At 45.1% G+C, this 64530-nt stretch overlaps 1 protein-coding gene across 4 annotated transcripts; it reads left to right on the plus strand.

The window, feature by feature from the left end:
* Positions 1–5384: 5384 nt before the first annotated feature.
* Positions 5385–53605, plus strand: SSH1 (slingshot protein phosphatase 1). 4 transcript variants are annotated; one of them, XM_075059910.1, is made up of 14 exons: positions 5385–5421; positions 30497–30599; positions 34260–34328; positions 35012–35133; positions 37654–37722; positions 38287–38352; positions 39713–39907; positions 40172–40265; positions 41253–41381; positions 46073–46119; positions 47446–47592; positions 49522–49722; positions 50755–51376; positions 51915–53605. In XM_075059910.1, exons 2-14 carry the CDS (start codon positions 30516–30518, stop codon positions 53190–53192), a joined length of 3123 nt encoding a protein of 1040 aa, XP_074916011.1. In that variant the 5' UTR covers positions 5385–5421; positions 30497–30515; the 3' UTR covers positions 53193–53605. The 4 variants fall into 4 exon arrangements, with proteins under 4 accessions (XP_074916011.1, XP_032661292.1, XP_074916010.1 ...); XM_032805401.2 differs by lacking the exon at positions 5385–5421 and adding an exon at positions 27181–27299 and having other exon boundaries at positions 30497–30600; positions 34264–34328; XM_075059909.1 differs by lacking the exon at positions 5385–5421 and adding an exon at positions 27181–27299.
* Positions 53606–64530: the final 10925 nt, after the last annotated feature.

Below are 64530 nucleotides of genomic sequence, written 5' to 3' on the forward strand. Positions count from 1 at the left end.
GCTACCCACACCCCACCATTTCCCCCTGTACACCCCTGCCCCCCACACCCCGCCCAGACCGCATGTCAACCCCCCGCCCCCGTCCAATACATCCCCATGCTTATCCCCCGCCTGCACACCCGCTACCTATACCCCCTGAACCACCCCCCCCACACCTCGCCATGCCCCCCATGTCCCCCCACACCGCGCATAGACCCCCCGCTCGGGTACACCCCGCTAACCCCCAGTCTCCCCCTGCCCCCTACACCCTACCATAACCCCCATGTCCCCCCGGGCCACCCACAACCCCCCATACCCCTGTACACCCCTGCCCCCCACACCCTGCAATACCCCCCATATCGCCCTTCCCCAACCCCACAATACCCCCCCGCTTGTACACCCGCTATACCTCCAATCTGCCCCCTGTTCTCCCACACCCTACCATACCCTTGTACACCCCTGCCCCCACACTTCAATCCCCCCGCTGTACACCCCGCTATACCCCAATCTGCCCCCTCCCCCTGCCCCCGCACACTAGCCACACCCCCATGTCCCCCCGCCACCCACACTCTTGCCATACCCCCTGTAACCCCCTGTCCCCACCACCCACAATACCCCCATGTCGCCCTCCCCCCACACCCGCAATTGCCCTCTGCTGTACACCCCGCTATATCTCCAATCTGCCCCCCTGCCCCCCACACCCTGCCATACCCCTGCCCCCACACCCTGCCATAGCCTCCATGTTCCCATGCCCCCCAACCCCGCAATACCCCCCGCTGTACACCCCGCTATGCCCCCAAATCTGCCCTCCCTGCCCCCCACACCCGCTATTGTCTCCCACCACCCTACCCCGCCATATCATCTGTACACCCCTGTCCCCCACCCTTGCCTACCCCCATGTCCCTCCGTCCCCCCACCCGCAATCACCCCCATGTGCCCGCCCCCACACCCCGCCATCCCCCCGCTGTACACCCCACATACCCCCTATGTTCCCCCACACCCGCCATACCCCATTCTGCCCTTGCCCCACACCCTGCCATACCCCCTGTACACCTGCCCCCCAACCCCATCATACCCCTGCTGTAACACCCTTGCCCCCCCCACCATACCCTCTATGTCTCCCCACACCCCGCCATACCCCCAGTTCTGCCTCCCTGCCCCTACCCTGCCATACCCTGTACACACCCCGCCCCACACCCCGCCATACCCCTGCTGTACACCCTGCCCCCACCTGCAATCTGCCCCCTGTCCCCCACACCTGCCATGCCCCCATGTCCCACTGCCCCCCCACCTGCCTACCCCTTGTACACCCGCACCCACACCCGCCATACGCCCTTCCTCCGCCCCCCCACCCCCACTGCCCGACCCCCTACCCCGCCACCCCCATGTCCACCACACCTCGCCATACCTCAATCTGCCCCCTACCCCACACGCGCCATACCCCCATGTCCTCCACACCCGCTCAACCCCAATCTGCCCCCTACCCCCACAACCCCGCCACCCCATGTCCCTCTGCCCCTCAGACCCCACAACATCCCCTGCTGTACACCTGCTATACCCCAATCTGCCCCCACACCCGCCATACACCTGTACACCTCGCCCCCTGGCTCCCGCAATACGCCTCAGTCCCCCTGCACCCACACCCCGCATACCCCCCGTGGTGTACCCACTATACCCCAATCTGCGCCCTGCCCCAACCTCACAATACCCTGCCATTCCCTGCCCCCACCCCCTGCTTACCGCCACGTGCCCCCTGCCCCCACAACACCCCGCTATAACCCCACTGTGCCCCCGGCCCTCACCCCCCACTATACCCCCTGCTCCCCACCTCATACATCTTGCTATATAGCCTTGCTTCTGCAGAGCCCATACTCTGCTATATCCCTCTGGCCCATACACCTGCTGTACAGCTCTGCCCCACTCTGTCCCCTGCCTCTATACAGCCCACACCTGCTGTACCCTCTCTGCCCCATTCACTGCACTATACCTCCTTCCTCTGCACCACCTTACTATACTCCTCTGCCTTATTCCCACCCCCATATGCCCCCACTTCTCTTATCTCCTCTGCCCTGTTCCTCTTCTCCTGCCCTATACACTCCTGTATCCTTCCCCTGCCTTATAAACCCCAAAGACAGGCCCTGTGTTTGCCTACCCTCACTCCTCGCTCTCCTGTGTCCTTCCCTACACCCCCACGCCCTCCCTTTACGCAGCATCCCACTCACCTGGGCCTCACTCCCATATACTTCCCCCTGTGTCCCTTCTCCTATCAGGTTAACAGTCCTATGTCTCACCTGTCAAATCCCTGTCACTAACCCGTATGGAAGGTGGGGGGGAGTGGCTGGTAAAAATCTCACTGACTGTCCCCAGCTCAGGGATGCTCTTTGTTTACTTTGTGCATCCCAAACTGTAGACCTTGTACTCAGCCTTTAATTCCCTGGTGGCGCTGCCCTAGCTCCAGGTTGTGGGTTTGGGTTTACCAAGCCACAGAGGCACGGTTTGTTTTCTAGCTGTGTTCACTGAAAAATGCTGAATGCAGTGTTGTGGCTGTGTGGGTCCAAGGATGTCAGAGAGCCGAGGTGGGTGGGGTAATGCCTTTTATTGGACCAACTTCTGCTGGTGAGAGAAACAACCTTTCAAGCCGCACGGAGCTCTTCTTCCTGTCAGAAGAAGACCTGAAGAAGAGCTCTGTGTAAGCTAAAAAACGTCTTTCTCACCAACAGAAGATGGTGCAATAAAAGATATTACCTCGCCCGTCTCGTTTCACTGAAAATGTTATAAAATCATGAAGATTCATAAACGTTTGTAAAATCTTTACTTTTTTTTTAAAAAAAGTATAAAACCTAAATTTTGTACCTAACCATTGATTGCCCTGTGAACCCCTGAAATAGAGAGCCTGATTCTCATCTCATTTACACAGTTGTAAATCTGGAGTAATCCCACTGAAGTCAGTGGGGTTACACAGGTTTTAATCTAGTGTATGTGAGAGACAAATCAGGCTTTTGGTGGGTCTATCTTGTCTTTGACATCTTTCTGTATTAAGTCTATTCAGTATCATATCATGTAGGGGTATAAAGCTTTTTTTCAAGGAAGCAGAGGTCTCCTTCCATGGCACACAGTATTGGCTCTCCTCTGCCATTTGATGCAATAGAGTGTATTCCAAAGGGAGGGCAATTCCTTTTCAAAAGCATCTCGATGAGCCAGGAACAAAGATGGTTTAAGTGGCACTCAAAGAAAGGCTGAGGTAGGATATCTCCCTCTGCTCTCCATCCTAATGGTCCTTTCTCATCTAAAAGTCCATGAAGCTATGAATCACCCCTGGAAATTTAAACAGTGGTTTATGTACTGTGTAAGAGCTCTTACAGCCTGCTTCTTCATAACAAATAAACCAGTTTGGATTTATAAAATGGATGCTAATGTTGTCTTCAGGGGAGTTGTCATAGTGTCAATATGGCATGTCAGAAACCCTTATGAATTTTTTTCTGAGAAGAAAATGAATTTGCACAGTCGCTAATTTTTTACAAATTCAAATAGCTCCCTTGAACTATCAGATCTCCAGCAACTTTGCTGCTGTAAGCAAAGCCCCAATCCTGCATTGCAAGCTGTACAGGCTCAGCTGTCTGCTTGGGCAGGTCACAGTGCAGAATCAGGGCCTGAAGATCAATCTGTCCTTCTGCGATGCAGACTTCAGGATGCTCTCACCTGAAGAGCCATGGCTTGACAGCACTCAGAGTGCCTGGGACATACTGGGGGTTGAGTGGATGGTTGAAATGGCATTGCCAGTGATGGGTCCAATGCAAGACAATTATATTTTTATATAACCCAGCAAATACACAGTCGAGTTGCCAGCCTTGTCAGTTCGGATAAATGTTCTGTCCAAAGAGCTAAAGCCAATTAAGAAGGTTTCTGTCCTCTGTAATGGCAAGCCCTTAATTCTTCTATTGCACCTATTTTTGTTTGTTTTTAAAAAACGTCAACTTGAAACCTAGTTCGTTCGAAAAAATGAATGTCAAGTAGCTTCAAGTGTGGTTCTCCCTGGTGATATTTGTGGTTTCACACACATTTTTACAATCACAATTTAAAAAAAATGTTTGTATGTTCCCCCATTGCTGTGTAACAGACACAGACAAGTGGGGGGGCTCACCAAGTCCCCAACTCTGCAACTGAATCCAGGCGGGTGGACCCTGTGTCCAGTGATTTCAGTGGATTTTTTGAAATCACTGGGACTCCACGTGGCTCCAGGGGTTTTTCTGCAGGAGTCTGACTTCAGGATAAGGACCCAGCGCTAAGTGGTGGTAAATGCACAAAATAAACAAACTATAAAAATAGAGGAAATATATTTTTCTTCAAAGCTCTATCAGTCACAGTAATCTTGCATTGCTTTTTAATATCTCCTTTCCACTGAATAGCTATAGGTCTGATATACGGATTATGCAGAGCTGTAATAGAGCTAGTGTATCATCATTTCGATGTCCAATAACAAATTAAGGCCCATAACTACTAGCTATAAGCAGCACATTCTTTGGCATCATTAACTCTGACCTTCTGAAGTCTGAACATTTAAAAAACCCTCTAACCTTCAAAATGGTGTTAAAACCCTTTTTTTAAAGTTGAGGTCCATAAAAATCATTTAAGAGCATTGTACATTGTACAGCAGAAGGGCGCTCCAAACTGGTTGTGGCCTTTGGCACTACTGCGATAGAAATGTTAATAAAAACCCGTAGGACTCTTATGCTTTTTTAAGTTTAAAGGCCAAATTAACTTCTGCTGATTTGTGTAAAAGCCACATTTGTGCTGAGGCTCACCAGCTGTGTTAGGTTTTACTCTTGCTTCTAATGGCCAGGCTACCTTATCTTGGTTGGTGAAAATACTTGCAAAAAATTTAGAAAAACAAATCCATGGCCGTTTTGGAACACGATATTTATCAGTAGGCTGCATGCTTTGAACTGGGGATAGGGTCAGCTCTTCCTGGCCTAAATGCATAGGCACCTGCCAGAGATCAGCAGCATAAGGTTTATGAAACAAAGTTGGACAGTTTTGATTACATCCACCGTATTGACACTCTGCCCCATTCACTGGAGGCTTTACTTACGCCCCACTCTTTGCTAACATTCTGACTTCAATGGGAGGACTGTGTGCATATCCCTTGTGATATCTATGCACTCCATCCACAAGCTGATCTGCCCTCCAGCTGGCAGGAGTGGTACTTAATGGTTTTAAACTCCCTGTGACATCCTGAACCGGGTGAAATGGTGGGTGGGGATATTTTATGTGGCTGGATAGCACGATGTTTCTGTGGACATTGAAAAAAAATCATAGTTTTAAAAAGTGTGAGGAATTTTTGATGATAAGGTGGAAACAGCCAGTGCATAACACGTTCTCTATCCCTCTTTTCCCTCCTTAGCTGGAGGTTGGCAGTGATGAGGATCGCAAATTAAACCTGAGGTGAGCAGAACCATTTAATTCATGCTGTTCTAAACATTGTTTCCAGCACTGTTGAACTTCTGCCATGTGATTTCCTAGGTCCTGATCCCACAATGAGCTTTGGGCAGGCAGATTCTTGCTCCTGTGTAGACCTGAGGGCCTGTAGTGAGCTGAGGCCTGATCACTGAGCTCTCTCATTTATTTTATTTTTGATCTTGGCATTTAACATTTAAAAACTAAAATGAGGTTTAATTTTCTTGTCAGGCAAAAAGTGGAAAATTGTTTATAAAATTCATCCACACTGCTTATTATCTTAATGTGTCTTGTCTCTAATGGTTTGGGCGTCTTCTATGCCCTTTTTGGAGGGGGGTGGAGAAATGGTGGAAATGGAGCCATCCTCTGTTCGCTTTTGACTGTTTAACAGTCAAGGATTGAATTCATTTCATGTTGGAAATAAGAAGTTGTTGTTATCAAGTGAGGAGGGGAAAAGGAAAGGAACAAAAGATAGAAGCGAAGAGAGGGCTGAGGTAAGTAACCCAGAGGAGATGGGAGAGGGCTTTCATGTGCAGAATCAGTTGATGCCCCACAATCTCCAAACGTAGCTGTCTGAAGGGAAAGGCTTAGAAACTCTGCAGTATCTTAGCATGCTTGTTCTTTTAATTTTCTTTTCTCCTTGGCCCAGTTTTAATGTCCATTTAGGCAGTTGGTTGGTTTTCTTTTCTGTTTGCCATTTGTCATTGCTTTTTTTATAACTTCAGGCACACTGAGTTTATGGGATATTGCATGGTGTGTCTCTGTTGCACACTGTTGGAAGTTTGATTTCTCTTTACAACCCGATACGCCAGCGGATTCCAGCAGCTGCATAGCTATGTTTTGGGGCTGGGATAGAACCTGTTCTAATTTGGAACCTGTATAATTTTCTGATTTTGGCAATGGTTGGGGTTTTGAGGAATGAACTCTTTTCATTCTGCACAAAGTGAAGTTAGAAAGCCAAGTCTTCTCTATAAACAGGTGAGGTAAGCAGCAAGCAGCTGTTTTACAGCCTTTGTTGTTTGGCTCAGAAATGATTTGACTTGAGTTACAAGACTGACTATACATCAGAGGCACTGTGCATTTGATTTTGCTAAGCAGGACTCTCTGGTCTGTAAGTTCTGATTACAATTTTTAATTTTTATTTCTCAATCCTTATTCTGTAGTGGCAGTGGTGTCTAGAAGTTCAAGGAGAGTTCAGGACTCCTGGTTCTACTCCCAGCTCTGCCACTTATTCACTACGTCAGTGGTTCGCAATCAGGGTTCTGGGAGCAGGTTTCAGGGTTCTGCAAAACAGACCAGAGAGCAGGGCTGGAATTAGGCTCGCTGGGGCCCGGGGCAGAAAGCCCAAGCCCTGCGGCTCGGGTCTGAAAGCCGAAGCCTGAGCAACTTAGCTTTGTGGGGTCCCCGGTGGCATGGGGCCCTGGGCAATTGCCCTGTTTCCTACCCACTAATGCCGGCCCTGGCTTTTAATCTACTGCATCTGCTGAAAACCAGTTGTTGTGGCGCAGGTGGGCATGGAGTTTTTATAGCATGTTTTGGGGGCCTCAGAAAGAAAGAGGTTGAGAGCCCCTGCACCGTGTGACTTGGGGCCATATTTAGCACCCGCTGAAGTCAATGGAAAGATTGTCATTGATTTACCACGGCCCTGGGCCCGTGCCTTGATCTTGCTGTGCTTTTGTTTACCCTGTTGTAAAACAAAGAATAGGTAACCTACCAGGAGGGTCATGGGAACTAATTCATGTCTATAAAATGTCCCTTTGCTGAAAGCTGCAATCATAGGTGCATAAGTAACTGGTCCGCGTAGACACAGGGCAGCAGAGTTCTAACGAAGGTGTGTCAGACGACTGGTTTCAGCCTGCTTGATATATTATCTGGTCATCATGACAGATGGCGATTCTGCAGAATGCAAAATTTCATTTGCAAAAAAGTATCAAGTATCTAACCAATATGGTCACAAAGAACCTTCTGAATGTAGCCTGATGTAATGCTGCCTCAGGGTATGTCTGTGCTGGATCTGGAAGTTTTAATTATGAGTTCAACGGATCACCTGCATTACTTAAAAATATAGCCATAAAGCCTCTTTATTAAGTTTCACAGCTAACGTCACACTGAACTGAATGAGATGGTGCACGCTTCTCAAAGCTGTTTCAGGTTTAGGATTGGTGGAGTTAGAAGGCGTAAATTCCAGCTCAAGGAGTCACACCCATGCTAGCTCTGATCGAGCGATTGCACCAAAATAGAAATGTAGCTGTGGTGGGCAAACGGCCGGAGAGGCTAACCGTTCTGAGTACGTACCTAGGGTACTGGACAGGATCGTACTGGGGTCGGCTAGCTCTTCCTACCACTCGCACCACCATGGCTACACTTCTGTTTTTAGTATGTAAGCCTGATTAGAGCTAGTGTGGGTATGTCTCTTGAGCTGGAATTCACACCTTCCAGCTCCAGTGTAACCAAACCCTAAGGCAGCCTGAAGCAGCTCTGAGAAGTGTGCATGGTCTCATTCAACTCAGGGCCTCTGGATATATAGGCACAAGTCAGGCATTTGGACTCGCCAGCGGCCAAATAAACAAAAGGGGAGATTAATACCAGTCTTGAAAGGGGGTTGTGTAATTTTTTTTCACTGAGTGATGCTGCGAACAGCAGTAACTTTACGAACTAAGGTCTGATTCCTCAACCTCTCAGAGCATAATGGGGCTACTTGTATGTATATTTGCAGGACTGAGGCATAATAATTAGTTGCTACCCTTGATCTTTGTCCAGCCCTCTTGCTGTGATGAGTGGGAGCTGTGATGAGGATTGAGGGGAGTTTATGTGGCACCATGGCCTATGAAATCAAATTTAAAAATGGATTGTAACCCTCTGCACAGAAGTTTGTCTTCATAAAGTGCCTTCTGTAGAGGGATTTACTGAGACTCTACCTTGTGCCCATAGGGTGGCAGAGTTGTTCAGCTTCATTGTTGTTTTGCTGCAAAAGCAGTCAAAAGCCTGGGTTGTGTTTGCTGCAGGAAATGCAGGCATTGATTGGTGTGGCAGTGAGATACTTTTGTCTTAACTTTGAGATCCTGGACTGAGAGAGACTGACATGACAGCAGTGCTCTGTCACTTGTGGTGGGCATAGGGTTTGGTAGTGCTTGACTTAAAAGACCTCATAGGATCCTAGAAGTCAGAAAAAGGAAGAGCTGTTGGAACATAAAGTCCATTTGTCTGCCAGTGTGGGTGAATTTCCCTGACACAGGATTTATCAGATATTACACATTTATGGCTTTTTCAGAAACTTTTCATAAACTTGCTGCAGAAAGTCCCAGAATTTTCATTTGTGGTAGGACAGTTGACTCAGTGTGATCATACCATCAGGCTCCTTCTAGAATTGCTGAAGGTTCTGACGGCCCCTGTCACAAAGGGCCAGCTGCTGCACCTCTGACTCCTCTTTGGAATTACATGACAGCCCCACGTATGCAGTGTTGTTGTAGCTGTCTTAGGCCCAGGATATTAGAGAGACAAGGTGGGTGAGGTCATATATTTTATTGAACCAACTTCTGTCACAGCTAAATACAAGATGGAACAGATTGTTTAGCATAGATAGTTAGCACATATTGTAAGGGACCATTCAAGGTGGAGTGGCGGACAAAAAATGGGGAGGTTAGTGGGTTACAGTTTGCTGTAATAAATCATAAATCCAGTGTCTCTGTTCAGTCCATGACTTTTAGTGCCTAACAGAGTAATGAATTTAAGTTCCCAGCTCATCTTTTGAAAGTGTTATGCAGGTTTCCTTTGAGGATGAGGACTGAGAGATCAGCTGTAGAGTGATCGCTTTGTGAAAAGTGTGCGCTCACTCACAGGTGATAGGTTGTTTTTGTCTTTTATCACTTTCCTGTGTGCATTCATTTCAGAGTGTACTGATTGTCTGGTTTCAGCCACTTAGTTGTTATTGGGGCAGTGAGTGCACTGGATGAGGTATACCACATGTTGTAATAAGCATGTGTAGGACCCATGGATCTTGGAAGGTGTCTGAGGTTGAGGATTTGATCACTGTAGCAACGGAGATATGCTAGGATACTCATGTTTTCCTGGGTAAATTCCTGTAAGCTATTTTTTGCCATCAGATATGTAAAGACAAGCCCCAGTGCAGGCAGAGGGAGTTGCCAACCCTTGTATGAATTTGATTCAATGCCTATGATACCTTGGTAAGGTCTCAAATTGCTGTGTGTAATTCTGTCTTTAGGGTTGCCATGGTTGCTGAATCTTGTTTCTTGTATCTGTCCTGGTCACAGGGCATTTGTGATTTGATTTTTTTCAGAGATGCTATACACCCACAGGGTCCTGAAAAGACTTGTGTGCTCACCTTTAACCACAAGTGAGTTCATTAAGTTAATGGGACTACTGAGATGCTTAGAGTTTTTGCATAAGATTTTTCAGGAACAGGTCAGTTGACTTCAGCGGCCAAGTAATGGGTGCTCAAGATCTCTGAAAGTCAGGTGGCTTTAGAGCCAGATTCTGCTCTGTTACACTGAAGCACCCTCAGTAAAGGCAAGGAGGACATGGTTAGTTTTTTCTTGGTACAACTCATTTAACTTCAAAACTAGAATTTACCCTGTTGTGACATGACAACTGGGAGAGTGTGTCACTTGGAGAGTCATAAAGCGAATCCTGTAATGTAGATAATTAATCTGATTACACTTCACCTATTCCTTTTTATCATCCATGATGATAGGTTGTCTTGTCCTAAGTCAAGGAGAATGTTTCACACCTAGCCAGTCCCATTATGAATGTTGGCTATTGCTCAAATACACTCGGCCAATACATCCAGATAATCACTGTCTTAATTACAAATATACAGTAAGTTTGTTTATCCAGTCATTCCATAATGCTCACAATTACAGGGTTTTCAATCACATTCTGAATGTGGTTGAAGAGAGACAATGCGTGGGTGCCTTCAGACGCTGATTGCCTGCACATAGAATGACGTTAGAGCCATGATGCATTGAGGTCTAGGGGATACCTATCCAGACCTCTGATCTGGTCTGAAGGTCTCTCTTGAAAGAATTGGTTTTGTCTGACAACATTAAAGACAACTCTAGGAGGTAGCTCCACTCTGCATTGAGCAAGCTAGGGTCATTGTGGGGCACCTCAGCCTTGGAGGGGCCAGAAGGACACCCCACTACCCGCTAGCACAGTAACATGGTCATGCTCATGTGGGTTAGACTGCCACAGTTTAACTCACCCCATGCTCAGTGTGCAGCAAAACAAAGGCTGAGAGGGGACCTTGTTGTGCTCTATTAATACACCAGGTGGTAAACACCAGGGAAGGGGACGATCAATTTAAGCTGAAGGACTGTGGTGTTACAAGAGCAAATGGGTATAAACTGGCCGTGAATGAATTTAGGCTGGAAATGAGCAGAAGGTTCAGAGGAGGGAGGTTTTGGATCAGCCTCCCAGTAGGAGGAGTTGGGTGCAAACAACCTAAGTAGTTTTCAAAGGGTGCTTGATAAGGTCTTGGATGGCATTGTGTCCCTGCTGTAGTAGACACTGGACTTTATGACCCAGGAGGTCCCTTCCAGTCCTAAGTCCCTGCGTTTCTGCAGGTCTATCTCAAAGCAGTCTCTGCATTGTGTCTTGGCTTCTTCACAGACTGAGGGGTAGGAGCTGTGTCTGAAATGGTTATGCGATGCTTCTGCAGCCCCACAACTCCTTTTAAGAGCCACGTGGCTGTTTGAGATTCCACCGAGCCTGATGGCTACATACAGGAATTGTGTTGGGATGGCACTGGGCATGGAAGTAAAGGTAGACCAAAGACAGGTCTCCCAGTGGGCAACTCTGAAACAGACCTGTAAATGGGCTTGGATCCTCTGCCCTCCTCCTGTTCCAGTTATCTCGAGCACACATGGGCACCTCCCATGTCTGTATCAAACAGTAAACCGGATGCGGTGCTTTTATGGAGTGCCCTTGGGAGAAGGGGTAGAGCTGCATGGGTCTCTGTTCTCTTTGTCGGCTGTGCTGGTGATGGAGCTCTGAGGCTAGCTGCTCTACTTTGGTAGAGGCAGAAGATTAGAAAGCTAAAGCAATAAAAATGCAAATTAAATTTGTCCACAGCATGGCAGAGGATTCTGCCTGGAAGAATGTGCCTTTGGGGGAAGATAGCTCCGAAGTTGTAAACACTGAGGAACTGGTGCTTCTGGGAGCGAGGAGAAGGGGCAGGCAGGGAAATACGCTGCCACTTTTTTTAAAAGAACATTATATGAAACATTTATGACCCAATCCTGCATTTCCGAGCCTGCAGGACTGGGTTCTTAGAGCTTTTTAAAATAACAGTTACGGGGCAGATTCTGCAAATGCGGTTTGATGTGTAAATAAAGGTTTGCAGGATTGGGCCCTTATCTACCCATGGAGCCTTTGAAGAACTCCTGTAGCCTGTATTGTGTCTACAGTACAAACCGCTGTTCAGGATGACTTTAGTTGAGTGTGCAATAGAGTATCTTTACCAGTGAAATGCTGCACATTGCTGACAGTGTGGTTCAGTTGACAGAGAACAGGACAGGGACTAGAAAGACCTGAGTTCTTCCCTCCCCTCTCCCAGCTCTGCTACTGACTCACTCTGTGACCCCTATCTGAGTCTCATTTACCCATCTGTAAAATGAGAGAGAATACTTTCTCATCTTTGTAAAACACTCTGAGATGCAAAGTGACGTATATGTGTTAAGAATTATTGCTTTAATTCATTACCTGTCAGCTGTCTCATTTATAGGACTTTTTATCACCTCTGAAGCTAGCATTAGTTGATCTGTCTTTCAAAATGTAGTGAGGAAGTAGCATTGCTTCCCCTGTCTTTGCCTTTCAGTGATTTAAATAGCTGAGCACTCACTATCCCAGTGGGTTACCCTGGTCAGAAATGAACATGCTCTGCTTTAAGAGACCATATTGGTTAATAACTAGCTGAACACTTGCTTTTGTTGTTGTTTAATAAAAGAAAGTTATTTTTGGTTGTGGTTTGGAAACCACTGAAGGCAATGGAGTTACACTGGGGTGAATTTGACTCCTTCTGTACTTTGGCTTTGTGTGTCTGATGGAATCTTTTGATTTACAGAAGTCATCAAACTACTCTGTAATCAACAGCAGAAAAAATTACTGCAAGTAAGTTTCTTACAAGCATATTCTCCCAGCTTGCATGGGTATAAAATCTCATGCATAAACAGGGAAGTGATTAAATTAAAATCATGTTTACAAAATTCTTCCCCATGATACCAATAATACCTTAAGTAATTGAAACTCAAAGAACTTTAAAAATCCAATTTACTGGTCTCCATTCTGCTATTTGTTTACATTTTGCACTTCACTTAACTCTGGTAGTGAAAAAAACCTGCTTAGTTTCAGCTTGTTCTCCCCTGCTAGTCTTGTGCTGTGTTTAGATCCTAGCACAACACAGGGGTGTTTATATACAAACTTGACTTCTGTGCATACAAGTGTATCTTTCAATATTTTTATAACCCCCCCACCCACCCGCTCACCTTTTTAAATGTAATTGTTTTATTCAAACTGCCTGACAGACATCCCTTTAAGTGTATAAGGAATTGTGTGCATGCAGTGAGGGAGGGGAGAATACACTAGTTGTATTTTAACAACAGACCTGACTGACTCTGGGTCTTTGGGCTGGGGAGGATGTTGGGGCTCGGGAAGTCAGGGTGCCTGTCTTGCGCATTTATTTGGGAAGACAGTAGCCTCACTGTGTTCTTGTCCACTATTTATTGCCTTAAAGCGAGTCGGTGGGAGCTCCAGAGGCAGAAGTTGAAGAGTGTATTAAATGTTCAAAACAGGATGCTGAATCATATCCTGACAAGGCTGCAGCCGCCTGTCTTAGCGTGCATCGTACAATGGGGAAATGAGTTCTCAGGCCCTGACCATTTGTAACTGTCTGCCCTGTGGGTGTGGCCTTGGAAACTGGCAAAGTTATAATTAGAGCTTTACATTCCACACTGTCTGGTGCAGGAACATTTGAAAAATGTGGAGCAGGAAAAAGCCCCGGCTTAAACAACAGCAGGGAAGGTGACGTCTTCGTCGGTGCCTGCTCGCCGCTGAGCAACGCTGTGTGGTTCTATAGATGCGGGCAGAGTCTCAGCAGGAGGCTGCAGGCTGCCACTCCATTGCCAGCCCAGAGACCTGGTATTCAGACACCAGGTGTGGCGTGTGTAGGGAAGGTGGTGCGTGGCTTCAGACTCCTCCTACAAGCTCACTGCTTTCATGAAGCCTGTCCCTGCAACAAAAAGTATGGTCACCATTTTTAAAAAAAAGCTCTGAGCTAGAACCTGTTTCTAGGCTTGGTCGGCACGTTTGTCTTAAGAAATAGTGTTTTAAAAAACAGGTGTAGAAAACCTAATCCAGACAAGGAGTCTTCATGGATTTTGTTTAATTTAAATGAAAAGGGCATTGCTGGTTTTTTTTCTTTAGACAAGATTTCAAAATCCCTCTGCTGCCTCTGAAACAGCAAAACAACAGCACCATGCTAGTGCATGGGATCAGAAAGTGAAACAGACCAGTCAGGCCCTACCTTTAACAGGAATGAAATGCTAAAAGGAAGCAAACTGCATCCATTTAGTTATTCACACTTAAATACAAAAAAAGACACCTCTCTGCTATGCTCGCCCCCCCGCCCCCAGTTCATTAGAATCACAGTCCGCACAGAAATCCATTACTGTGCTCCCCTTCAACAAAAGTAAATCTGTGTAAACTACCTATAATTTGGAGCATAAAGTATGCCCTGACCCACAAACCCTATGGCTTCCCCCAGAGACTTAGCAAATAGTGTTTGCAGCAAGCCTAGGAGGTGAACAGATTTGGGCAGTACGTATTGGCCGGCTGGTTCCAAAGGCAAAGAGACTTCGCAGACAATGCCCTGTCTGTAGCTGATTCTCTCCTCTAGGGCTTGATCCTGAAGATGCTGTATGTACTGTTCAATAGGGTGCATGGTGTTCGAGCCCCTTGTGGGATTAAGACCACGGTCAGGGAGTATGCTGGTAAGTGCTGTGGTACACAGGAAGCGACTGAGTGGGGATGGATAAAGTTAGAGTGTTTTAATGATAGATAGTGCAGAACTCAGGTGGTGGTGGTATCTATTGGGTTTCCGGGAAGTGGGCGGGCTTAGGATCCCCCCCAGCCTAAGGGGAGGACCCACAGGACCACAGAAGCCCACTGATTACGGGGGACAACTAATAAAAGAACAGGGACGGGCAGGTGGTGGTGGTAGGAAAGAACTTTCCTTTTGAGTCGTTGATACCGTAAGCCTGGTTGTACCCCTTCAGGAGAGCTGTTGGGCAGCTTGAGACGCTCCAGCAGTGTTGGTTTGTAGGGTTGTGAGCATCCACATACAGTCAAAAGAAGAACACCCTGTTACGGTTGCTGTTTACTGTCCGTTTTACCGTTGACAGAACTGCTACAATCATAGCAGCTCATTTTTGCTTTTTTCCTGTAGAAATCCACATTGTAAAAATCGCTAGCAAAGACACCTGCTGTGGGATTAGTGTCTGTGCGAGTGACAGAAAATAGCCACTGGGGTAGGCGTTCTCAAACCGGGGGTCGTGACTCCTCAGGGGGTCATGAGGTTGTTACGTGGGGGGTCACAAGCTGTCAGCCTCCACCCCAACCCCCACTTTGCCTCTTGCATTCATAATGGTGTTAAATATATTAAAAAGTGTTTTTAATTTATAAGGGGGTCGCACTCAGAGGCTTTCTAAGTGAAAGGGGTCACCAGTGCAAAAGTTTGAGAACCACTGCACTAGGGAGTGTGCTGGCCTGGGATGATCTAGATGAGAGGCTTTTTGGCTTTTGCTCAGTTACTCTGCATGGTTTTGATGGGTTTATTTTGTACACATCACTGATGTGTCAAATACGCCCTGGTCTCTGCTGCCTTTTTTGGAATCGTTCTAAAACCCATCAGCTCTGCATTTTCTGGGCAGATGCACTGCTGGCGTTGCTGGGGTTTTCAATCACTCTCTGCACTGTTGTCAGTCTGTGTGGTAGCTGACCACTGCTCATTCCATTTGTGATCTTGTTTCTTAATCCTGGAAATTACTGTTCACCTTCCTGTGCTCGGCCACCCAGCCTCCCCTTCCCAGTGGTTATGGGGTGTGATGTTGGGAGCCCCTGGCAAAGGGCAGGTGAGCTGGGGTGACAAATAAAATAGTTTAAAGGTTTAAAATAATGAGTTTGGGAACGGAATGGAGGCAGATTGGTCAGTATGCTGGCAGCTTGGCTGAGAGAGGAGCAGACTTCGCTCTTGCCTGAGGAGCAGCATTCCTGAGATTCACTCTGAGGTACTAACACACAGCACTATCTGCTAGGCCAAGCCTTCCAAACTGTTCTCTAGCAGGGAGCAGTGTAACAGAGTTTTGCTCATGAACACCTCCCCTGCCATTCCCAGTTGTGTGGTCTTCCTCCCCTCACATAACCCCGCAGCATCTCTATAGCAATTGCCTACATGGCATAACACTAGGAAAGCATTGAATGTTTTTTCAGTTCTTTTAATGCCTTCTGGAGCTGGAAATGAGGAGGAAAGCCAGCACCATGTGACTAGCTGGCTCGCTACAGACCACCAGTGCATCTTTGCTTTGTTTTGTTTAACCTCTTCCAATAGATGTGCTGCCACTTTGTATCCAGGATCTCTTCAGATCAGTCTGGACTGTGATACCATGCAAGGGACAGCACTGGGGGGGGTGGGGGGGCGGTGGTTTTTGCACCTACGTACCTATAGGACCGGCGCTATATTTTTAGCACCACAGGCGCACGGCCAATTTCGCCGCACGCACCGTGGGTCCGGTGGAGCTGCCGTCAAGCATTCCTGGGGCGTCCACTGGTCCAAGCTTGGTGGAGCTGACACAGCTGTGCTGCGGAGCTCGTGGAGCCGCTGGGGACCAGGGGACCGCTCCGCAGGCTAAGATGCGAGCAGGTCCACTGGAGCCACCTGCGGGCCCCCCCCCCCCCCCGGCAAAATGCCACCCCCCAATAATCCTGGTGCCCTAGGCAATTGCCTGGGCCGCCTAAATGGAAGCGCCGGCCTGCGTACCTAGCAATATAAGCAAGTGGGTAGCAGTTAAGACAGCTGCAAGAGGCAAAACCATACAGGTCTATTCTGAATTGTTGGATGGTTAGGAAAGGATGATCTTGTGGCTGAAACATTGGACATGGGACTCTGAAGTCCCCTTTCCCCATTCTGTGTTCACACCCATGCTAGAATGCTGGCGTTTTGCAGACGGCCAGACAAATGAACGCTTTGGTGCTTGTGGTCATAGGATGAAATGTCATCTTAAGGGTTAATGTATCAAAAAGTATAAGTGTTTATTATTGTTTAGTGGCACTAATACAAGCAGAGACTCTTTTAAAATATCTGACACTGGACTCTGAGACAGCTGGTGTCACAAATGACGTCATTTTTCAGCGGGAAGCTCAGAAATGGTAATTGCAATTTAAAACATTTGTTCCAAGTCTGTTGCATACTTGCCTGATGCTGTGATGGGCCTCTTGCCTTTTTGAACTGTGTTATTAATGGGATGGGCACCATGCACAGTTTTTCTTTTCTTGTAAAACAGTCTATAATTTTGTTTGGCTTTTCATCCTCCAAATTACTGGGGATTCTTAGCATTTGCTCTTCTCTAGCCTTTTGTAGTCGCTCTGCTAGCTTATTTTTGTGTCTGTCTTGGGATCCCAAATATTTTTCCGCCTTCCCTTCCTTGTATTCAGATACAATTCTAGCTTGAGGGGCCTACCAAAGCTGCTCCTTCATTGCCTGGGGGAGCAACCCAAGCTGCCCCTTCCTGCTAGGAGCTGATTGTGCCAGCTTTGCTGCGCTTGCCGCTCCTCTGGGAGTAAAAGGGACAGAGCTGGAGCACAGAGCCCTGGGTCACTGATGGGGCTGGGAGCTGGATTTTTGGAGTCACTTCTCTAATCCCTCTGAGGTTGCTGGCATTGCACCTGGCCAGCAATGCTTCTCCCTGTGAATGATTCAGGGTGAGGTTCTCCTGTAAAGCAGGAGGAGAGTGATGTCTGCATTGAGGCTGACAGGGAGGCTAGTCAGGTCTGCCTGAAGGATGGTTATTGTTTTTTCCTTACATAGCGCTATCGTTGTACATTCTATACAGTGCAGATGGGGGCAGAGACCCTGCCCCAGAGAGCTTACAGCCAGTGAGTTAAGACAAGAACAGTGGGAAGGGATGACAACCCCAGGGAGAGGTCTGGAGGAAGGCTGAGAGTGAGGCCAGTAAGACTATGCCACTACCTGTTGGCCTCCTGGAAGAAAAGTTGTCATGGTATAAACCTCCACCCTGAACCTTAGCGTCCAAAAGATGGGGTACCAGCATGAATTCCTCTAAGCTTGATTACTAGCTTAGAACCTGTAGCGCTGCCACCAACCAGGAATTCCAGTGCCTGGTACACTCTGGTCCCCCCAAAACCTTGCCCGGGGAACCCCAAGACCCAGACCCTCTCATTTACCACAGGAAGTAAACCCTTTCCCCCACCGTTATGCCTCTCCCAGGCTTTCCGCCCTGGGTACTCTGGAAAATCACTTGTTGATTCAAAACTCTAGAAAGTCTTTAAACAGAGAGGAAAATTCACTCCTCCCTCCTTCTCTTTCCCTTCCCAAGACTCTTCCTTGAGAGAGAGTATCTGACACAGAGAGATTACCTCTTCTCTCCCTTCCCTCCTTTCTCCCCACCAGTTCCCTGGTGACATCCAGACCGCGTCCACTGGGGTCTCACAACGAATAAAAAACAATGGTTATAAGACAGAAAAGTTTATTAAGAGGAGAAAACAGTAAATTACTTTGTAATTTAGATGGAAGTGGACGGGTCCTCAGCGTACTGACACTGGCGATAACCTTCGCCTAGTATCAGTCCAAGTAAATCCTTTCAGCAAATAACAATTGAATCTTCCAGCCAAATGACATTTGCAAATAAGAAAAAAGCCATGAGCCTAACCGTCGCCTTATCTATCCTAGTAGGACAATTTTGACTGATTAAGCCCTGTATTGAGAGATTGGAGAGAACCTGTGTGCCGTTTCGGTCACTTCAGACCGAGGTGAAACAATACCAAAACTAACAGCACGACGAACTTCCTCCCTCAAGATTTGAAAGTATCTGTCCATGATTGCGTCCTCTGGTCAGTGAAGCCAAGGCTCAAGAACTTTGTTAAACCTTTACGTCAAGAGATATATACTTGTACTGATGTGTTCTTATACTCTACATATCTGGTTTTATTTGCACATGTGTTTGAGAGGTGGAAGCTGGCGAAGGCTGCATTAAAGGCAAGTATGGGGAGGAGGACAAAGTGGGGTGAGGTTGTTGAGGTGTGGGCATGTGGAGGAAGTTGCGGTAGGGGAGTTGAGGAGGAAGGTGATCAGGATCAGTCACATGGATTCACAGGGCAAGTCCATGTGCCAATCTGATTGCTCTCACGAGGGGTGAGGTACTGGCTCTGGGATATGAGGGAAAAAGTTGGTGGATGTAATATATCTTGACTTTAGCAAAAGCTTTTGATGCTAAAGCTTTTGCCAAGTTAAATATATGGATTGCTGAATGGACTATAAGGTGTGATAGAAGCTGCTGTTTGTCACGGTATGCATCCGCGGCTCGTGTCTAATTGGCAAGCTTAGTGATTCAAGCCGGGATGGCCGCCCCCCCAAGGGTCGTTTGGGCGGTTTTGTTCACATTTTTATTATGATTTGGATGATGGATTATTGCACTTCAGCAAAGTTCGGCAGGATGACACTAAGCGGGGGAGAGGTAGATTGATGAACGGTAGGGATGTGACTAACAAATTTGAAGATTCAGGCCAAAGATTGATAGTAGTTAACAAGGAAAGTGCGAGTTCTTTGTATTAGGAGGAGAATTCCCATGCATGCTGAGGCTGGGACTGACTGGCTAAGCAGGATTCTGCATAAAGGACCTGGGGTAAGTGGATGAGCACAGGAAGCGTATGATGAGTCACGTGTGCCCTTTGTTGTCGAGAAGGCCAAGATGCTTCTGGGCTGTAGTTAGATGGAGATTGCCAGCAGATGGGGTGTTATGATTTTCCCCTCTATTCGGCACTGGTGAGCCACATCTGGAGTACTGCGTCCAGTTTTGGTTCACCCCACTACAGATAGGATTGTGGACAAATTAGAGAGAGTCCAGTGGAGGGCCAACGAAAATGATTAGGGGGTGTGGGCACCTGACTTATGAGGAGAGGCTGAGGGAACTGGAGTTATTTAGTCTACAGAAGAGAAGAGTGAGAGGGGATTTGATAGCAGCCTTCAGTTACCTGAAGGGGGGTTCCAAAGAGGATGGAGGTAGGCCATTTTCAGTGGTGGCAGATGACAGACCAAGGAGCACTGGTCTTAAGTTGCAGTGGGGGAGATCTAGATTGGATATTGGCAAATACTATTTCATAGGAGGGTGGTGAAGCACTGGAATGGGTTTCCTAGGGAGGTGGTGGAATTTCCATCCTTAGAGATTTTTAAAGCCCGGCTTGACAAAGCCCTGGCTGGGATGATTTAGTTGGTGTTGGTCCTGCTTTGAGTGAGGGATTGGACTAGATACCGCCTGAGGTCTCTTCTAACCCTAATATTCTATGATTCTAAGTTGTGGAGGGTCTTGGAGGCAAGAGTGATGAGCCTGAATATGGCACAGAAGGCAATGGGAGGCCAGCAAGGGGATATCCCGCAGGGCCGAATGTGCTTGGCGGAGCAGTGCCGGATGTATGGCCTTAGACAAGCCAAGGTGTTGCATACTAATATAGGGAACTGGTCTCTCCTTGGTTCAGTTCCCTTCTCTGTAATTGACTCACTGAATGATCCTGCCCAGTTTACTAAATTGCCAGTGTGCCTTGCTTGACTCCTCTGTGGAATGACTGTGACCCCATCTCCAGGGAGGATTATGGGGCCTAATTAACATGGGTGAATCCTATTGCCATCTGCAGGTGAAGGGTGCCATATAGCTGCAAGGTATTGTGAGCATCTTAATGCACTGAGTCACGATGAGCTGTGCCACGACTCACTTGTTTACTAAGGAGCGGAGGGAGGCTGCCTCAAAGAAGAAGGTGATGAAGAACTTCCAGAGAGCTCCGGGTCAGCACACATGAAAGAGCATCCTCCAGCTATAGAGTCCAGAGGAGAGTTGGGAGGGTAACACTGGAGACAGGCAGGACAAAAGGAGCAGCTAGGGGAGTGTGTTGCCAGGGAGGTCTAGGGAAGCCAATCTAGGCAGAATTTGGTGGTGGTGGTTTGTGGGTGTGGGGAGGAACCAGGAGGAAGTTCTTGAAATAATACAGTGCTTAGCTAGTTCATAAGCTTCTTGCTGGCCATTTTAAAAACACAGTAAAATTTTCAATAGTGCCTAAGTCCAATTTTCAGAAGAGATTGAGGGGCCATAGGGTGTGTTTACAGTGGAGCTAGACACCCTGACTCGGCCATAGGGTATGTCTACACTGCAGTTAGACACCTTGACTTGGGCTCACGGGGCTGTTTAATTGTGGTGTAAACTGTCAAGCTCTGGGACCCTCCAACCTCGCAGGGTCCTAGAGCCTGTGCTCTTGCCCGAGTCTGAACGTCTACAGTACAGTTAAATAGCCCCTTAGCCCCAGCCCGTGAGCTCGAGTCAGCTAGCATGGGCCAGCCGCGGGTGTCTAAATGAAGTGCAGACGTACCCTAAGTCTCAGTGTAAGTCCGGCTCTTAAGTGCCCAAGTCATTTTGAAAAATGAGATGTATATGCTTTTGAAAATGTAACCTCTATTCCTTTGTGTCCATAATGGACGGACAGATTGACTGCATGAGACACACTAATTTGCTCCAAATGGGGGCGCTTTAGCACTGTGGTAAATGTGTTTCCTTGCTCTTCCCCCTCCAGTGGCTCTGGTGTCTGCGGTTGAATTTGGGGTGAAGCATGATGTAGCAATCTCGAGGTACACTGGACTGACTTGAGACACATCACTGTAGGTCCATTTATGCTGGGGAATAAGCTTTGGAGGGTTTAATGATTGGTTTCATTTTTCTTTTTCCTCTTTGTGCTGAAAGAGAGTTTGTATCAGGCGTTGTGAATGGCCTACAGTGTCTGAAATGCTTCTTAGCATTCTTGTGCTGTGAATGCAGCCTACGCCTTTCAGCCAAACAATACAGGCTCAGAAACTCCTTTTGTTGCTGGAGTGTTAAAAACATTTAGAGTGAAGATTGCCAGATTTCTTGCTCACTAGTCCCCTTTTTGACTTGAAATGCACCAAAGGGCTGGAAGTTTCTTGCATTATCTGATGTGCATTGCTGATGGGGGTGCTGGGGAGCCTTGCTGTTCCCTGCACACACTGGATCTTGGGGTACAGGATTGTCCATGCTTGGAAAGAGAACCTTGGCTATTGTGGCCAGGTTGGCGCATGTAGGAGTGTATTTCCAGGGGGTTCTGTCTGGGGCATGGCTTCTTTTGGTTTGGAGCACCCCTCATACCTTAGACCCCTTCATTGTAGCAACCTGTCTTCAGCTTAGGCGGTGTGGATAGGACTTGCTTTAGCAATCTCTAGTTCAGCCAAAGAGATGGGAAGAGCTTTACCATCTCAGGAGCAGGTAATGAAATGCACTAAGACAACATATTTTCAAAATATCCCTGAATTTCAAGTGCCTGGGTTTCTGGGTGCCCAATTTGAGACATGTAGGTTTTGGGGGGGTTTAGAGGTGCTGACCACCAGCAGCTCCCACTGCCTGCAGAGGGAGTGTGGGTGCTCAGTGACTCTGAAAATCAGGCCTTAGATGTGTGTCAAGTTTGGTATCCAAGTTATGGTCCACTCTTCAAAGTGTAGGTCTGAGTATTCTGCATGTCCTCTAGAGGGAGCTCTAGCAAGAGTGTGCAGGAAATAGCCCTTTGTAGTGCACTGTTCACAGCAGGAGGTCAGGTGTGCCTGTATTTGGAGAGTGAAAACAAACCATGGTGGATGTTTAGCACATCTTGCAGTGCCCGTATTTCTATAGTAGAATCTCACTTGTGAAGGAGAAAACACAGATTGAAATCAGTCTCTTGAGCATTCCCTTTTCTTCTGGTCCAGGAAATTTAACCAGGTCTTTTGCATAGCAATACAGATCATCAGTACTGAGTCAGTCCATAACACATTGTGTTTAAGCAGGAAGTGGGAACTACAGTGCTATCAACTAGCTTTATAAAGGAGACTCCATTTTATTTTATTTGCAAGGGCATGCCAGGCTTTCTGTATGACTGAGTTGATGGTATGTGTTATGCAGAGCGAATAAACATTTTAAATGTATGATGCACTTTGTTAAAGTAGGAAAAGTGGAGAGTGAAGCTGCTGTTGCTTTAAAGGATTCTAATGTCTATTTCAACAGATTTTACAGGAACATAAACGAGTAGCTATAAAGTTAATTTTCCACCAGTTCTATTGTGTCACATAAAACCCCTTCCAAAGGCCCCTGTCTTGGTCAGGAAGTGTTAGCTGATGTATCTCATATCAGGCTAAAGCAAGCAGTCAGTGCACTTCAATTGTCCTCTTGGCTGAAGAAGCAGGAACTGTATTGCTACATGTTTATCTTCCTGATGCTTGCTTCCCTGAATCACCCCTTATATTTTGTTCGTATTTCAATATTTCAAGAAGGCTGCAAGTTTGCTCCTTAACTGGCTTCGCTAATGGGCCACTTCAGTAAGAGACTAACTTGTGATATGGTTCAGCCATTTGGAAACAGTCCCGTGAATGTGCTGTGAAGGGGGCAAAGGTGGTATCTCACATTTCTGGGAGTGCAACTGGGGAAACTAAGCAAAGGGCTACATTACATTTTGCTGCAGAATTGCCTTGAGATATTTTGACTTTTCTGAGCCAATGACTGGACTGAACAGAAAAGGAAAGATAGCTGGAGCCTCCTTTGCCAAAGGCAAAGTTACAAAGCAAGTGTTTTTAACTGCAGAGCCTGGAAATCGATTTCCCTTGAACTAATCAGCTTGGGAATGGTGACTAGAAGAGCATGTGAAGATAGGGATTTGATATTCTGTGGGGTGTTCTCAAGTGTAACAGGGTGGGAGGTGGGATTGGAAGAAATGTGTATTTGTTTCATCTAAAGATGATGGCATGAATTCTGCCCTGGCGCACAGGGGCACAATTCCCATGCCGGGAACAGGAGCTGCACTGCTGAATGCTAAGGTTGGGTTTGGCCAGATATTGTCAAATACACCATGTAAAGTCCTCCTATTGTTGGAAACCTTTGAAAGAGGAGGCAGACGTCCTCTGTGGTGTTCGGCAGCTCTAGCTTAAGATGGTCATTGCTAGATGAGATAGGGTGCGAGCTCGCTGATACACAGGTAACTGGGAGCGGGGAAGGAATGGGGGGCAGAGCTGTTGGAGAACATGGAGAAAGTGCTCATTATTCTCCCTGCTGGTTAGGAGCAGCCTAGTGATTGCAGCATCAGTGGTTGCTGAAAATGGTTTTGACTGTGTGGAGGACACATACCTGTTCAAATGGATAGGGAATTGTCTGTTCAATGGATCAGGGCTGTGTGCCTCCCTGCTGGGCTGTGGGCTAGCACTAAAGAATTGATGTCCTTCACCCCTATCCCACACGTGCACACATACACATCTTAAAATTGATGAGGAGGCAGTTAAGAATCTTGATTTTTGACAAAGAGATAGTACATTGGAAATAAGGCGTGGCTTTGTGCCTGTGGAAGGCCTGGTTACAGAGTTTGAGTGGAGCAAAAGGTTATCCAAGCTATGCAAGTACATGCCAGAGGCTATAGAGGAGCCATTGCCCATGATTAAAAGTTTTACTGAAATGGAAATAGACCATCCAGGGAATTTCTCTGGGCTCAGATTTGGGAGGAGGCCCCGAAACTGTTAGGGACATCCAGAATACAGGCTCCTTCACGGAAGCTGACCCCCTAAATAAGATAGCCAATTATCCGTCATTTACAGACCTTAACTTGAGGGAGGTTCAGTGAGCGCAGTTCCTTCAGTGGTGCTGCAGCCAGGACACAGAACAATGGGAGAGAATTGCTGACCGGGTGAGCGAAGAGCTGGGAAGTTAGTTGTGTGTGATTTCTCCCCTGAAGTTTCCTATCCAGTGGAACAAAGATCCTCTCTCGCCATTTCCTGTGGCCAGAGCATGCAGTCCCTGCGAGGAGGATAATGGTTATGCTTAGCCAGAAGATGTGGAAGTCTGCCGCAGTAGTTCAGAAATTGGGAAAATAAAGTTTGAGACTCAGAATTTCTAGTATTCTTCTAGAGACTAGTTGGACCACAATTCTGAGTAACTGAATCTGAACTCCAGCTGCCCTCAATGTACTTATTAGATGTGATCAGCCGCAAATGCAGTGATAATCAGTTCATCATGCCCCAGCAGGCTCTGTGATGCTAATATGCTTTATTGCAGTGAGACTGCAAAACAAAGTCCCTGACCATTATGTTCATTAAAGATCTCATGGCGCTTTTAGCAAGAGTCAGAGTATCCTGGGCAAACGTAAACTCTGATGATTACGTTCTGCCATCTTAAATTCCTCCTGCAGTTTCATGTAGATACGTTTTTCTATTTCCTGTCCTAAACTGTTAAGGAGCTGCTGCTTTCTACCCTGGAGGTGCCTATCCTTCCTGAATGAAATGATCTCTCTACTGAGTATGGACATTTACTCCGAGATGAAGGCAGTTGAAGATACGATGTTGTGCTATATCCTGTAATGCACAGCCATTACCAGTATACGAGCTTTTCCATTAAAAAACAGAACTAAAATACCCTAAGCATGCAGGTTTTGTGCCCGCTGTGCACCACTGCCTGAGGCATGATGTCAAAATAAGCATGTCAGGGAACGTTATGCAATTGGGCTATGCTTCCAGCTGTGAGCACCCATTCAGTAACATGCGTTTTGTCATGAGGTCAAAGACCAAGTATTTTAAAAAGACTTAAACTGCTTTTTTTATATTTGGGGCCATAGGAGACAGGTTTTGAAATGATCAGAAAGCACCACACATTGTCTCTTTAAACAACTGAAATGTAATTGCAGCGTGTCTGCAGCCATGTCCTTGTGAGTAACTTTTCAAACAGGAAATATTTTTCTTTAAAATGTGACTGATAGTGTGGGTCAGTGGTTAGAGCCGAGGACTGTAAGTCGGGAGAAACTGGGGCAAAAGCACTGTGTTGCTTTGTTTCTGTAGTTTAAGCAACTGGTCCTCTGTGTCTCAGTTTCCCCACCCGCAACATAGGGATGATCCTACTTTACCCAGTTTGTAAAATACTTTGAGATATATGGATAAAGGCCCTATACAAGGAGGGCAAAATAGCATCGATGTCAGAGGAACTACAGAACTTAGATGTGCAAGTCCTCACACTTGTAAACAATGGGACACATATGGCTCCCCTTCTGGTGTAGATCTGGAATAGGTCTACTGACTTGAACTCACTGGAATTACTCTGGATTTGCCATGTTGTGACTTTAGAGCAGGATACTGGCCACCATGTCACAAGATTCTTTGCCATGAGGGCTAGAGAACCCCTGCTTTCCTGACGGAGAAGGTTACCAATTGTAATACATGACATGGCAGCATCTTCACTGTGGGGCTCTCAATGCATTTTACAGACACTAGTGAATGTCGCCTCGCACCTCTGTGAGCAGAGTCATATTCTTATAGCCCAATAACAGACCGGGAAGCTGGGGCACAGAGAGATGAGTGAATTTCCTGAGGTCAAATGCTGGAGGTCAGTGACAGAGGTGGGTATAGAACCCAAATTTCCTGACACCCTCAAAATCCTCCCTACCCCTCAAATGTCACTTGGACTCTAAGCATTGCATTTAGTCCAGATAGGGTGACCAGACAGCAAATATGAAAAATTGGGACAAGGGGTGGGGGGTAATAGGAGCCTATGTAAGAAAAAGACCCAAACACTGGGACTGTCCCTATAAAATTGGGACATCTGGTCACGCTAAGTCCAGAGTCTGAAGTGACTCCTCTTGGAAAGGGACAGAACTGGTGAGAATTTGGGGGGGGGGGGGCAGAGGGTTGTTTTCTGTCTGGTGTGTTTCCTAGTTGAGTGGGGCAGGCAGGGTAAAAAATGTACAGAAGCATTTTCTTCCTTTGGTTAACTCAGTGGTACTTGCTAGATGTAGCATGTGATTATGGTTCATGCCTATAGAAAAACCCTGGACAATTAGTCAAGGATTTGTAAGATGCCTTCTTCAGTGACTTTGGTTGTGACCAGCTGCGAACAAACAACAATACTAAACTGTCTGAAAGGCTTCATTTTACTAGTATCTCAGTTACTCATGCTTCACCCTGTGAAAGAATGAAGCAAACTTTGGTAGCCATACTGTAAGCAAGGAAAGACTTCAATTGATGCTTTTCTTATAGCTACATTGCTATATTGGTATGCAGTGTATGGTTATTAAAAACCAATAGTCATCAGTCAATGTGACACTTTTTATCTAGTGATGTCCAAATGAATTTGGCGTTTATTTGGAGCCCAGCTGTTTTGCTTTGCATTTTCTGATATGTGCTGTGTTGCTTCCAGAGTGTGCAAGGGAAAAAAAAAGTCTGTAGGAGGGAAGTGATTAAACAAGCTTCAGCTGTTTTTTCCCCTTTGAATGGCCCTCTTTCATCAGGATATGTTAGGACAAGTGCTTTTTCAAGCCAGGATATCAGTGGAAGACACAGTGTTCTCTAAAAGTCATCCAGTTCCTGGGTAGCATCAACGGACAAGAGATTTCTCTGCTCCTCACAGAATATGCGGTCTAGCTTTCTTCCTTTTTTTTCAAGGGTTTAGAAGCAAAAGGATGTGAGTTTAACAGTTGGTTATGAATCTTTTTGGTTTTACTGACTTCTGCCTGTCTCTTGGGCCAGCACGGTGCTTCTGCTGTTCAAAGAAATCCAGTCCAAATTAGTATGTACATGCCATTTGTTTTTATTCTACCAAATGTCGCTCACTAGAGCATTGCCAGGGCTGCTCAGGCTCAGCAGGTTAGGGTTTGTTGTGTGGTGGTGGTGGTGGTGGTGGGGTATTGTTTTTTGTTTTGTGGGTTTTTTTAAGATATATTTTACTGAAACGCCTAAAAAATCCTGTGTCTTGCAGAGATAATGGTAACTGAGGTCTGGAAATGAGTTTTGTTGCTTTTATCAAAATAACATAATTTAAAAATGTGCTCCTCTTTAAGAACCAATATAGAATGAGTTGGAATATTCTTTTTCTTTCTTTCTTTTGTTTTCGTTTGTTATTCCGGAACAGTTGCATGAAATGTTAGAAAGTACAGAAAAATCTCTTTTGCAAGAAGCCCACGTTCTTAGAGTGTGTCTTTGGGAGAGCGTTGGGCAGCATTCCCATGTTAATAAAACTCCGAAAATAAGAGCTTTCACAAAGGGGTGCTTTGACATGCTGATGTACTGGGTCACTGGATATTTGAAATCCACAGTAGAAAAGGATGATGTGGGGACATGAGAGCAGTTAGTGGTAGGGAAATATGCACTGTCTGCTTTTCAGAGAGCTGGTTTTTGTGAGGTTGGGACCACTGTCCGAGAAATGTGCATGATTTTTTTTTTTTTCATTTCTTGTGTTCAATGAGTTGTTTGACTTCTCCACCTTCATGTTCATGTAGATGAGTACATGGCCACAAAAAGCATCTCAAGCGGATTGCCCTTTTGCTGTGACTTCATACTGGTCCTGTTATGCGGGATGATCTCACAAACATCAGATAATTCATAGATTCATAGACTCTAGTACTGGAAGGGACCTCGAGAGGTCATCGAGTCCAATCCCCTGCCCTCATGGCAGGACCAAATACTGTCTAGACCATCCCTGATAGACATTTATCTAACCTACTCTTAAATATCTCCAGAGATGGAGATTCCACAACCTCCCTAGGCAATTTATTCCAGTGTTTAACTACCCTGACAGTTAGGAACTTTTTCCTAATGTCCAACCTAAATGCAACATTCTCATTTCCCTGCAACTGGAAATTCTTCTCTTTATTGTAAGAGATGGATTGACTGCCATCACTACAGCAGAGGGAAATATCAGACAAAGATGACCCACCCAGAGCTATGGTTACTAACGTGGGGAAAGAATCTGTCTTCATCAGTTTATCTTTGTCTCAAATAGAGATTTCACAGTCATTGTTTGATATGGGGTAAATTATACTGTATGTGTCCATTTCCCATTTTCCAAAGGGAAGTGTAAAGGAATTTGATTCAGAGACAAAGTTTCTCAAGACAGGACCACTGCCAAGTATTTAGCTTGTCGGTTATTTTAACTGTTCTTTCCTCTTATGTATAACTGGAGGAAGATGAGTTACAGTCAGAAGCATGACTATAAAGGTGGTGCATTACTCAGCAGATCTGCTCCCAGAACATATTCGGAGTCAGAGCTGTTCATGTTAGTGCTGCTGTTCTTATATAACTCTCTACCCTTTTTACTGCTTTACTCTCCCATTAGTGCAGCAGAACCAATGCAGGTATGGGAGAGAGAGCTGGATTCTTCTGTGGTGCACGCATGATGAATGGAATTAACTAAATTCCAATTGCAGAATCTCTTCCTAGTGGTGTGCAAGTCAGAAAGATCACAGCTTGAGTTTCAGATCCCAGGCACAATTTGTATTACTAGCAGTTAGGAAAAACTTTATTTTACTAGTAAACTGAACGAGTGTGATATGGAGTCTCGTAAATGTAGAAATGCTGTTTTCAGCCACTTTTCAGAGTATAACCATGCAGTAAGGATCTCACTTACTGTTCTGAGAAACAATCTTGGAAACCTTAAGTGACAGAATTTTCACTAACTTTCAAACCAATCAAAAATGAAGATTTCAACCCAATTGAACTGGTCTGGGCAGCCCCCATGCACCTGGAAAGAAGGGGTGGAGACATGGCTGTGTTTCCAGAGAGGGAAGAAGTGGAATGCCATAATTCCATGTCTTTCACTTGGAAGTCCTTGCTTAGAATTGAGCAGTAGAGTGTGAGCTCCTCCCCAGGGACAAAGACCCAAAATGAGGCCAAGGAAAAAAATAGGGCAGATAGTGCAGGGAGCTTTGACCTGAGTGGGGTTGATTTCTATAGTAAATCATTTCCTCCAGTCCCAGTCTCAGAATGCAGTGTTTTAGCTTAGTAGATAATTGACAATAATAAAGAAAGATGAGAACTTCAGGTTCTATGGTATGAGATGGAGGCAAATTTGGGTCTAAAATGAAGGGGCTGCCTTGTAAAGATCAGTGCTTGGTGTCTTGATCTTTTGAAGAAATGCAATGTAAGCAGTAACTGCGGTAACCAAAAAAATAGCTTAGTAGATACTGATTTTCAGTGTTGTGGGAAATGCTAACTTTAGAAATGGACACTGACACAAATGGCAAATGCTCACCAGTACATCCTGATAACGTGTAATTAGACTTGAGCTGACTCATACTGTAACTGCTGTTTTTGTTAGATATGTTCTCAGATCCATGTTCCTCTCAATCTTAGGAAAATACAGTGGCACGTTTGCACATATTGGGGCCTGGCCTGCTGTCAGTGGAAGTTTTACATGTACGAGGACTGCAGGCTCAGGCTCACGGGAAGCAAAAAATTCTTTACTGTTGCATGGATTGTGAGGTTTCCACGCAGTTTTGTTTGACTTGTACAGTTTTCATTTAGAAAGGATTTTTTTTTTAGCCCTCTTGTAACTTAAAAAAATTGTGTATAATTTCAGTTTCTTGATTTTTTTTTTTCATTCCTAAGAAATGTGTGCCGTGGGAATAATGACTGGTTCAGCACTTTACATAGCACCACACCATCTTAGTGGTAGAGTTCTTACAATTGCTGTTTTTAATTTGTAGAGTTTCATAATCAAATGATGTTGTATAATTACATGGAAATTTACTTCCAGCTCTGTAAGACCTCATGCAGATAACTCCAAGCATTGTAATCCTGTTGAAAAATGACATACCCTCCAGATGTAACTCCCAAGTTTTTAAGCAGTGCAGTTGCCGGGTAGTAATGTCACACGTTATACCCTGTAATGTCTGAAGCTTGGGACTTTCCATCTAAATGTATCCTGACCCTGAGAGTGTTTTGCTGATGTTTTCCTTGTGTTGATTTCCTGTGTCTTTTGTTTTCCAGCTTAAGTGAGAGCTTTTTCATGGTGAAAGGAGCAGCGCTTTTCTTACAACAGGGAAACAGTCCACAAGGCCAGCGGAGTCTGCAGCATCCTCACAAGAATGCAGGTTATTGATTAAATCACTTATCGAAATGCTTTCTTGGATTTGCATGTGTTGTGCACAGTGACAGACTAATAGTGCAAGCGAGGAAGTGGGGGACTCCCCCTCGGTATTAGAGTGTGGGCCATTGTGTAAAGCGTTGAGTAAAACCAGATTTCCACCCCGCTTCTGATGGAAGAAGTAGAATTGGAACATATGAGTGCCATGTCCCCATTTAAATATCTGTAATTCTCTTGTAATTGTCACTCACTGAACTAGAAAATGGTCCTCTATGAACTTCATAATATTCAGCACAGTGTCCTTTAGTCTACGGCCTTTGAGGAAAATCTGCTGAGCCATATGAGGTTCTTTTGAAATGCCATCCTTTGTTTTCTGCCTTCTCTTGAGAAGAAATGTCTATTCTTGCCGCTTTACTAATTTGACTAAACCTGCGTTGTGTTCCCCTGTATAGCAAAAAGATGAACCCATTACACTGGGCTGTTCCCTTTTCTTGATCAAGTGTTTTTATCATCTGTTTTGTGGGCACTGAAGCCCTGGCTCAGTAAGGTACTTTTCAGCTGACCAGGACAAGGGTGCTGTAGCCTAGTGGCTGGAGTGGGCAGCAGGCCTAGTGACTGGAGTCAGAGCCGTAGTCAGTCGCCAGAGTCAGGATCAAAACCGGAGATCAGGAACTGGATACCAGAGCCAGGTGGTCGAGTCAGAGTCCGTAGTCAGGAGCCAGAGCCAGGGGTTAAAACCAGAGATCAGGAACTGGAGCAAGCAGGGTATCAGGCAAGGAGGGAATCAAGGCAGGGACAGGACAGAGGCAAGGCTGGGTGCAAGGCAGGAGCAGCAGGAACAGGAGCAGGCACAGCGGTGAGCATGAGTGTTGAGAAGCCAGGGAGCTGCTGCTGTTGCTGGCTGAAAAGCCAGCCTGCTGGCTTGGCAGTCATTCAGGTTGCATGGCTATCAGGCAGCTGCTGCAGACCAGCTGTGTTGATGAGGCTGCCTGGAGACTAGCTCTGCTGCAGGCCCTGGTTCCTGACAGGTCCGTAAGCCCGGGCCCAACTTTAAGTGCACGAGTAATCCTTTTGAAGTCGAATATAGTGCTTAAAATTAGACACAAGCCTTTCTGAATCAGGGCGGAAATCATGTTGAATTTATTACTGAATTTTTGTATACCAGGCAATATATTTTATCCCATCCAAACATCCTAAGCAAAGTAAATACATAGTTATGATGCTTAAAGAAGTAATTTTTAGTTAAATCAATTAATTTTGTTGTCCCTACCTTGAAAAAATAGCTCACCAGTAATGGTTTGTATATGTTTATGCTGTTATAACCTTGACTTTTAACAAGAAATAGAACCGGAAACAACCCTACTCCCTTCTGCAGATTTGTCCACTCCAGGTTTTGTCACTGGGCTGTTGAAAAAAGCCAGTTTTAACAATTACCCCTTGAAATAAAAATAATTGACTCTGTTGTTGTAAATGGAAAATGGAAAAAAGCTAATGGCAAAATTATCTCACCCAGTGAAAATGGGTCTTGGGCAGGGGTTACCAGAACGGCATTTTTCTCTCTCTTTACTGTCTTTGATGTATAACCAATCTGAGCCATGTGCAGGGACCAGCTCACATTAGGGTTTGAGTAGGCAGAACGAAGGCTTTTGCACAGCGCATGCAGTCCCCAAATGAACCATGGGCGTAACACAGTCCTGAATGGAACTGTGAAGCCTTATTTGCAGATCAGCATGCTGGCTTTCACATGTGCCTCCTTAGAGTTCAACCTGAAAGGAGCATAGCATTTACCAGCGGCTCAGACTAGCCATTCCAGTGGCCAATGCCTGATGTTTCAGGGGATGGCAGCCCCTTTACCCTGTTAATTCAGCTGGCCAGTTTTGGAGGGAAGGGGAAGAATGACTTCTGGCCACATTTCCATCATAGGAAAATGAAAGGATACTGCTTAGTGAGGTTCACATCACAAAAGACAGGTGACTAGCCCGCTTCAAGCTGCTTTAGTGAGAAGCAGCCTGTAGTGCTTTCGGCTAAGGAATACTTGTTGAAATCGAGAAATAGACCAGGAATAGTTACCAAGAATCTCCACACCTCAGGGTTCTTTTGAAGCCCTGACTTAATATTTTCGTTATTGTAGCCTTACATAAACTTGAATAAACCCCATTTTCCTGGGATGTCCAGCTTAATCAAGACAAACACTAGCACAGTCTTAAGAACACAGTTCAGGCCCCACTCTTGCAAAGATCTCCAAGTGAGTGCAGAGGTGAGGAGCAATTTGTGGGATCGGGGCCTAGGATGTACATGACCCAAAGCCCTGGCCTCTTAGCTCCATATAGTTCATTTCTTGGCTTTAGGCAGGAAATTCTAAGGTAGATGCTACATCTAAACATAGCTCATAAACATACATAACATTTTAAGAACATCTATAGATTCTGGTTGTTTCCAGTGTGCTAAAAGGGAGACAAGAGACAGTAGAGAATTTAAAGTACATTAAAACTGGTAAGTATACATAGGGTTAAAGAGACTGAGCCCCACTTGCCCTGGATTTTTATGCCTTCTGTCTTTGACAGCTTTGGAATAAGTGGTTAGCTTAAAAAAAATCGCCATCAGGGCACGTTGCGTGAAGGAGCATGTGGGGAAGGCACAGTGTGGTACTGTATGTCTGCTTAGTAAACACTCCAGAGTAACAAAGAGCATGTTTGAATGCCAAGCCTGGCTTTTGGTTTCTCAGACTGTCAGCAATTTCATATGCCCAGCAAGTATCCTATGGGAGGAACTGTATCTTGTATAAAAAGTTATGCTTGCGCTATCACATTATTAGACAGGGTCTTGTTTTATTTTCACATGTATGACTTCATCCTATAACCCATTTTTATCAAACAGGAATGTGTCTGCTTCTGTAGATCCCAAGTACACCTCTACCTCGATATAACGGTGTCCTTGGGAGCCAAAAAATCTTACCGCTTTATAGGTGAAACCGTGTTATATTGAACTTGCTTTGATCCACCGGAGTGCACAGCCCTGCCCCCCCAGAGCACTGCTTTACCGCATTATATCCAAATTCGTGTTATAGTAGGTGGCGTTATAGTGAGGTAGCGGTGTATGTTATTGCATGAATGGTACTAACTGGGGATGGGTAAAATGTTACTGTAACCTCTGCCAGGTCCAGTCCTACAGCCTTCACACATGCAACATCCTATTGTGTTCAAAAGGAAGATGGCCTGAGTTAGGCCCACAGTCTCAGACCCATTGTCTTGTATGAAATTCACAAATGTATTTATTGATTATAGCTTTAATCTTTAGTTTCCTCATTCTCCCCTCCCTCCCAATCCCTTGCCCACAAACCTTACTGTTCAGTGCAGGATGTGGTAGCTATGAGACAAATCTTATTGGTTATAATTTGAACCAGTGGCAGAGGCATTCCTTATGTATCTAAAGCCTGCCAAATGCCAAAATGTCCAGGTCTCATGACAGACCAGTTAGTTTTGTGTCCAGGGAAACTCAATTCTGTCATTATCATTTAAAGAATTTTCTGAGAATGAGGCTTGAATGGCTTCCCAAATAGTCTCTACTTACAGGAATTTAAGTTTCTCTATACATCAGGACATGCACAGCTTAGTGAACTAAGAAGGGACCATGGCAACATCTGTTGATTATTTCCCAATCATCTCGGCAGGTGACTTGCCTCAGCACCTTCAAGTGATGATCAACCTTCTGCGCTGTGAGGACAGAATCAAATTGGTAAGAGGGTCTGCAGTTTCTGCCTTTCTTTCAGCTGGAGGAATCTGAAATAGCTCTGTAAAACAGAACTATGTAAAAAAATCACTGGTATTTCTAACAGGGCCATGCTTCCCTCTTAAAGAAGAGTTTTATTAAAACCCTGCCTGTTTGAGTAATGCAGACAGCTACACATCTGTAGAGGATATGAAATATCACATCAGAAGGGACAGGCCTCCTGAATTACTGCAGGTAGGGTCACTGCGACATTGCAGTGTAAGAATCATAACAGGAAAAGATGGAAGAGCCCTCTTAGTACCTTCCTATACCCAGTGCAGTGCAAGATTGGTACTTTTATCAACTTCCCTACTTAACCTACATTTTTAAAAAATCCCAGTTAATTTTCCCCTCAGACTTCATCTTGTAACAAGTTTGAGAATGGAGACAGGTAATCTAGGCAAAGAAACTGCACTCCCACTGTGCCCCTTCCCTCCCCTCCTATAGGCTTTTGGTTAAACTAGCGCTAAATGTGTGCAAGGAGAGGATGGACTGTGTCTTCCTATGTGTTTCTGCAGCAGCTAACGCCATGGAGCCCTGTGCTGACTGGGGCCTTTGGGCCCAACTGCAATACAAATAATGGACTCTAACAGTCATTGCCATAATGGTCATTGACAGCAGGTTTGCAGAGCTGTGTTGCCCTGTTTTAGGCTGTGCGCTTGGAAAGTACGTGGACAGATCGAGTCAGATACATGGTGGTCGTGTATAGCAGTGGCCGGCAAGACACAGAAGAAAACATTTTACTGGGAGTGGACTTTTCCAGCAAAGAAAGGTATGTCAGGGAGACTTCTCATGTGCAACAGTGTTGCTTGAACAAGACACACTCTCTGCCATACTGTAAAGTCACTTGATTCCGATAAAAGTGAAGGACCTGATGTTGCAGAGGCCTTCAGGCCTTTGGCTGCACTGCAGCACTGCAAACAGCTCAGGGCAAAGTACTGTATGCACAGTCCTTTTATAGCACTGTGGCATCTGACTGATCTGTAGCCAGTTAAGGTAGCTAGATGTCTAATTGCCCCCAACCATGTCTGCAGCTACTTAGAGCTGCAAAACTGGATGCCACTTTTTCAAATCTGACCCAAAATGTTGTTAATGTCCTGGAGCTGGACAGTGATGGATCTGCATGAATTTCTAAATAGCATAAAGGTCCTGCAAAGAACAATCCCAAACAGGTGAGAGATTAGGGATTTATGTCTAGCTTTTCCCAAATATGAGTTCTCTGTTCTGTCTGGGATACAGACCCATCTCCTGAAAAGAGTGCTTAATACTTCCAAAGCCCCATAACATATTAAGTAACCCTCAGAATACTTGTGTTCTCCCTATTTTATAGATGAAGAAACAGAGGCAGAGAAGTCATTACTTGCCCAAAGACATAGGCAGAGTGTGTGGTAGAGAGTCAGGACTTCTAGGCTCCTAGTTCTGTATTCAGACCACTAGCCCTTTGTCATGTTACACGTGACTATGCCTAAGGAGTACCCAAAATGTAGGTTTTTTTAAAATGTTTTCTCTTGTCCTCTAATAAATCAGAGTGGATTTTTCTGTACTATAAGTGAAGAGGATATAGATATGTGTTAGGAGGGAGTATATATACTAATATAATATACAGTAAGAACATGTTTTCATTGACAGTAAACCCACTGGCCGTGCCTGGTTATGAAGTTCTTTCTTACTTGCTTTGGTGCTACACTTCCCACTGTTGTAAGTGCTGTCAGAGGGGTAGAGTTGCTCCTAACCCAGCACTACAGAATGGAACGTTAGTCTGCGTTAGAGAAAGTCCAGGAATGTTTTCTGCATCCTGTCCAAGACTAAGATGGACTGGTTTTGAAATAATTTCTACTGGTGGTTACTAGTGCAAAGTGAGGGGGTAACCTGGGAAATAGCCCTGGTAGATATCCCAGAGCAGCCCTGAATTCTGGGCAGAGCATTCTCTTCGTTTACAGTGATCCCTGCGAGAGTCAGGGAGCTGACAGAGCAGCACATGTAGAAAAGATCGTCAAAGAAAGAAGGCTCAGGTGGCAGGGACATGTACATCGTATGGGAGATGGGACCCGGGAGCCATGCTCAGCAAGCACTGAATTGGGTCCCCAAGGGAGGGAAGAGAAAGCAAGGAAGGCCAAAGGAGAACTGGCAGAAGACAGTGACAAGAGGGTATTGAATGTGTTGGCATCACCTAGGAAGAAGTACCACAGCTAATGAGTGACCATCATCAGTGGAGGAACAGGTGTGCCCCATGTGTCAATGGCACAGGAGGGACTAAGGACCTTATGACTTTGTGGATTAGGTTAAAGAAAACCTTTCAGTACAAACCAGTGTCAGTCAGTAATGGCAGTTTTACTTAAGCAGCCGTGGAGCCTGTGTTGAGGCTGGAAAGAGAGTCCTTGACTATCACCATTCTGAGTTACTAGCATGGGGTCTTTGTACTGATACACTCGTTTTCTTGGAAGGCTCTGAAGTGCGCACTGCCCACATGTGCATTGAAATTAGCCAGTTGGCTGCTTTGGTCTGTTGTATCAATGGTTATGATTTAAAAAAAAAAATCATTCTGAATTCTTTACAAACTGGCTGCTGCATGCATGGTCGTTTCCTTTAAAAGTTTAATATCTTGGCAGCTTAATTATTTATCAGTTGAAAGCGTCTGGTCCACATCATGGTTTAGTTTTCTCAACAGATTTCTTCGTTCATACTGAAGTACTTTTTTGGATTAGATAAACTCATAAGACTACCTTAACCCCTTCTTCCAGTCAAAGTGATTCAATGAAAACCCCACAAACTGCCCATTAAGGGTCCTTCATGCCTGATTTTCTATCTAGCACTGGTGGATGGAGGTCTGTGCGTCCAGACAACTGGACACATAGCTGCCTGATGGGCTGGAGTGCCTGCTGTGTATGTGCCACTCATTTAGGGATTTGTCCGTCTTTGGGGCTTTTTATGGGAAAGATGAAGTAAAGGTCAACAGTGGCCTATGATAGGATACATGGATCCTGGCAGGAGAGGGAAAGAGATGGAATTTGTAACTTGCTTCTAAAAGGTTGCTACTCCATCACTGGAAAACAGCACACTGCTGTCAGAGCAGACCGGAAGATTTTCATACATGGCTGTACAGTGTGCGTTTAGACACTATGTATAAGCATAGATGTTGCAGTGAGAGGAAGGCGAGGTTTTTAAGTAAAGATACATAGGATTCAGAATCTACTGGGAATTAACAGTAGAAAGTAACCTTATTGTGTTCTGCATTTGAACTTTTTATAACAATAGCACTGAATGCTGTCACTTCTTCCCTTTTCCATGGTAGTAAAAGCTGCACTATCGGGATGGTCCTGCGCCTGTGGAGTGATACCAAGATACATCTTGATGGAGATGGGTACGAAACAAAAACATTTTAATGTCTAGAAGGACGAATTTGAGTGTCAGAGAGAGCAAGATCCTAATAGCTCAGAGGTTATTGGAGTTGATTTATTTTGCCCAGTTAGAGAGCTGTTTTAAGAGTGTCCTCATTTTTTAAGTTAAGGACAATTCAAATTTAGGTTCTTTCACCTCAGTCCATTTAATTGATCATTTATTTTTGCTTATTGCTTCCTTTGTGCTATCTGATAGAATGTGTTAGATCTTATTAGTGATTTCTCAAAGTAAACAAATATGCAGTTTTTAATGATCAGTAATTGCAGTGCTCTTGGATAAACTTTTCCATTCACATTCTTGTTTGCAAGGCCATTAAGAGCTGTGTTAGATAATCAGGTTGCATAAATTCCCATTTCTGATTTTGGTGAACTGTCAATGCCAGCCCACACGTACTGCAATGGCTATGACTTGTTTTGCTTTGCATCATGGGCATTACTGCCTTAGCAGGAAAACAGGAGTGGTTTGCTCAATGGAGGATCTCATGCAAAAGGGGGCATTGTATGATTTTTTCTTCTCTCTCTATTAGTGGATTTAGTGTGAGCACTGCAGGGAAGATGCATATCTTCAAACCAGTTTCTGTGCAAGCTATGTGGTATGTATATTTCTGATTTAGTTTTACTAAAAAAAAAAGATGGTCATTTATATTAGCTTTCTTTTTTTAAACCAAACAACCCTGCATTTAGCATTTTACATAGCTGTTATTTAGTACCTTAAGAAAAAAATTCCATTGCTAGAAAGCTGGTTGTCTCAGCAGGTAAGTATGCTGAAAGGAGTAATGAGCGTGCTATGCCATTTTCCTGATGGTAAATTACATGCTTCTGTTCAGAGCAGTTATACACTCTCTAGTATACGCACTGAGGGAAATTACACGAATAGGATTGTTAAATATGAGAACCGAGTTGAACATGGAATTGATCAGGCTGCAAACCCCATACTGGCTCTCTCTGTATTTTTGTAACTAGCTGAAGAGGGCATCTCAGGATCTCTTGCCAACCTCATGGAATTTCCAGTGCTCTTTGTTGCTGCGGTGTTGCCCTGGAGTTCCTGCTGTCTGATAACTTTCCATGAAGCCCAGGGTTTCACTTCACAGTTTTGATTATGTTGGCTGAGCTTTTATAATCACACTCACCCACATACACACATTCCAAACCAGCAAAATGGGGATATTTGAATATGATGAAATCCCCGACTGCTATGACCACAGATTGCCTTTAATGGTGGTGATTTTTAAGGGACTTGTTCCGATGTATAACAAATTGTATAGATTTTAGCACGTACTTTATGTTTATGAAATCTGAGCTCTTGTAACATTTAATAGGGAAATGATGTGGATGTAGAAGAAGATGTAATTTTAGGGATTATTTGGTACACAAACAAACAAACCCCTTGTTACTGCCATTTTAAAACTCTGCCCCTCCAGTTAGCAGCTTCAGATGTGGTCAATGTGTTCAGTGTAATAACATCTACAGAACTGAAGGATTTTTTTAAAGTTAAATGCTGTAAGTTGCAAAAACAAATTACCCAATCTGGGCTCTGTTCTTGGTGTGTGCCAGGGGCTAGGAATGCTGTTAAATGTACCTTTCAACTCCTTGGTAGAGGTGCTCTGAAGTGTCCACATGCTTACCGTTTTTGTCTGAGTTTTTAAGTTAGCTAATGATTAAGTCCCAGTGGGACAGAAGTGGTGCATAGGTCTTTTGCTGGTCTCTTGCATGGGGTGAATTTCGTCCTGTATTGAGTGGTTACCAGATCTTGAGAGGCCATCCAAACCATACTGTTTAGTGTTGGTGACACCTCTATCTGAAATTGGAAAAAGCAAACCTGCTGCTGTCAAAAAATAAAACCCAAACCATAACAAACTAAGTTGAAAATAAGTCTCAGGGCCCTGGGCTTGTGTGTGCTCTTACTCCCCATGATGCTCAGATTCTTCCCTTCTTTGCTTTTGAAACATGCAGGTCTGCCCTGCAGATCCTCCACAAAGCTTGTGAGGTTGCACGGAGGTACAATTACTTCCCAGGTGGGATGGCTCTGGTCTGGGCCACATACTATGAAAGCTGCATCAGTTCGGACCAGAGTTGCATCAATGAGTGGAACACGATGCAGGACCTGGAGTCGACACGCCCTGATTCCCCAGCGTTGTTTGTTGACAAGTCAGTTCTGAGTTTTATTTTGAATGTCTTTGTTCACTTCAGAAATCCCACATTTTCCCTTTCATTTCTCCAATAGTTTGATCTCCTTTCAGTTCATACATAATTTTGTAAAGTTTTCCTCTGTCATCAGTGTCAGGTTAATTAACTTGAATCCTTCCCATCCCTTCTCCATGTAAGAGTATCATTATACCGAGAGAGCATCGCTGAGGCCTTCTGCCCCAGTGAAATGCCTGTCTGGATAGTTCTTTTAATTTTTCTTTGCAGGCCAACTGAGGGGGAAAAAACAGAGCGGTTCATTAAAGCCAAACTCCGAAGTATCATGATGAGCAAAGACCTGGAAAACGTGACCTCCAAGGAAGTAAGCAAAACCTACCATTTGCTGGCCTGTGACCTCTCGGTTCCTGTCATTGTCCAGAGTATGGGAGGTAGCACTGGGTAAGGGTCAGAGAAGACGGGGAGTCAGGACCTTCAGGATATATATTTCCACCTGTGCTTACAAGATTTACTCCATGTCCTTGGATAAGTCTTCTGTTCTCTGCCCCTCAGTTTTCCCATCTGTGAAACAGGATATCATCAACCTCACAGTGGACTTGTAAAGTCCCTACAACAAGTGATTGAAATACTCTCCTGGGAGGTCCTATAAGAGCCCAAAGTATAAGGAAACCTGGAAACTGACCCACAATGTACCCTGAGTGTGGACTTGCCTGGAGCTTTGTGCAGTGGTAAAAGCCACACAGACTGGTTGCCAGCATTTCTTCTTCGGCTGTTCTGAAAATACCCAGATTCTTCTGTTTTAGTAGAGTTACTCATATGCAATGTTGTAATGTAGAAAGCTGTGGTAGGTTTGGCTGTTCAAGGGAGGGGATAAAGAAGAAAATCTATACACCTTACAAATGTTTCCTAAACGCCACCTTAGAAGTGAGAGACTTTAAAAGAGCTAATTCCATTTCCACAATGTTGCTGCTGTTTTTCACTTCTTGTTTCTAGTGGGTTTTGCTTTGATTTCTTCGGTGCTAGCACAGTGCTGGGTGTTCAGCACTTCAGGGGAATGCTTCCAAGTGAAAAATACCATAACAGGTTTTGTGTTCATATTGGGCTTTGCATGAAGCTTCATTTACAAAGCCTGAATTTGGGGCCTCACATGACCTTTTCCTGAGGTTGTCTGTCTCTGAAAGCATTTATGTACTTCTCTGTGGATCATAGTCTTTCTTGCTCTCTAATGGATGGATATATAATTTATTGGCACTCTCCTTTTAAAAGTGGACAGTCATTTTGCACAGCCCACCTTCTAGGTGGTATGCTGTCATTTACTAAGTGGCATACTTTGTCATTTTCTGCCCCACAGATACGAAATGAGCTGGAGAAGCAGATGAATTGCAACTTGAAAGAATTCAAGGAATTTATAGACAATGAAATGCTGCTTATCCTGGGGCAGATGGACAAACCATCTCTGATTTTTGATCACCTGTATCTGGTAAGCCACGGAGTCAGAAGCTATGCTGGGCATGAGGAGGGGGCATCAGTCAAACATGAGTGGCCACCAGGCTCGAGGAAAGCTGCACTGCGTGTAAAGCCTGCAATGGGGAGAAAGGCCAGCGGGTAATGTAGTCTAATGTTGAACCTTTTACACAGGGAGACTGTAAGTCTCCTTTCCTTCCTCTCTCCATGTCGCTTCCAAAGGCCCACATCCCAGCAGCCCGTTCTGCTAGCTGAGCCGTCATTCTGAACACACAGGGCTGCGCTGATGGACTGGCAAGAGGGGCAGGGGGCCTTCCTGAGCCTTTCTCTCCCTGTGAGTGAATGTGCTCCATCAGTGGTCCTCTCCTGGCAGCTCAGCTCAGGAGCAGAACACATGGGGGGCATGGCGTGGGGGAGGGTTCTGTACGTGGTGGCATGCTGCGGGGGGGCGTTTGTTTCACCTGGCCTTTGAAGAGAAGTAAAGGAGCTGAGGAGCAGACTGATGTATGGGGTGGTAGTGTTTGATTAGGACCTGCTTCTAGGAAGGATGGTGACTTGGCTGAATGGCAATTTGCTTTTGTAATTGTAGATAATTGGCAGGGGCTAGAGTCTTAGTATGGGAGCTTTTATTCTAATGGAAAGAAATAAATAAGAGGTTGCCAGGGGTTGTTACAATATGCGGGAAGACAGCCTTCCCCCACATCCTGAGAACTGCTCTGAGGAAGTGCTTCATCTTTGCCTTTTCCCCATTTATTCCTGCTGCTGTGACTTTCCCTGTGTGCACAGAGCCGCCAAGAGTGGGTTCGGGCCCTGCTGAAAAAATTTTTTCGGGCCCCCCAGCAAGGGTGGACCAGGCCGGGGAAGCCGGGCCCAGGGCCCCCTTCCAGACCGTCGGGCCCTGGTAATTTGTACCAGCTTTCCTCCCCGCTCTCGTCGGCCCTCCGTGTGCACAATAACCTGTTGCCCTGCTTTGGAAGCTAAGTAGATTTAATAAAATGGTGTCCTGGCCCTGATGTTAGTGCTCTGTTTGTTGGGTGCGTTGTGCACAGGAAAGGCTTCTCATTATGGATTTATTTAATATTTCTACGAATAGGAGTCGTTTTTCTTAAGATACGGTAAGGACCTAGATCAGGACACTGTCCAAGTGTACCAGTTATGTGCCCTCTATTTTTGCCTTGCTCAATCAAAGGTAATGATACACTGAGAAAGTCAAAGTGCCTCCCACGTGGCTGGCTTTATATAAATCATCAGTTTGAAAGGTGATTTGCTCTTTCAGCCTATGAACAGGCTCAGAGCGGGGAGGAGTCTCTTGTAATCTCTTGCCACTAGATGGTACTCCAAGCAAAACTGGAAGTTGCCATCCAGAACCAAGACTTAACTGAGACAGGAGCAGTTCTGCACTTTGCAGCAATCTCATCTTTTCCATGATAGATTCTGAGGAAATAGGCCTGTGAGAGTGAATCATGTTTTAAAATCCCCTTAGTTCTCCATGAAATGTGTTGTGCATGTACCTCTAAAGCATTGTCTCCCATGACTTCTAGGGGCCATCTCACACTCAAATAGCCTGAGCCTCAGTGTTACTAATATAACAACCTAAATTCCCTCTAAGCCGCACAGCCGCCTATTAAGCCCCACGCAGGGACTCAGGGCTGTGGTGGGAAGCGTCTCTTCCCGCCAGCCAAATCACGGACCTGTGGCGGTGGGGAGAGGTGCCCCTTCCCGCTGGTCCCAGCTGCTGCAATGAGAGAGAGCTGGGGCTAGTCCTCTCACCCCACTGCAGCCCCGCAGCAGACTGCACCGCACCCCAGAGCCCGCATCCCCAGCCAGAGCCCTCATCCCCCCACATTCCAACCATCTGCCCCAGCTCTGAGCCCCCTCCCACACTTGGAACCCCTTGGCCCCACGCCCACTACAGGAATTTTGTTATGTGTCACATATTACTTCTATATTGGTGCACAGAACCAAATTCATTCCGCACGTGGACCTAAAAAATTAGAGGGAACACTGATAATGACCACTTTATTTTGCAGAATCTCTGAATGGTTTTCCTCTGCAATTTATATTTGTTATTGAAAACAGAGAATGTTCATTTATGGTGGGTTTTGTGATGTGCTAGGAACCACCTTGAGACTGTCTAACTCACTTAATGCAAGCAAGCAAGGAGATCCAGTGCTGCTCACCACCAGCTCAGATTGGATCTGAGCAGGCAATCTGGAGATGCATCCTCAGAGTCCCATATCCCATCTTCTTTTCCCATTGGACCCCTTCCTAGGATCATTTTTTGTGAGCTTTTCTGATTGAAATCCTGCTTAATATTACTTTGTAATCTGGGAACGTTCCCACTGTGTTCCTAACACACTGCACATATGTTGTCCAAATGTGCCATCTCTTTGTGGTTTTCTTTAAGTAATAGGGCTAATGCTTCCTCAGTTTAGAGGAGGGATGCTTTTGTGGCTAAGGCACAACTTTGGGACTCAGGAGATCTGGATTCTTTCCCTGGATCTGTGAAAGCTCCACTCTGTGACCTTGGGCAAGTTACTTAACGTCCTTGTGCTTCAGTTTTAGGGATCTGTAGAATAGGGATAATAATATTCTCTGTCTCTCGCCCTTTGTTTGTCTTGCCTGTTTAGGGCTGTTCAGCCAACAATATGATGCAGTTGCAAAAAAGGCTAATATCGTTCTGGGGTATAGTAACAGGAGTGTCTTATGTAAGGCCTGGGAGGTCATTGTCCCACTCTGTCAGCACTGGTGAGGCCTCAGCTGGAGCAGTGTCTAATTCGGGGTGCCACATTCTAGGAAAGATGTGGACAGACTGAAGAGAGTCCACAGAAGAGCAACAAAAATGATCAAAGGTTTAGAAACCGTGACCTGTGAGGAAAGGTTAAACAAGCTGGGCCTGGTTAGTCTTGAGAACAGACAACTGGTGGTGATGGGGGCCTGAGAACAGTCTTCAAATATGTGAAGGGCTCTTATAAAGACCAGTGTGATCAGTTGTTCTCCAGGCTAGTAGTAATGGACTTAATATGCAGCAAGGGAGATTTAGGTTAGATATTAGGAAAAAAAATTCTGCCTATACTGGTAGTTAGGGTCTGGAACCGGCTTCCAAGGGAGGCTGTAGAATCTCCACCACTGGAGGTTGCTAAGATCAGGTTGGACAGTGCCGCCTGAAATTACCTGAGGTGCAAAGTTCACTGGTCACAGTTGACAGGTTCTTTCCCTTAGTGGTTACGTAAATTATTTAACAGGTGAGATTGATGAATCACAGGAATATGAACATAGAAGTGTTATTTATCATCCAGATAAACCAAAGCATTAATGCTACTGAACAAGAAACAGAAAGTCCATAGTGCTGTCATACTCTCAGACTCTTGGGACCCAGGGTAAATACCGCTAGAAGAAGATAGTCAGTGGAGTACACTGTAAGTGGGAGGTGACGGTCCAGTTTACACCAGCCTCTCATCCCAAAGTGCTCACCAAGGGGTCGGCACACACCTTGTTTATACTCATCTCCTCTCTTACAGCCACCTAGGTCCAAGACCAGATCTGAAGCTATTCCAGCCCCTTCCCATATGACATCTTCCAGGAAATGTTGTTTGGCTGTTAGCCAATGGCTATTAGCCAGGATGGGCTGGAATGGTGTCCCTAGCCTCTGTTTGCCAGAAGCTGGAAATGAGCACCAGGGGATCGATCACTTGATGATTCCCTGTTCTGTTCATTCCCTCTGGACCAGGCCACTGTGGGAAGACAGGATACTGGGCTAAATGGACCCTTGGTCTGACCCAGTAGGGCCATTCTTATGTTCTTATGATATCCCAGCTATCCATAATTAACCTTCCAAGGCTGGGCTAAGCTATCTGCATCAGCCCCATTCCCAGTACTTTCAGTAAGTCAGTGTAGTTAGTTCCCTGGACACAAGCACCCCCCAAATCTTCCCAAAGCTACAATTTTAACTTGTTTTTGCTTCTTTGCCGTTACCTTTGTTTGTCCCAACATGCATATTGCTCATTATACTCTATGTTCCTCCATGTGCCTTTCAGCAATGTTGATTTTTACTCTTTCCTGTTAAAAATACGTGTTAATATATATTAGCCTATAAGCTTCCTATGTCATAAATCAGGTCAAGAGCCATAGGTTAACAACAAACACCTGTCAGGGATGCTCTAAGTTTAATTGGTCCTGCCTCAGTGCAGGGGGCTGGACTGGATGACTTCTTGAGGTCCCTTCCAGGCCTCATTTCTATGATTCTGTGATTGTAAGCTGTTCAGGGCAGGGACTTTTTCTGTGTGTATGTACAGTGTTTACTACAGTGGTGCTTCCATTTTGTTTGGGGCCTGTATGTGCTCTGTAATACAAATAATAAACCTCAGCCCGAGCTTCCTAGGGTTTCTACCAGCAGATTGACCCCTCTAACTCTCCCCCTACCTCCCTCTTGCCTCAGAGAGACTCTCGACCTTTTATACTCTTGGGTTGTAGCTAATAGGACCAGTCTGGCCTTGTTGCTAGGCTGAGTCAGCAGAATAACTCTGCATTATTATGCAGGGCCCTAGAACCTCATGCCCTATTGTACTCTTTTCAGAAACCATTGCCTATGTTTTAGTTTAGCGCTCCTGAGAAAATATTGTCCGGATAGCAAAGAGCACAGTGACTGTACAGTGCCCAGCAGAACAAAGACTTACTCTGTGTATGTGTATGTGACTTGTATCCTAGGGGTCTGAGTGGAATGCCTCCAACCTGGAAGAGCTACAAGGCTCGGGGTGAGTACTGGCCCTTTCCACTACTTAATGTTGGCTTTCACACGTTAGACTCTTAAATCCTCAAATCACTTGTTTTCAACTGCGTGTTCGGTTGTCTTGTGAAATGAAATATAATACTTTCAGGGCATACTTCAGTGGATAGGGCACAGGACCAGAATTCTATTCTCAGCAGTGACCTTGGACCAGATGGTTCCTCTCTTTCTATCTCAGTTTTCCCACCTGTACAATGGAGATATTTGTCCTCATTTGTAAAGTGCTTTGAGATCTAGGGAAGACCAATCCTATGTAAGAGTCTAGTTTATACTGAGCAAGCTTATTGTTGTCTGAGGTGTGAATTCCCAAATACTTCAGAAGATTATGCATTACAGTATTTGGGGTAAAGCTCTTATCCAAATGGTACAAAACTGCCTGAAGATGAGCAGAGCTATGTGAATTGTTCTCCATTCCAGTAGTGCAGACAGATGGCTGCAGTCTTGTCTCTCAGTGAACTCTCATCACTACATCACTTCTTGGCTTTAAGTGTTTTAGGCCAATGGGAATTTTGTGTATAAATATTTGCTGCTTGCCCAGGACACATGTTGGCTCTATAATGAGGATCTGAAAAGTTATTACTCAACAGCAGGAATAAAGATGTTTAAACTGTAGTCCATGGGAACACTTTTGAATAAGTAAAACAACCACACATTAATTCTTTGATCTGTAGTGATGGTATTCTTGAAATGATATTTGTAAAAGTCAAAGCTGGTGCTATTGATTTGTCTCAATTATATGAAATAATAACTTAATATGGGCATTCATTCTCTCTTAGTATACGCCTATTTATTATTAAAATCCTGCTGTTATATCCTGCAGAAGTAGAATAAAATGATGCAACTTTCATTTCATATTTCTGGTTAGAAGAAGGAAGAAAGTATGATCTTGTTGCGAAAGCACAAGGCTGAGATTCAGGACTCCCGGGTTCTATTCCTAGTACTGACATTGATTCATTGTGAGACTTGGATCAAGTTTCAGCTCCTCTCTCTCCCTCAGCTTCCTCATTGGTAGAGTGGGCAAGTCACTTTCCTGTGTTCTCCATCTTTACATGGGACAATGATAGTAGAGAGAGATGAGTTAAGGAGCTCGATTCAGCCAGTCCTGCACATGTAGAACGCCAGCTGATTTAATCAGAAGCGGAGAGCTTAGAGGTTTGGGGCTGCTGATCGTCCCATGCAGCAAGAGCACTCGTGTTACACTGGGTTATGTGTGGTTTATCACGTGAATTCCAGGTCCCCTTCCAGTGCTGTGATAATTAAACTCTCCGCCTTTGTTTCTCGTTGCATCCTGCAGCGTCTACTACATTTTAAATGTCACCAGGGAGATAGATAATTTTTTTCCTGGTCTATTTGCGTATCATAATATCCGGGTGTACGACGAGGAGACGACAGACCTCCTGGCTCACTGGAACGAGGCATATCATTTCATAAATAAAGCCAAGTAAGTGGATGGAGATGAGCGAATCACTGCTTAGGGGCATCCGAGGTCAGGATAAGAACCCCTCATCGGAATCTGTGGAGTGAGGTCAAGTCCTTGCATGACACTGAGGCACTTCCTCCAGCAGGGGGCGAGGGAGCTCCCTCACCAGTATTGTGGCTATTGTAAGGATAGTGTTCTGCCCTCTGCATGCTGCTGAATAGCATTTCAGCCGAGGATATGGAACCATTTACAGAAGCTCATTTTGAAACCGCCTCCCTCTGAATGTCACAGAGCTGTGGTTCCCACTTCAGAGCAGGGGCAATGAGAAGTGTATTCAGTAGGAAAGTAACCATCCCCGCTGTCTATTACTGGAAACTCACTGCTTTTGGACAAGTCCTGAGAAGTGTCCGTGCATCTGTTCTGACTTTGACTCTATCCCCAGCATCCAATTCCCCTGGACTCCTTCATACCCTCAGCTCGCTGTCCTACGTTTGGTGCACTAACTCATTCAGTGTCTTTACTGCCATGGCAGTTAAGTAGCTCTTCCAGGCCAATTAAGTAGCTGTCCCTTTGCTGCTTAATTGCTGAGCTCTTTGTGAGCCTATGAAGAGGTTTCTGGGACTGCTGCTCTCGCAAAGGCCTTTGAAAAGGGAGTTCAGTTGGGCCCCTGGAATTCCCAAATACCCCGTCTGTTCCCGTCAGTGGTTAATCATTAACCGCTTCACAACCAGTCACGATTGTGCTGAAATTTTATTTTCAGCACCTTGTTCAGCTTGCTTTTTTGTTTCCCTTTTTTTAAAATGAAATGTTTGTTTGTTTCTAGTAATGATGCTACATTCTGTTTGTGTTTGCACCTAACACCCTAAAAGATGTCAAGAGCCCCTAAGGGTCCTTCTGATGAAGTAAAACACTTTGAAATCCTTGAATTTTGTCCGTGATAGAATAAGCAGACTAGTGGCTCCCAGCAACAATTAGTGACATGAACCACTCACATTCTGCTGGGGTTTCAGCATGTGCTTTGTAACTTGATGGGCTTGTCTTCATTCAAATCTGCATGGGGTAGCTGGACAGTGACAGCTGGTTAATTTGGCCTCTTTCATTAGTCGGCCAAATCCTGCCCTAAGTTAGTACCAAATCATTAGGATTGCAGAGGTGTATTGCAGATTGGATTAGGATTGCAGAGGATTGCAGCGGTTGAATTTGACTTTGTCCATCAGCCACAATGTCAGGATTAATAATGGGCTCAAAAACAAAGGGGCTGCATCTGAAGCTGTGGCGGTCCCATCCCTGACAGATTGTGGCACAATTCTGCCAGGTGACGTACTGGGCGTTGAAGTTCCTAAATACATAGCAGGAGACGCTTATTGCCATGTATGATCCTTCGTTCAGTTGCCTTGCCTCCACCTTTGAAGATGGGAGTCTGGCATAAGGGCTTTCTTGCCAGGCCCCGCTGGGCCTCCAGCCCTGTTACTTGGTCTTCAGATTGCACCAACCTCTCCGAGGAAGCCTCTTTATTTGTGAGACTTCTTACTCTGTGATTTTCATCCAGTCACTCCACCCGCCAGGGCATAAGTGATAGAGAAGCCCTCATGTGCAGTGAATAGTGCAGGGGTGCCTGGTAGGGAACCCACCATGCCTGCTGGGCCCACATCTCCAAAGACAGGGACATGCAGACAAAGGGAGCTGTGGGTTGTATCTGAAATAGCAGTGTGGTTGAGGTGAGAGGAGAGTGGTTAGGGGGTGTCACATTTCTCCAAATCCTAACTTTCCTAGAGAGTTTATTTTCTTGCACCATTTAACCCAAACCAATTAACTCCCTCTGAGCTGTGATGTTGGCTTGGTCTGGAAAACAAACGACCATCCATGCACCATATAAAACTGTGATAGTAAAACTTAATAAACAAAAGGATTTGAGATACAGTTTTTCTTATTTTTTGCCTTCCTCTCTAGGAAAAATCACTCTAAGTGTCTGGTACACTGCAAAATGGGTGTTAGCCGGTCTGCCTCTACGGTTATAGCTTATGCAATGAAGGAATTTGGCTGGTCCTTGGAAAAAGCCTATAATTACGTGAAGCAAAAACGCAGCATTGCAAGACCAAATGCAGGCTTCATGAAACAGCTGCTGGAATATGAAGGGATTTTAGATGCAAGGTAAGATGATGGGTGGAATGAGAAGGTGACTTGCAAGGAAACAAAACGAGCCTGTTACAGACTAGAATGTCTCACAAAGCAGGATTAGCAGTTTGCAGTTGTGTGTACACACATGTAAGGCCTATGCTGGGCAAAGGAAAAATAAGTTAAAAATTATCAGAGAGTTGCTTGGAAAGGGGGAACATGATTTTATGAAAAATGGGAAGAGAATGCAGTTTTTGTCAATGTTTCAGTAGCTGTTTCAGGCGCGGGTTGGAGCTAGGGCAGATACAGGAAGCAGGTCTGGCACAGCTGCTGGCACAGAATGCATCGAGCTGCCACTGTGCTCCTGTTGCTACAAGGCTTAAATGGGGCTCTGTTGGCTCTTCTGTCCAGTCAGGGAGCACAATCCCTGAGTAAGGGGTATTGGGCCCAGCAGGCTCATTGCTTGGCTGGGCTCCCATGCCTGGAGCCGGCTGAGTTCCTGTCGCTTCATAGACGTACATAGGACAAAGTCCTGAAATTAGGGAAGTCTGCCTGAGTGAGGACAGCTGGATTCAGCCCTTAGTTGATTTTAGCCGAGCATCTTTTTAAAATTATATTTGCATGACTCTGATACATGTTTTATGTGCGCTTGATCCGGATGCTTTCAGCTGGGGGGTTTGTTTCTGTTTCCTCATTATGTGTGTATCACCTTCATTTCCACAGCAGCCATCACAGCTAACTACAGAGGCGGTCAATGCCTTTTAAGTCACAGTTACCTGATTCTTGAGGACTTTGGTTGCTGTTGTTTTTCTTCCCTTGAATCTTACATAATGACCCAGCCATTTGTTCCCTGTATTTAGACCAGAGCCTGGCTGCTTCGTACATCCTGCTCCTCTGCCCTGAATTGCCACTGTCCTCTGTAGTGGGTGATCTGCGGGGATTGCATGTTTCCTCCAAAAGTTTCTGAGGGGCGTGACTTGTATGGGGTGGGGCACTGTGATGTTTTTACATACAACAGCTGCTGAGTATTTTATTGTAGTAATTTGTGCCTTTTATTTTTCTCCCTAGCAAACAGCGTCATAACAAGCTGTGGAAGCAGCAAGCAGAGAGCAACCTATGCCAGAATGCAGATGATTCTACGGGGACCAGTGACTTCCTGCTCGATAGCTTAGACATCGATCTAGAAAACCTTCTATCTGACCTGGACGCGCCTTCACAGTCCACGTACTTGGACAACAGAGCCAATATGGAGGCAGGGGGGTTCCACTACTGCTTCCGGCGCCTGTCCGACTCGTTGCTGGAGAACAAGCTGCCTGGTGACAGGGAAATATTTTTCCAGGTGGAGGATCTGGAGCGAGACGTGCTTTTGGAGCAGGCCAATTTGCTGGTGGATCAGCCTCCCCCAGTCCCTCCTGAGGCTGCGGCAGATACAGTGAAGGCCAAGGAGAAAGTAGAACCACTGGCAGAACTGAGAAGTTTCTGCGAGAAGGAAGTGAAGAAGTTGGAGTCCAGCATGCCAAAGGGGAGGAGTGTGCCCAGTCAGGTGGATCAGGGAAGGGAAGGCATCAGGGAGGAAAATCCTGTGGAGAGGTGGAAGCGGCGCTTGTCTGTGCACAAGGAGGAGAACTTACTGAACAGAGAAAACTTGAATAATAACAACAGCAAGAGGAGCTGCCCAGAGGAGTTCGAGGTGCGTATGGGCTTAAACGTAGATGATTAGTAATACCCGACACCGTGTGCATGAGACAACTCTCCGCATCGTAAGATTATGATGTAATTTGGTTTGGAAGTGAAGGCTCCTGTAGTGGTGCCTGTCTCCACGCTGAGCCTTTTCCTTGTAGAAGTGCTTCTGAACATCGCTTTGCTTGCAGAAGTTGTGGAGCCAGCCACCAAAGAGAGCATGCAACTGTGTGAACATGCAATAAACCTCTCAGGGGAGCCGCCTTTCATGACCATCACTTGAAATGGTTGGTTTCCTCCAACTCCAGACACTGTCAGCTAGGAATCCTCATGGCTTGACTCCCACTGCAGAGCCCAGACTTCAGCAGTAATGGAGAGAGGCTTCCTTTAGGCCTTGGAGTTCTTATAGATAAAATGTTTCCTATTGTTCTGTGTCTTCCCTTTCAATCTGCAAATCTGTCTTGTTTTAAACTAATCTGACTCTGCTATTCTGCATCCACATTGAATTGTTTGTCTGACTTCTTATTGCCTATTCTTTCCTTTTATAGCGCGATGCCATATTTGGAATCCTCAGTAAAGTCAAGCCTCCCTACCAGTCATGCACTGACTGCATGTATTCCTCAGCCAGTGCATCTGCTGAAGCCTTTGGGGAGCAGTATGAGACGCTGAATCCAGCTGCTGCATGCTGCAGTTCTACAATCTGTACTCAGCCTTCACTCCTCTCCCATGTGACTTCTAACTTGTCGGACCAAATGCCTAGCAAGTCGCAGGCTGAGGAAATAATCAGGGCTAAAAATGATGTTTTGCCTCCACTGCTGCAGGGAACTAGTGTTTTGGAAGGTGGCACCTGCAGATCTGTGGTGGATCAGCATTGCAATATTTCTGAAAAGCCAAAAGATGGACCAAAAACACCTGTCAAAGCACTGCTTGCCAGGAGAAATTCCCACTGTGAGAAGAGCCCTCTGAATACAGAAGTGATGAAGGAAGAGTCTCCATCCAGAAAAGATGTCAAACCCACGAAGGACCTGAAGTACTTGCTGTTTAGCAGAGATTTGGAAAAGCCAACCACAAACAGTTATTTGATGCAGCATCAAGAATCTCTTATTCAGCTTCAAAAAGCTGGCTTAGTTAGGAAACATACCAAAGAACTGGAGCGTCTGAAGAGTGTGCCATCAGAATCCTCATCGCTGGTAAGAGAGAGCTCCATGACCAGAATTGATGCTAGTATACCAGAGGAAAACCAAGATTTGGCTTTGCACCAAAGCCCAGTATCTCTTCTGAGTCCAGCATTTTTAATATCTGAAGACATAGAGAATGATGTGGAGAAGTTAGAGGCCAAAAACCCCTTACAGGGACTGTCTCAGAAAACCTCCACACCTGTCCTATGCAGGCTGGAACACATGAGCAGTTACACAAAGGACTTTCTGAAGACCATATGTTATACACCGTCATCTTCGAGGAGTTCCAACTTGACGCGCAGTTCTAGTAGCGACAGCATACACAGTGTGCATGGGAAACCTGGTCTGGTGAAACAACGAACTCAGGAAATCGAAACCAGGCTACGACTTGCTGGTTTGACTGTTTCTTCCCCTCTGAAGAGATCCAATTCTCTTGCCAAGCTAGGGTGTCTTAACTTGTCCTCTGAGGACTTATCAAGTGACATGGATGTGTCAACGCTAATGAACTCAAAAGAGGCCAAATCGAGTGAGTCTTCCATGCTTTGCGAGTCACAGTCCTCTCTGAGGAGTGTGGACGTAAGCTCCAAACTGCTAGCAAATTCAGCCACAGGAAACTTGAAGAGCACACTTTGGAAGGGCAAAAGCTGACATGTTCTGGTGTATGTTTTCTTTTTTTTTATCAGCATTTATTGCCTGAACCCAATAGTTCATCTGATACAACATCTTTATTCCCTTCCTTGTGCAGAAGGAGGGACATAACTGAACTGGGTGAATGGCACAATGAAAAAAAACATTGCATGGCTTGGAAGGGGACATGGTGTGTGAACTGCCTACTGTTCCTATAGGACAATATTCCCAGTACTGTTTGCTAAGTATAATAATGTTAAAATACATATAATGTAAAAAAATGCTGAAAATATTATTTCAAAGTCTCAACAAAAGTCATGGCATCTTTTAATTTTTTTATTTTGCAAAACAAACATAGCACAAGTCTGTAGTTTAAACATCCACTTGTGGAAAAACCTGTAGATGGCAACATAAACTCTACCTCTGTACTTGATGATTTCTGTGTTGGTTTTTTTTAAGGCTTATTCCAGGATATTTAAAGTTTTTTGAAAAGCATTCCTACAACATCAACTGTAAAGACCCAAAAGAGTGTTGAGGTGTAGGTTTTACTGTACTGAGTAACTCTAACTATGAAGTCAAGTGAAAAAGTGTAGAGTTGTTTTTTTATTGACTACGTGATCTGCTAACCCGATAGTTCCTCTTTACTGTATAATCAGGGTTAGCTGTCATAGTGTCTTGTGTTAATAACAAAATGACATCTAGGCTGTGTGTTTTGAAGGCTTCTGTAAAAGTGGAGAAATGTCTTTACTTCAGGTATTGTTGCTTTTGTTGTGGTTTGATAGTTATCCCAGTAATAATGACAAGCCAATAATGGTGACCATGAACCATTGTGAAATGCATGTGATGCTGGAGTCAGTGGTGTGGCACTTGTGTTTTGGAAGCCCTGCTTGATCAGACTGTTGATAGCGTGCATTGGAGATGAGAAGACAACTGACCTGTCTCCTGCTACAGAGGGCAGATGGTTGGCTTTATTGTCATTCTCTGCATTTGAAACCTGGGGAGATAAGTTAATTTATTTTTGGTAGAATATTTCTCGCATCCTGGAGTTTGCAGCAGAAATGCAAAGCAGCAGCAGGTTATCTCAGGAAGGTATATAGTTGTCACTGAGCTCTGAAGCAGTTTACAAGTCCCCACACTGAGTAACATCCAAAGGGTTTATTATTTCAGCAGTGTGGGAGGATGAGTATTCCTGCTCGTTTGTTTATAGTACATATTATCTGGGATGCACAGGTTAATTTCAGTGATGATCTCCTCCTGATTGACAATAGAAGGGCGAATTCTGCTCTCAGATGAACATGTGGTGCTCCTCTGGGCATCACTATCTTACACACCCATCCAAGGGCGGAGTGTGAGGCCAGTGCAAGGAGGAGGCAGTAGTTTTACTGGCCTAGCCTAAATGGAATATTGCACTATCTCAGAAAGGAAGGAAAAGTGGAGAGCTAGATTAGTTTCCATAGTGTTAAACAACCATTAAGTCTTCAACATGGTGCTGCTAGCTAGATTCTGATATGGTGAGGCATGTAGGGCTCAGTCCTATAGCCTCTGAAGTCAGCAGCTTCAGTTGTGCAGGATTACCTCTTAGAGCAGAGCCATTGGCTGTTATCGTTCTTTTTTTCATGAGCTGCTTGGTACTAGTTTCTGTCGGAGGTTTATGCCAATTCAGAAACACTCTGTTTCCGCTTAGTTCTCATTCAGGCAAGTGAGAGTCTGTTGCGTAAAATCTTGGGCACAGACCTCAGGATTCAGCCCTTGGTGATAAAACAGAATTCAAGTAAAAATGAGGTTGATCAAAATGAGTGAATGAGATGATAAGAAATCTGCTTGAGCCATTTCCCGAGACAGGCCAGTTGGACACACAGATAACCCAGTTTAGCTCTAAAATGCTTTCCCTCAACAAAGGGGCAGTGACATGGCATTGACAGCCTCATGGTAACCAGCCCTATATTCATTTGTGGGTCATTGTCTTCACACCCAGTGATTGTTTAGTACAGAAAAATTTCAGATAAATATTGTAGTACCATTGCCCTCCCGCCCCTGCCAGTTGCATCATGCGTCAAAGGAGGCCCTTCGCCTCTGGGGTGAGTAACACATTGTGGTAGAATGTGTTTGCCAGCCTGCTAGAAGAAGCACATTTAAAAAAACTTCCAAAACTCTGGGAGATACCTTTTTGCCAAATTAAGGATATAATTTTCAAAAGTGCCTCAGTCACTGAGGAGTCTAAGTTCCATTGCATATCAATTGGATTTAGACTTAAGTGACTTAAGTGCTTTTGAAAATGGAACTTAGGCTCCTACATTTTCAGAAATGCCTGAATTCCATGTGTTAGAAGACTAAATTTGGTGTCATGGTGAAATTTAAAGCTTAGTGACAACAAACAATGGATTTGTTGCAGTCCATGGTTTTAACAACCAGGTCCATGTGAGTCTGAGCTGTTTTTTAAATATCTGCGTTTGCAGAGCCTTTCAGATGGGGATAGAAAGTGAAGACTGCAGCTTTGAACATCAAATCCTACAACCTGCTATTTAAAATATTTGACTACCCATTTGGGAAGTGTCCCTTGGTTTCCACCATTTAGAATACCTGGAATTCCTTTTTTTTTTTTTTTTTAAGTAACTCCCTCAATTTTGTACTAAAAGCAGGAGAAATATGGCTGGGAAGCAGTAGATAGATAGAGGGGTCAAAAATGTGTATACATCTTGAGCATATGGCAGATTTGCCATTTCATGTGTGAAAGAAGCAAAAGCTTCTCAAGCAAGGCAGACAATGGCAATATCTCCAAGGACATGAAACATTTTGTAATCCATGTTTTCTAGTGTCGGGAAACCGATGTCATTGCTAGAGTTAGACCTTCCCTTAGCTGCAGTGTTTGTATTATTGTCTGGCTATAAACCTTCAGAAGTGGATTTAGCATGAACACTTCTTTTGATGCTGTGATTGTCGTTGGTTCTTGGTGTGGTTCTTTTCACTGAACCCACCCTTTGGTGCGTCTTGGAAATCAATACTGACTAGATCACTTCAATACACTGTGAATTCACTGACACATGCCCCCCCTTCCCTCCCCAGTTGTGACATTTCAGTTTAGCTGTATCTGGGGTGTGGTGGTATATCTGAAATATTAATGTTGTTATGATATGCCTAATGTCAAAGCATCATGGGTGCGTTTCCAGGTCCATATCTACTGTAGTGTATTCCAAATATTTTTATTACTTGTCTTTTAGTTGTTCTTACTTAGGTTTTATTTGTAAAAGATGGATTGGGGAGGAGGGGTGGTAGTGAGCATGGGTAAGGCCATTGCAGTGCATGTTTGATTACTGCATGGCGGCATAGGGTTTCTTCAGAGCCTATTAGCCCATGCTGAAATTATCAGCGAAGATATTTCTGAAAGCTGTTAATCTGTTCACCAGCTCCATCCAAACCACAACATTGTGCTCAGGGCTTGAGTGCAGCACAACAGCTAGTATAAAGTCAAAGTGGTCATAGCCAGTTGCACAGTTGTTCGGATTCTCTCTGTCTGCAAATCTGTGCACCTGTTCACACTGACAAGGAGAGCCCCTTTCCCATCTGACACAGTTGGACAAAGACTGCCCTTATTTATACCCAGGCTATTCCATTGAAGCTGAAGCTGCAAGGCAGAATTTGACCTAGTTATTTTATTTAATTTCTATTTTCCCATGGATTTTTGATAGCCCTCTTTATCCAACCAACCCTAAAGGATCCCTAATAGTGTCACTGTAGGATAAAGCAGATAGTTAACCCCTCGTGGCTAGGACTGCACAGTGTTATTAAGCAAGATCTTGTACTTCTCTTGTGGAGAGATGGTCACTTAGGTCCAAATTTTGCATACAAAAAGGAGTGAGAATGGTAATATTTGTAATTCTCCCAGTTGTGTTTGCAGATCACGCATGTGTGCACACAACACATGGGCTAGGTTAGACAAGGATTGTTAAAAGTGTTGATCTCTGGTCTAACTGCTCCCACTGAAGTCAATGGGAGTCTTAACTGTTGATTTCAATGGGCACAGAGGCAGGCCAATGATGAGTACTTCTGAAAATCCCATGTAATTGCCTGTTTCCAAGAATGGAAGGAGTGACACCCACAGATGTGGCCATTTAATTTTGTTTCTGCAGGTTGTTTTGCACCTGTGAGTGGGCTGCTGCCTTTTGAAGATGCCTTAACACCTGTTGTTCCCATCCCCACTGCCAGTGAGCTGTAATTCCATCTGTTTGCTTGGGGTGGGGACATGCACTCCTCGTAGCACTAACTGCCAGTAGGGAACCAACCCCAGGCAGTAGGACACTGCAGTATGTTAATACACATTGCCTTTGTTCACAAGGTCATTGCCACGTATGCCCAATTTGACATTTGTTGGCCAATCCATTGTACCTTGTACTAAGATAGAAGCTTAACAGGTGCGTAGACTTGAAGAACTTCTGAAAATTTCCAAGTTGTTTTAACAATACAAGTGAACAAACCTATTTCCTTCCTGTTTTCTTCTTTTATGACCTGCCAAACTCTGCTACATACAAACTATTGCTTTAGAAGTTTAGTTTTCAGTTGATAACAATGCCCATATCGTGATTGGGGAAAATAATCACACAGACTCCGTTATTCTGTGGAGCATAACTGTGTCATCATACACACAATGTAGCTTATCAGACTTGAAGATCCATTAGCTGCTTAGTGCAACACAATACTGTCGATACATGTAGTTTATTTTTAATTTTTTTTAAGTCAATGTATGCATAGAGGCTCTAGCATGCCAATTCAAAGTTTTTGTAGCCAAAAGATGCAGTGCTTGCAGGGTTGTTAGCCTCGATGCATGAAAAGATAGTTGTTTTCTTTCTCTCCTGTGTATTGTAATTGTTCTTTTACAATTGAGTGCCTTAATAATAGTTTACAAATACTGTGTATTTATGCTGAGCTGGTAAACGCTGTTGTTTTGCTGTTTTGTCTTGGTGCTTTGATGTTTCAGTGTAAGTAAGACCATTACTATTTGCATGTATGATTCCTGTATAACTCTCATCGTCCCTGATGTCAGAACTGCTAACCAGTTTTCCTTTGCTGTGTGTATGGGTAAAATGATGGGCTTTGTAAATGGATCCCACATAAATTCCAGCTTCCGTTGCCCTGACCCCATCACTTATGATTTATCTCTGCATTGCTGCAGACAGTGCAGGCAAAGGAGGGCTTGACAAGACATTCCAAAGATGGAAGGCCATCGTTACGCTTGGAAGAGTTACAGGCATGATCTAAGCCAAGGAACACTCCCAACATCAGATCTAAAATGCACAAACTGGCACCTTATTTCCAGCGTATGCTTTTTTTGATCCATGTTTTAGAAATAGCACCGTTTCAGTCATCATTTCTCAATGTGTTCTTTAACTAAATAATATCCCCCTTCACGTTGCAGGCGTTGGTCTGCTCTTCTCGCCTCAGAGTTGACCCAAGGCCCATGGATAGTTACCACTCTTGTTAGGTAAACTGCAGACATGAATAACCAGTAACTGTTTCAGTGCATTGCTGTATTCTTATGATAACAGTGTTCTTTTTATTTTATTGTATTTCTTAATTCTGGTTTTTATATTTAAATATGCAGTATCTTTTGTACTGTACATTTGCAGTAGGGGATGCATAATGCACTTTTTTTTTTACTTTTGTTGGTAAAAGTGTACTGTATATTACATGTGCTTCTTGTGAGGAAAATAAACATTTTTTTCTTTACAAGTGAGGTTTGCACCATCTCTTGAGTAACGTCCATACATAGTCAGCTTGTGGTCAGCATTTCAAAGCAGATGATTGGCCAGTGCGAGCCTCCGAAACGTTGTGTACGGTATATTACAGGTGAATCAATGTCAATAAACAGCTGTCGCTGAGAAGGGGGTACTACCTATGCGGCTGACTTACAGGGCCAGACTCGGTGGTGATGAATGTGGGAATGTATGTCACATGTGACGAGCCAGATTCTTAGATAAATGGCCACCATTGCATTGCCAGCCCACCAAAGCCAGTGGAGTGGTGTTGGCATAGCTGAGATCAGAATCCGACATCAGGAGTAAGTGGGCATGAACAGTCAGGGCGGGTAACTAACACCAATCTCTCTGGTATTTGGTGGGGGTGCAAATGCATGTAATGTTTTGTGTCAAGTGATAGGAATGGTGTGGGACGCAGGAAAGAGAAAAAGGAGCCAGCAGGTGGGGGTGAGATCAAGCAGCCTCCCTCTCTCCCCCCACAAGTTTTATCTCCTCCGTGCCTCCTTTTTGTTACATGCTCTCTTTCTCCCCTCACTGCATAAGCCAGGCTTGTGTTTTACAATCACCGAAATCAGATTGGAGCATGCTTACAACCTGTGTCACCTTCAGCTGTTGTGCCTCTTACAGTACTACTGCTGAGTTTAGCCAAGGGAGAACTGTGCCTATTTACATACAGTCTGAATTTGGCCTTAGTAAGATTTTGTTACACCAGTGACTTGCTTTCTTCCTGAATCACCTGGCCCAGGGAGTGCAGAGCCCAGGGGGGAATACAAAAATGGGGACTGGGTTAGAGAGGCAGCAGACCCCAGAGGTCCAAGAGAAATTGGTCCTTGAGATGACCTAGCAATGTTGAGGTAACTGGTTTATGGTGCAGCTTCTCCAAGCTCATGGTGCAGTTTTGCCAATATTCTTCACTGTGAAGTGGTTTTAGCATCAGCATTTGACTCTCATCTCCCAGTGGCTTTGCTGTCTTTTAGCTTGGAGAATGTTTATCCCTTTGTTTGCTGAGTTTATTTAATCCCATTTATTTAATTTTTGGAAATAAAGTCTGAACGTGGGCTGCAAGTCTTTTTTAGTTTCTTTTTGCAGGGAGGGGGTTATTGGAAATAAAAATAGAAATCTGTTTAATGGAAGAGGAACAGGAATTAAATATACAATGGCAATAGATTTTTTTGAGACTGGAGTCTGGATTTAAGGAAACTCTTTCAGACTCTGAGCATCTCAAAGCATCTTACCCAGTAATGAGCTGAATGCCAATAGCATGGTGTCTGTGCAGGCAAATGCAGCAGCTATTACATGCTAAGCAATACTTTGTCCACAGCACAGGAGCATTTTTTTATTTGAGAGGATACATGGCATTATCTAACAGTGCAGTGGGCTCTTTAACTCCTAGCTGACGTAGTAAGTCGAAACCTGGGTTTTAATGTCTCCTTCAAAGAACAAATAACTAGCATTAAAGCAGATTAATTGTAAGTTACAAGATGTAACTGGGAAAATGAAGCCTTTTTCATGATGAGTCAATTCTGCTCCAGACCAAAGTTCCATAGGACGTAGGATCAGCCCTCCCAACGTATTCACCAAATTTTGCCTTTAAAGGCAAACAGTGAGCATCTGTCTCTTGTGCCTTTAAGGAGTCTTGTTACTGCCAGGAATTGTTCTTGCTCTCTAAGCTGCTTCTGGGAAGAAAATGTCAGTGTGTACCTTGGCAGAGTAACAAAGCACAGGCTGAGGATGTTCTTCAGCTTTGGCATACTTGCTAATTGTCTGGGAGAAAGTCGTTAACCCCAAGAAGTATTGTTTTAAAATTACATTTTAAAAATTGATTCAGCTCTGATTTAACAGGAGATTGGCATCTGTCATTTAGCCACTGGTCAGGAGGAGCATGGGCAGTGCCAACACAGGCCTGAACCCCACGCTCCACTGTCAGTTGGTTTCACTGACCTCCAGGAGAGCTTCAAAGAGGAGCTTGTCTCCATAACCCATGGAGTCCTTCAGCAGAGGCTGCCCACGCAAGCCCCAGTTAGTGCTAAGATGCTGTGAGGATGCTGGGAAATAACTGACACTTCCACATGTATTTTAATCTCTTGCCAACATTAATTTGCCAACTCCTCAAAATACTAAGCGTGAAAAGTGTACGCCGGGAAGTCATTGAAATGAGTCAGGCATCCAACACCTTTAAGCCTCTCTGGAGCTTGGTGTCATGCGAGTGATGGTTTGGTTCAAATATTAACACACACAGCTATTCTCTGCAGAGAGATTAGGGACAGGAGGGGATGCAGGAAATATTTCAAACCTGTTCGCACTTCATGGGTTTATAAAGTATCATCCTGGAACCACAGCTCTTCGTATAGCCACATGGATTTGGCTTGTTTCGCCAAATGGCACACTTTTGAACTATGCTAGTGACCTGTGAGAGAAAGATGAGCCCATTGGAGAGGAATTCACCACCTGGGGGAGCAGTGTCTGTATGGATAGGTAGCATAGCTAAGCCCTGGAATCTGTAGAAAGAACTGTGGCCAGTTCTTGGGAGCCTGGAGGAGAGACAGTGAGAGTTTACAAGTTGTATGTGAGTGAGTAAGAGAGCGAGCGCTATGGATTTTTATTACACTTCTAGGGGGTGAGACTGTGTGTTGATTTTTGCTTAAGAATTGTCCCCCTCTCTCCCCTCCTTCTCTCTTTCACCACCTGCCTGACAGAATGGTCAGTCCTTGTAGGTTTCATGCCGATTACAACCCTAGTACCATATTCCGTTCTCACTAACGCCAGCATCAGTCTAGAGTGGCTCCACTGACTTTGGTGGCATTACTTCAGATTTACACAGATGTAAATGAAAAGGGAATTTGGCCTTGGATGATTTGACATCAGTCCCAGGCCCCTACAGCCTAGTATAGTCTCAGTTTAAATGGAGGAGGAAGAAAGTCCATTTTTGGTGATAACTGGGCAGTGAAGAAAACAATGCCTCAAAAGCTGAGCCCTTCCCATGGATGTTTTGACAAGAGGTGGGAGCTCTCTGTCAATTAAACAGGACTAAAGACATCTCTCCACTAAGTGAATGAGCCCCAGCACTGGTGTCATTATGAACTAAATTCTACTCTCAGCCAGCAAATGAAGATGGCTCCAAAGTGGGCCACTGAACTTACCCAAGACATTGCTGAAGGGTTGTGCAAAGGTGGGCATCGAGGCAATGTGTACTCCACAAATAACTCCGAGATCCACTGTGGTCTGATACAGGCTGTATTTAAACAGGGATAGGACACATTTTAGGATGCTGTCAAGACTAATGGCCCATAAAACTGGGCTACCTTTTGAGAATTATACCATGTGTGGATCCTTATCTTCAGTAGCCCTTTGTATAACCTTTTTCTACCAGTCAATTGTTCCTAGTTAAGTAGTGACATAAGATCAAGGTATGCACTGAACACATCTTTTCTTGGACCTACATTAGCACTGCTGCCACATATGTGACCAGCTGGTTGTTGGTTACCCATAGCCATTCTATGTATATGCAGGTAGTGAGGACATTAATTCAGTCTCTTGCTGCCTCATCATTAGTCAGTATTATGAAAAGGGAGGAAAATATCCTGTGTTGGAGAAGGCCATCTGGCATGCTTGGAGAGCAGCCATTGGGGTAAATTCCCATTCTAGTCTGAATGGTCAAATGTCTTAGAGCTGATGGGAAATGACTGTCTAGGCCAGACTGAGGATCTTTGATTAATTTTTTATTCTGAACTGTTGACATCCACGCCCACCCCTGTGAAATTTGTGTTTCTTTTATGGCTGGTTCCTTTTCCTATTTGTTGCTTTTGAAACTCTTTGCACAGGCCTCCATGGTTGCTGCCTGGTATTTGAATTGTGCTCACTCCAGATTGTTGGAGAACCATAAGGAAAAGGTGAAGGCAGTGTGATTGCTGTAGAGTTAAACAGAGCAGAAATTGGCTGCTTTCATATTTAGCAACGGGGGAAAATGCACCACCCAGGAAAACATCTTGATTTTTGATTCTCTAATGATCCACGCCTTGTATTTATTTTAGATGTTTGAATTCAATTAGATAATTTTTCTGTCTTTGTGGGTGGTTGAATGGCTCAGGACTACTAACAAAACATGAAGACTGTCCTGTCTAGGTCATGGATTTGATCCTGGCGCAGGTGAATGGGGGCTGAAAGTCATTGCCACATGACAGCTGCTCAGCAGATTATGTGAAAGGAATTGGTGGTCTCAGGTCAGTTCCTAGTGGCCATGTCTGCATCACAAGAACAGGGCCTTCAGAGGTGAACTGTTTTCTCATAACCATTCAGCCCACAGAAGGAGAGAGCCATGGAATAGCTAGATGAAAAATGAATCTTTAATGCCGAGCAGGGAACCCCTTGTAATGAAAATCTCAGAAGGCAATTGTCACAGGCTGGCTGGCCCTTTAAGGAGAGTAGGGCTTAGCCGGGCCTGGGATGAGCAGCTACCACCCTGCCCTCTAAACTGATCCTGATGGCCCAGGGATCAGGTGGCTCAGTTTCCATAAAGGGCTGGGGAGGGGAGCTGCAGTAGGGTGGTTTGTCTCCTGGGCCTGGCCATGAATAGAGGGAGTGGCAGGGGAGAAGGAGGCTGCTAGGGCAGACCTGGGAAAAGTCCACCTCCCCCCACTCCCCAGGCAGATGGCTTGGTGGCAGACTGGGGGAAGGGGTCCAAGGAGGAAGCCCTCAGGCTCAGCGGCTCGGATCAGAGCTGGACCTCCAGGGAGAAAGTCCTTCCACTAGTGAGCAAGGCTGAAGGGTAGCCTGGGAGGGGCAGCAGACCCTGTTGTTTTTGTTGTCTTGGGATTAGAGACCACAACCTGACAAAGCCTCCTGAAAGAAGGGGTAGGCCTGTTGGAGGGACTAGGAGGGAAAGGCAGAGCCCTGCAAGGGGGTGGAGGGAGGGTGTGCTACTCGGGCGTAAAACCCTGCCTGAGTGCTGGGAAGGGGAGAGCAGCAGAAAGCTGATCCCAAGGAAGAGAGACAGCTCAGTACAACACAATCTTCCTGCTGCACTGCTTTGCACTCCCAAAACTGCCCTGTGCTGACTGGCTGTGTACTCCATCCTGCCTCCAGTTTCTTCACCATGCCTGCTCCTCTTCTCCCCTGCCCTGTCTCCCTTCAGCCTCTTCCTTTCAGCGTCCCTCTCCCTTGCCTCTAGCTGATCCCCTCCTAACCAAACCCTCGCCCACTCAAGAAAATGGTGGCACTAACATGACATTTGCCACCATTCCATAATTCACTCTGCTGGTGTGTTCTACCCCATCCCCCACCCAGGGTCTGCTGGGTCTGTTTAGATTGCAGGGTCCCAGGATGGGATGTCAGCTACTCTCTTTTTGTGCAGCGCCTGGCACCATGGCTGGCTCTGGGTTAGCCCTTAGCCACTACCATACTACACATGATTGATAATAAGGGAAGCAGAATTCTTTGAATTGAAGTCCTGAGAATGAGGTTATCGGTAAATAAGGTTTTTACAGCCTGTCACGGAGTCCCCGGGCGATGCTCTGGAACTGCTCCCCACAAAGCCAGTCAGGACTTTGGGGAGCCTCCTCTCCCTTGGAGCAGACTTGTTCAGGGCAAGAAGCTCACACGTCTTCACCTCC

The sequence above is a fragment of the Chelonoidis abingdonii genome, chromosome 22 (assembly GCF_003597395.2).
Source record: "Chelonoidis abingdonii isolate Lonesome George chromosome 22, CheloAbing_2.0, whole genome shotgun sequence".
NCBI classification, from domain to species: domain Eukaryota; kingdom Metazoa; phylum Chordata; order Testudines; family Testudinidae; genus Chelonoidis; species Chelonoidis abingdonii.

What these genes read in the sequence shown, in the direction of transcription:
- SSH1 (XM_075059909.1), top strand. Translation starts at nt 27,214, where the DNA reads ATGAATCTTTTTGGTTTTACTGACTTCTGCCTGTCTCTTGGGCCAGCA. An exon ending in GTGAGGACAGAATCAAATTG is followed by an intron (nt 34,329 to 35,011) that starts GTAAGAGGGTCT and finishes GCCCTGTTTTAG; the next exon opens with GCTGTGCGCTTGGAAAGTAC. An exon ending in GCTGCCCAGAGGAGTTCGAG is followed by an intron (nt 51,377 to 51,914) that starts GTGCGTATGGGC and finishes TTCCTTTTATAG; the next exon opens with CGCGATGCCATATTTGGAAT.